The 70,120-nt window shown below is 34.6% G+C and overlaps 7 protein-coding genes, 1 long non-coding RNA gene and 1 pseudogene across 13 annotated transcripts; 2 read left to right on the top strand and 7 right to left on the bottom strand.

Annotated features, from left to right (window-relative positions):
- Positions 1–5,586: 5,586 nt before the first annotated feature.
- Positions 5,587–10,903, top strand: LOC125222709 (protein NLP9-like). Of its 2 annotated transcripts, none has more exons than XM_048125472.1 (7): positions 5,587–5,678; positions 6,368–6,417; positions 6,514–7,663; positions 8,008–8,052; positions 8,153–8,911; positions 9,232–9,331; positions 9,552–10,903. In XM_048125472.1, exons 3-7 carry the CDS (start codon positions 6,728–6,730, stop codon positions 10,634–10,636), a joined length of 2,925 nt encoding a protein of 974 aa, XP_047981429.1. In that variant the 5' UTR covers positions 5,587–5,678; positions 6,368–6,417; positions 6,514–6,727; the 3' UTR covers positions 10,637–10,903. The 2 variants fall into 2 exon arrangements, with proteins under 2 accessions (XP_047981429.1, XP_047981428.1); XM_048125471.1 differs by having other exon boundaries at positions 9,208–9,331.
- A 13,239-nt stretch (positions 10,904–24,142) lies between these two features.
- Positions 24,143–24,489, bottom strand: LOC125219365. Its single transcript, XR_007176120.1, has 2 exons — positions 24,457–24,489; positions 24,143–24,339 (listed from the first exon to the last, which is right to left on the bottom strand). It is a non-coding gene; the product is annotated as an uncharacterized LOC125219365 (long non-coding RNA).
- Positions 24,490–29,498: 5,009 nt separating this feature from the next.
- Positions 29,499–33,460, bottom strand: LOC125223313 (calcium-dependent protein kinase 24-like). The gene is made up of 8 exons (XM_048126396.1): positions 32,657–33,460; positions 31,845–31,968; positions 31,600–31,743; positions 31,141–31,293; positions 30,723–30,838; positions 30,474–30,641; positions 30,128–30,361; positions 29,499–29,868 (listed from the first exon to the last, which is right to left on the bottom strand). Exons 1-8 carry the CDS (start codon positions 33,161–33,163, stop codon positions 29,725–29,727), a joined length of 1,590 nt encoding a protein of 529 aa, XP_047982353.1. The 5' UTR covers positions 33,164–33,460; the 3' UTR covers positions 29,499–29,724.
- A 209-nt stretch (positions 33,461–33,669) lies between these two features.
- On the bottom strand, positions 33,670–40,835 carry LOC125222593 (probable E3 ubiquitin-protein ligase ARI8). Its single transcript, XM_048125297.1, has 15 exons — positions 40,521–40,835; positions 39,833–39,957; positions 39,515–39,620; positions 39,321–39,411; positions 38,711–38,883; positions 38,332–38,436; positions 38,153–38,241; positions 37,475–37,582; positions 37,214–37,304; positions 37,012–37,101; positions 35,905–35,952; positions 35,269–35,340; positions 35,000–35,099; positions 34,766–34,892; positions 33,670–34,204 (listed from the first exon to the last, which is right to left on the bottom strand). Exons 1-15 carry the CDS (start codon positions 40,728–40,730, stop codon positions 33,940–33,942), a joined length of 1,800 nt encoding a protein of 599 aa, XP_047981254.1. The 5' UTR covers positions 40,731–40,835; the 3' UTR covers positions 33,670–33,939.
- Positions 40,836–40,941: 106 nt separating this feature from the next.
- Positions 40,942–45,442, top strand: LOC125223959. Of its 2 annotated transcripts, none has more exons than XM_048127283.1 (8): positions 40,942–41,669; positions 42,535–42,590; positions 43,067–43,176; positions 43,309–43,468; positions 44,154–44,246; positions 44,404–44,535; positions 44,785–44,859; positions 45,224–45,442. In XM_048127283.1, exons 1-7 carry the CDS (start codon positions 40,964–40,966, stop codon positions 44,824–44,826), a joined length of 1,299 nt encoding a protein of 432 aa, XP_047983240.1. In that variant the 5' UTR covers positions 40,942–40,963; the 3' UTR covers positions 44,827–44,859; positions 45,224–45,442. The 2 variants fall into 2 exon arrangements, with proteins under 2 accessions (XP_047983240.1, XP_047983239.1); XM_048127282.1 differs by having other exon boundaries at positions 45,192–45,442.
- Positions 45,443–45,738: 296 nt separating this feature from the next.
- On the bottom strand, positions 45,739–48,040 carry LOC125220671 (annotated as a pseudogene).
- A 2,402-nt stretch (positions 48,041–50,442) lies between these two features.
- Positions 50,443–54,276, bottom strand: LOC125223595 (PTI1-like tyrosine-protein kinase 3). Of its 2 annotated transcripts, none has more exons than XM_048126804.1 (8): positions 54,093–54,276; positions 53,087–53,258; positions 52,219–52,472; positions 51,986–52,112; positions 51,647–51,920; positions 51,156–51,288; positions 50,948–51,031; positions 50,443–50,861 (listed from the first exon to the last, which is right to left on the bottom strand). In XM_048126804.1, exons 2-8 carry the CDS (start codon positions 53,196–53,198, stop codon positions 50,739–50,741), a joined length of 1,107 nt encoding a protein of 368 aa, XP_047982761.1. In that variant the 5' UTR covers positions 53,199–53,258; positions 54,093–54,276; the 3' UTR covers positions 50,443–50,738. The 2 variants fall into 2 exon arrangements, with proteins under 2 accessions (XP_047982761.1, XP_047982760.1); XM_048126803.1 differs by lacking the exon at positions 54,093–54,276 and adding an exon at positions 53,863–53,880.
- A 1,474-nt stretch (positions 54,277–55,750) lies between these two features.
- On the bottom strand, positions 55,751–61,270 carry LOC125223449 (plant UBX domain-containing protein 11). 2 transcript variants are annotated; one of them, XM_048126604.1, is made up of 10 exons: positions 61,137–61,270; positions 60,245–60,344; positions 59,131–59,183; positions 58,939–59,020; positions 58,288–58,353; positions 58,115–58,182; positions 57,189–57,392; positions 56,655–57,099; positions 56,195–56,461; positions 55,751–56,122 (listed from the first exon to the last, which is right to left on the bottom strand). In XM_048126604.1, exons 2-10 carry the CDS (start codon positions 60,342–60,344, stop codon positions 55,887–55,889), a joined length of 1,521 nt encoding a protein of 506 aa, XP_047982561.1. In that variant the 5' UTR covers positions 61,137–61,270; the 3' UTR covers positions 55,751–55,886. The 2 variants fall into 2 exon arrangements, with proteins under 2 accessions (XP_047982561.1, XP_047982562.1); XM_048126605.1 differs by having other exon boundaries at positions 57,189–57,350.
- Positions 61,271–66,947: 5,677 nt separating this feature from the next.
- On the bottom strand, positions 66,948–69,331 carry LOC125223607 (solute carrier family 35 member F1-like). 2 transcript variants are annotated; one of them, XM_048126820.1, is made up of 11 exons: positions 69,157–69,331; positions 68,914–69,008; positions 68,711–68,768; positions 68,137–68,331; positions 67,987–68,063; positions 67,819–67,901; positions 67,679–67,730; positions 67,536–67,604; positions 67,373–67,459; positions 67,243–67,304; positions 66,948–67,128 (listed from the first exon to the last, which is right to left on the bottom strand). In XM_048126820.1, the coding sequence occupies exons 1-11, from the start codon at positions 69,287–69,289 to the stop codon at positions 67,059–67,061; spliced, it is 981 nt and encodes a 326-aa protein (XP_047982777.1). In that variant the 5' UTR covers positions 69,290–69,331; the 3' UTR covers positions 66,948–67,058. The 2 variants fall into 2 exon arrangements, with proteins under 2 accessions (XP_047982777.1, XP_047982778.1); XM_048126821.1 differs by having other exon boundaries at positions 67,410–67,459.
- Positions 69,332–70,120: the final 789 nt, after the last annotated feature.

Here is a 70,120-nt window from a genome sequence, read left to right as displayed (position 1 = left end):
TTTTGTAAAATGAAAATAAATTAATAAAATTTCAAAATTTACTTTAGTGAATACAAAAGTTGATTAATGTTTATTTTGATTTAATCCTAAAGATTTGTTTTTAGATTTAATTTGTAGTAATACTACAAATTGGGTACAGTTATAGACATATTTTGCAAATTAAGGATGCACCTTCAATTTACATAATTTTAAGCCCAGGCCCAGCATATTACCAATTAAAAGAAAAACTCTAGACATATTTATTTTTTCTTTATTTGTTGGACATTATTTTATCATCATATATTCAAGATTACATAATTGAATATAAATAAAGCAAGATCTTCGAACAACATGTATTTCACGTAAACCATAAACATAATAGGATCGAGACATACCTTGACGATCCATAGCGGAAGCGATTGAGGGAGGAGGAGACGAACTTCCTCGGACTTTCTTTGGCGTAGTAGCGCAGCTCCAACTCCAAGGATTTGTTTCTCTCTCTTTCCCTCGTTTATGTGTGTGATTTGATGGGATCACCACACTTGTATTTATAGGCAGAGAGAGGACAAACCCTAATTATCAAACCCTAAAAGCCCTTTCCATCAAAGAGGCCCAAAATAATTAGTAAATATGTTTCTTATTGACCAAGAATATAATCTTCCGTCTATTAATATTACTAATTGATCACAATCAATTCTAATCAAATCTTAACAATATATACACATGTTTCTTTACTTGATGGCCAGGGGAATGAATATTCATTCCATAAAAAGATTATGTAATCAATCTTTTTCAATCATTGGCAATCAATCGTACCATATATATATATGAACATATATTCTCTTCGGAGAAATATAACATGATTATTTAATTAATTGATATGTGACAATAATTAATTGATAGTCAATTAATTAGGGTAAAATGTGTCTTATACCAAATAGTGTATTATACTAAAATCCAATTCTATTTAGGATTCTATCATATGTCACATATGTAAGACACAAAACTTACATTCTTCTTTCCCCTTCCATCTTCCTTCTCTCCATCTGATCTCAATTCAGCATAAAAAAATCAAAAGAAGTGGAAATGGTGCGCCCCTTCCCCGCAACGTAGACACGTTGCTCCGTCCTTCATTGCGAATGACCTAATTGAACTATATATACGAATAAACTGACTTTGTTAAATGTGATGGTTCTTGTACATGAAAATAATTATCTACGTCAGAACTCATGAAAATTCGGCTTATCATCGAGCACATCTCTAATTGTGAAAATATCACATAAATTATCTTCCATATCTCCAAGTACAATGCTTTTTTTAGTTGAAATATCAATTAGCCTTTTGTAATTTTATAAGGGATTTTACATGTTATGAGTCTTTTTGAATATACCCAAATATTCTTATAAAGATACACTAGTATCTAGCAATCTTGTTAGTTGTTACTATCTAAATACACACACATACACCTAAACCATTCAATATATATTGCCAGAGGTTGCAACCTTGACTATGTGCTATTGTACATTAAAAAATTGGACACAACCAAATCATAGAATATTACTATGAAAGATTCACCATGTGATGTGAATCTTTGATTCTTTCTCCTTGTTATTGGAGAAGCACAAAGTGATTAGGTATTTCCAATGATATTTCACACAATTTTAACTTAAATTAGGATTCTTTTTTAGATATTTGCTTTTTTGAAATGGAAGCAGACCTTTGCGGTGAAGTGTTCAAACTTCATATATTCCAAATAAATCGGTTTAATTACAATTGGTATCATTAACTATACAAAAATGACTTATACAACATATGCAAATTATTTTGTATCGAGTCTGAAAGAAAGTTAATCACTTTATGATCAGAAGTCCATATCATCTTTAGACTCATTCCATTTTCCATTGTAAATAGGATTAATGTTCGTTTTTCTATTTATATATCCCCCAATCTAATTGTAAATTATAAGTGAAAATTATATTTATCATTCCCCATACAACCAAAATTAGAATCTGAGTAACCTGTTGTATTAAGAGGTAACAATTGTTAGTTTTTACTTTGAATAGTGCAACTAAGAACAATCAATTTTGATGGGTTGGAAAAATTCTTCAATAAAAAAATTTAACAATAATATACACATAAACGAGAATCGACTATATCAAATAACATAAAATTCAGAGACAACAGTTATAGCCTACGTGTTATGTCACTTTAACTCTTAGAATATTAAAAAATAAATCCCAAGGCGAAAATCATCAATGCCCTAAATTTAGAAAACAATAAAATAAACACTACAACTATTTAAAAAATCATCACTACTAATAAAATTGGTCGCAAATGACAAAGGCGACTAAATTCATCGCTTCCTACGAACGTCCGCAACGCCGGTCTTGGGGTCCGTTGCACGAGATGTGATGGGCGCGGTGATGGAACTAGCAGCGGAAGCGGTGTTGCATGGATTAACATAATATAACAATTATTAATCACACCAATAAATCACATAATAATCAGATATATTTAGCAGATTATTTAGACAAAATCTATTCGCGTAATTCTTACAAAATCTATTCGCGTAATTCTTACATGTATCATGCTCATAACTTGAATTGATCATGCTTTAAGAATATTGAAACCTAAAACATGTTTTTCTACGGAGCAGAAAAATACCTTATTAATTCTCCAAATAATTGAAGATGGCTAGTTGCTTCTCCACTTGACGCTTTGAATACTAGACCAAAAATCTTCTCTCTGGTTCCCGAACTGTACTCCGATATCAGTGTGGGCTGATCTCATCAGAATACTAGGACTTAAATAAAGAAGACAGAAGAAATCCTTTTGGGAATAGGAGTAGAATTCGAAATCCTCTTCAGCTAGGGGAGCTCGAAATTTTCGAAAAATTTAAGTAAAAATTGTGATCTTTCTGTCTCCTTTATTCTCCTATTTATATTAAGTTCCTTTTGGGCCCAGACAGGAGATCTATGGAAGGTTTTGGATATGGGCTCATCCAATTTACTTTTTACTAATTAAATTGAACCCACAATTTAATATAAGTTATAATTGGAATATTACGAGCAGCCACTACAGAAGTAATATTGAACTCTCCCCATCCAAATCCGAAATTATAAGTAATTCGGGTTTCCGTTTAACTTTCATTTCCCGCGCTTAAGATAAAAATGTCCATTAATTAATTAATATCTGCTATGGACTTAATTAATTAACTTCTTATTAATTCCAAGAGTGAACTTAGCATGAAATGCTCATTTATTATTCATAGAGTAATCAAACTCCAACTAGCTAGGTTCCGAATAATAAAACTTTGTTTCGTGCTCCTCTTGAGAACATTATCAAACGAGACTCGGCTCGCGCACGATTCAATATAATAGCAATCCTAGCACCGTTAGATATTGATCACCACTACCCAATATATCAGGATCATTGGGTTACGAAAAACCCGCACCATTTGATAAGTCAAAGTAATGCATAATCAATACCGTATGCTCAATGCTAACCTACATTGATTAAGAAACAAATATTTATCAAGACCTCGCCTTTCAGTAGATAGCCTAAGGGCAAGTCTTGCTGTTAGATCCGTTCAGTGCTATACCACACCAATGTCATCTTATTTCAGTAAGGCGTAGAAATATACGGGCTGACATTGCAACCTTTCTCGATGGATAGTCAAATTCCAACTAAGTTGTGAAATTCATCTTTTTCTTTGTTTAGAACTGATCGTGTTACCTTAAAGTGGACGCCGCCCACAAGCGGTCTACTAAAACAAAGACTTAGACTTTGTTAAGTTAATTTATACATTTAAACATGCATTAACATCCATTAAATGTAAAACATAACAACATTATGACAAAAATAATCTGTTTTATTCATTGGAAAATAAAATAAGAGTTTTACAGTATTCAATCACTCGAAACGTGATTTCTAATATACAAACTCTAACACGCGGAATGCGCCGCGGGATCCGAGCGATACTCCCATGAGGGAAAGTGTACGCACCATCACTCTCTCCATGTGTCTCGTCTTTTCCTCCAATGGCGTGTGTCGGTGATGACATGACTCGCGAGTGACCGAGTATTTGCCTCATTTTATTTTCTAAAAATGTTTTTTAATCATAAAAAATAAATTTTATTAAAAAAAATTTAATAACAAAATTTCATAAAAATCTATTTTTAAATTGATGCTTTTGTTTTTTCAGTTTTGGGACATACCGAATTTAACCCTATTATTATTATTGGATTTTCGGACCAATTAACGACATTGTTTTGACACCACAAAATTTGCCAAATAGGATTAATTATGCCACATAAGATTATGTGGCATGTTGATTTTAAATTTGACATGTTATGTAAATTTGATGACTTTTAAGTCATTTCTAATGTTCTACAGAAAAATACTAAATTTGAGTTTAAATTTATTTCTAACCAATATCCCTCTATATATTTTTCAACTAGCCATTAAACTGGATCAATTCCTTTGGTACGAAGGAGTATACCACAAATATACATGATTTCAGATTTCCTATATATAGTATGTAATTTACCTATAAAAGTATTACATGAATAAATGCATTATTAGATGACGTGATATACGGTGCAAATACACTATAATTATATATCTTCCGTTGCAAAACATGACATCAACCACCAACAACTAGGAAAGGGAATTAATATAAAATAAGGGGAGAAATCTTGTAAATTAAATATTTTATTCCCTATGTTATGTGTAGGTGACAGGTGTGAAGTAGGTTGGCATGTGTAAATTCCAACTTTACAAAAATAGTAAAATACTTCTTATTATACGAAAAATTAAATTGGAATCTAATGCAACACTTGTTCCATTGTTTATGCCACCTGGATTCCAGGTATCAGGTCATATTGAGTTTCATCAAGTTTCAAAATTTTGACTGACAAATAACCAAGCTCTAACATGCCAATTTTGCAATTGCATGTGTTAGATGTCTGAGATCTAATATTTTTAACAACCAACACATTCAAATTGACTTGAAATTCAATTGAAGGTAAAATAGGAGTAGTATCTTACAATTCCATGAAATGTGTTTGTGTCAACACTTATATTTTTAAAGTTAAAACCCTTACATATTTTGAAAATTTAATTTAATGAAGAAAATGATTTTCTTTTAGTCTTTGAGGTTATTCTAATAATAGTCCTATGCAGGGGAGTTTTGTTTAAAGTTTGATTAATGCAATAAGGAAATGAATATTATTAAGAGCAATAAAAATTTAAGTCACCTTGATATAAATTAAACTACTTGGGCTAGTATAGTACTCACAAGTCACAACACACGGAGCGGTATCGAAATTTTACTTACGTTATTTATTTATGAGTTCCATGTTACTTTATAATCAACGCTCATAATTTACGGGAATGATCAAATAATTCACCGAGATCATTCATTATTCATATCTTAAATTTTTAGTTTATTTATATTTATGTTTATATGTATATTTAAATAGAATTAATTTGCGAATTAAATGGAAAATTAGTAATTAAATTGAAATAACGGGTAAAAGTGATGATGATTAAATGAAATGTACGTGGCTGTGGAGGGGGTTGGGGGTGGGAGTGGGGTGCGATTTGTTATAAACAAAAAGATTAGTTGCAAAGTCAAGAATGAGCAAAGCCGCAAGCAGCCGTTGTTCTTCACTTCTCCACCGCAGCTGCCACCGCCGGTAAATTCTTCCTTCTTCCTATTCTTCTTCACCTCCTTACTTTTGCAACCAATATTGAATTCAATCAAATGGAGTTCATGCGTTTATCCGGCGCAGTGTGATGCTAAGCTCACTATACTTTCCTAATCCGGATTTCCCCATTTTTATTGTGTTTAAGTTCTCGACAGAGGTGGAAGTGATTGAATTCGATGTGTGTTACAGTGTTTTAGCTTTATGATTTGAGGAAATTGATCTAATTTTCTTTGATAAGTGGGGGGACGGGGATACTGATTTTACTGAATTATAATGGATTTGAATCTTTGAAGTGAAATTTGGTAAGCTGTAGATTAATTAATGCATGTTTTGCATAGTTATGAATTATGATGTTGCTTCTCTATCTTCAGGAATCAGATTTTCGTTGTTTTTGACTCAAGTATTGTTTGTTACTCTATTTATGTTTTTAACATATTTACTCGTTACTTTTTCCTTGAATGTTTAATTTGAACTGCTTGAAGTTTTAAAGATTTAATTTTGTATTTTCATATCGTATGTGTGTTCCAGACATTAGCCAATGCTCAGAACTCAGTAATAGAAGTATACGTGATATGCATCGTATTGTATAGCCTGTGTACGCATAATCTATAGTTAGATCTCAACTTGTGATTTTATTGACAATCCTATTCACTTTCACTTTTTTGTTGATATTGCAGTATGTTCAACCTCACTGTTTTTTATGCCTCAACATCTCTAAATTTTAAAGGTTTGTCTGGGAGCCTTTCCAATAATATTTTTTCATCTTGTTCGTGGACATACTTAAGAGGGAAGAAAGATGTAAATCCAAATATGTGTACTGCAGGTTTCCAGTCTTTTGGACAACTGCGAAGCTCATTAAGGAGTGTTACAAATTTTTGAGCCAAAAGTGTAACCCGGTTTAATATGATAGCAAGTGGACGCTTTATAATGCGTATGTCACCATTGGGAAACTCTACAGAGCCGTATTTTTCTTCAAGTCCTTCAGAAATTCTCTGACAGTTGCTTTTCTTGTTAAGTTTTTGGCCACTCTAGTTAAAATGGAGTACCCCTTTTCCAGTAACGAAAAGGGTAATGAATTTCCGTATTTACCTAGGAATCGGGTAGTGGATATGGCTGCAAGGTCAACAGACGAGAGTGCACAGAGCTCAAATGTGGAGGACTCGTTTGGTAATGTAGTGGATCTGATGAATTTTGACACGTATGCTGGATGGTGCAACAGCCCCAACAATTTGGTTGACCAGATGTTTCCCTCCTTTGCAAATTTCTCGCCTCTTGACGGATTGAACTTCACGCAGCATAATTCAGGAATGTCACTATTGGATAGTGATGTTAATGGAAGTTCATCTATGAATGAAGACAAGGTGATGCTTCATAATGTCGACTACCAACTTCCTTTCACAACAAGCCCTGTTGATGATGGGTTCAATTTGACTGAGATGAGAGATAGAAGCCCGAAGCATAAGCTAATTGGTGATGCAGGGAACAGTATGATCCCAAGGCCTCCTATCCAATCTCTGTCTGAGAGAATGCTAAGAGCATTGGATCTATTCAAAGAATGGTCTGGAAGGGGTATTTTAGCTCAAGTGTGGGTTCCGATGAAGAATGGGGATCAATACATCTTAAGCACTTCTGAACAACCTTTTTTACTTGACCAAACACTTGTCGGATATCGTGAAGTGTCTAGGTCATTTACATTTGCAGCAGAATCAAAGGCAGGATCTTTCTCAGGGCTTCCTGGTCGTGTATTTGCTTCAAGGATTCCAGAATGGACCTCAAACGTAATGTACTACAGTAAGGGTGAGTACCATCGGGTACAATATGCTATTGATCATGAAGTTCGAGGATCCATTGCTATACCTGTTTTTGATGACGAGTTGCTTGAAAGTCCGTGCTGTGCTGTGCTAGAACTTGTTACCACGATGGAGAAGTCCAATTTTGATTTGGAGATGGAAAATGTTTGTCGCGCACTCCAGGTCAGTTTACCAAATATTCTTTTATAATGTTCATTAAATTTATTTTATTTTCTTTACAAAAACTTGTGCCCTAGCCGTTTTTTGAATAAGTGAATATTGAACTCTAAATCATTATGTTGGGGCAGGTGAATCTGCTTCTGTTTTTTAGGCCTGTATCTGCTTATAATGGGGCATGGCATTTAATTCTTAGTAAATCGGGTTATAAATTGTATGTTTCCTATTACGTTACCATTGTTTTTACATACAAGCTGTGAACCATTATAGTTCATAGTAAATTGGGTTAAAAATTGTATGTTGTGCATTGCTTTATCGTTGTTTTACATACTCTCTTTGACCATTTTCAGGCTGTGAAATTAAGGAGTCCTGCACCTCCGAGATATTTTTCCCAGGTATTCATCAACAGATCTGATCTGATTGTTCATTTTTAGGATTGTCTTCATTACATGGTCTTATAGTCCACCTATTTTAAAACCAATTATTGTTTTGCAGACTCTATCCAATAATCAAAGAGCAGCTTTATCTGAGATTACAGATGTTTTACGTGCAGTATGCTATGCACATCGACTGCCTCTTGCATTAACATGGATACCTTGTAGTTACTCAGCGGGGCAGGGTGAAGGAACTATGCAGATACATGCTAGAGAACACAATAGGAATGTAAATGAGAAAAATGTACTATGCATTGAGGATAGTGCCTGCTACGTGAATGACAAAGATATGAAGGGTTTCGTGCATGCATGCCAGGAACATTATCTTGAGGAAGGACAAGGAATTGCTGGAAAGGCTCTCCAATCAACCCACCCATTCTTTTACCATGATGTCAAGGAATATCATATAAGCGAGTATCCACTTGTTCATCATGCCCGTAAATTTGGCCTAAGTGCTGCAGTTGCAATCAGGCTAAGAAGTACTTATACGGGTGATAGTGACTATATCTTAGAGTTCTTTCTTCCTGTCAATATGAAGGGAAGTACAGAACAACAACTACTGCTTAATAACCTCTCCGGTACCATGCAGAGGATCTGTAAGAGTTTAAGGACTGTATCTGAAACTGAATTACATGGGATGGGCGACTCCGAATTGAAATCACAGGATTTGGAAATGAGAAACATATCATCAACAACAGTATCTGAGAGGAGTTCTGAACAGTCGTTTATTGGTGGAAATTTGAAAAATACGGATGCCATTACTCAGAACGTAGTTGGATCTACAACCACTAGGAAAGAAGCTGATAGTCCTCAAGACCAGGTTACTGTTATTTTGCCATTTACAATTTGGTATTCCCTATCATTGCATGTTATTTTCAGATACATTTTTTGATAATAGTTTTTTATGTGATATGAAATAATGCCTAAACTCAATACTCTCAGCAAGTACATTTATCACTGTTGCATTTACTGATTAATGAAGCTAATATACTCATGGAGGATCAGTCTTTTACTAGTTTTGTTAAATTCGTTTGATCTCAATATCTGTGAGTAATTGTACTCCTTTTTATTAAATAGATTTGCAACTAATGCGCTTAGAATTACTAATGGCTGTAGAATGTGGCTGGCTCGAGGAAACAGGTGGAGAAGAAGCGAAGTACAGCTGAGAAACATGTTAGCTTAAGTGTTCTTCAACAATACTTCTCCGGGAGCCTCAAAGACGCTGCGAAAAGTATTGGTGGTTAGTCTTGCTCACAAATTCCAAAATTTTGGTTGCACGCCACCGATCACTTCACAGTTTCCACACTCAGAGAAAATGTGTTTAATGTGTACATATGTGAAAAAAAAACACTTTTTATGATGCATTTGATAATTTCAAGCATCACATGTTGCAGAAACATCACAACACATACACAAACATTAGAATCTCAACTTCTTATTTTTTTATTTTTTTTTTGTAGTGTGCCCAACTACTCTGAAAAGGATATGCAGACAATATGGCATCTCAAGATGGCCTTCCCGCAAAATCAATAAGGTGAATCGTTCTTTGAGAAAGATACAAAGCGTGCTTGATTCTGTCCAAGGGGTGGAAGGAGGATTGAAGTTTGATCCAGCAACAGGTGGTCTTGTTCCTGCTGGTCCTATCGTTGAAGAATTCGAGACTAGAAAAAGAACTGGCCTGCCCAACAAAGATGGTATGATTGGAGACTTTGATTTAATCCAAAGTATAAAATCTGCACCAGCATCATCTTTCATGGACGTTCAAACCTCCATTGTAAAAATGGAAGAAGAGTGTCTCTTAGATGGAAACCAAGTGGTGGGAAAATGCGAGCCGCGTCCTCCTCATCTGCCGAGTTTAGAGCAGTCTAGGTTAGCTGCACTAGATGTTGGAGTATCCCGACCTATCAGCCTAAACAGTGTGCATTGGACAACTTCTCCAAATGTCTTACCGAGTTCTTTCCTTCCCTCAAAAACTCCCGATAGGTGGGCATTCAAGAATAAATCACATTTCATTCCTCAAAACTCAAGCTCGGTGGCAGTTGGTAATAAGGTGGATACTATATCAAAAGATGAAATTGTCACTTCCCGGGAACACAACCAACCTAGTACCTCGGGCATGACATGCTCATCTGACGGGTCTGGCTCTGGATCACTGATGAACAACAGTTCATCAAGCTCCAGAAGTTCCGGCAAGAGACAGAATCATAAAAGTGAGACCTGTCATGTAGATAGTGGGTCAAAAATAGTAGTGAAGGCCACTTACAAAGACGACACAGTCCGGTTCAAATTCGACACAGCTTCCGGGTGCATTCTATTGTATGAGGAAATAGCAAGGAGATTCAAACTCCAGGTAGGTCAGTTCCAGCTCAAGTATTTGGACGATGAAGAGGAATGGGTGATGTTGGTAAGTGATTCGGATTTGCAAGAATGTCTCGAAATATTGGATTTCATGGGCACTCGCAGTGTGAAGTTTCTCGTTCGTGATGAGGTAAGTGCCATAGGAAGCTCTGGTGGTAGCAACTGCTTCCTGGGAGAAGGCTCTTGATCATCTGTAGCTGGTGCCGGCGTACAACTGATTTCAAACTATTCCAGATGATGATCCATGCTCATGGATCCATCAACGAAAGGTATGAAGCTCATATGAAGGAATAACTCTCAAATTCATACCATTTTGCACTACTGTGAAGATTATAGATAGATAAGTATATGGTAATTAATAGGACAGTGTTAGATTGTGTATATAATCTTTGTTACAATTGACTTTGGTAATTTCTTTACTTTGTCGTGTATAATGCATTTCTTTATAGTCTTCTCTTCGGGTGGCATATTTAAATTGCAATTTTCTTTATCAAATGAGTGCATATTATTTGTATATGATGTGAAATGGCCTTATCATTCTTACATTGAAGGGATCAAAATATCCCTGTCTTAGTTATCAAACAAGAAATGTTTATCTAAGGGTAACATTTGTCTTGGAATCAAGTATGGTTCTGTACGTTGATGTCTGTTCTTGTTGTACAACGTACAGAGCCATACTTGAAAGCGTATTTAAATGTTACATATTTATATCCTTGTCGAATACTCGCATGAATGACGAGTAACAAGATGACTAATGGCTCTCGATGCTCCTTCAAACGACTTCCCACTCTTGACTGAATCTCACCAAAATTTAGAGGAAATATAATACTGTTAAAAAAGTTTTTAAAATATGCAATTAATACCCGAATTATGAATTTATGATTATAATAACAATAATAAACACTTTAGTTATTAAGTATAGTAGTAATCATATTTATTATTACATGATCTATTATTTTTATTATTATGTCATTAATCAATAAATGGTAAGAAAATGTTAACGTAATTAGTAAAATTATGTATCATTATATTTTTAATTAATAACTTATTAAGTCAATCCCAGTGCACTATAACAAATTATTGGTCATATTTTAATAATAATAATCGTTATTATTTTATCAATCAAGAAATCTTACTTCAGTTATCAAAATAAAATCATGACTACTAATAAAGGGATTTTTGGTATAAAAATAGCCTCATTTCAGCTAAAAGTCATTTTTAAATTGCATCCGCAGTTTTACAACTATGCAGCCTATGTTCAATATCTCTCGCAGGCTCGTAGCTTTAGAGTTAGTTCGAAGATTCATAAAATCATTCGATGCAACGCATGTGTTGACAGACATATTATTTTTATTTGATCTCAATAGAATATTATTTTTCAAAGCAAAAGAATGGTTTATAATTATATCATTATATGTTTTTTGGATAATAACAATATGTTCATGGCACCTACTGTCGCACCACTGCGACTCCACGAATTTTGTTTCCTAAATCTGCCGGATATACATATTCCTAATTATGTGGAGTGCACATTGTTTTTTAATCACTTCTTTTTATTTATCTTGTTTTATTTGGTATCAGATTTTCAGGTTTTAGAGCATTGATGCAAATTGTAATTTTTTGGGATAACTGCATATATTAATGAATCAAAATTTATGCTGAAAATTTTAGCGTGGGAAATCCGCTCAATTTAAAAAGTTGATGATTTTTAAGACCATTTTTAAAGGTTGTGGGAAATATCAAATTTTTGTAAAAGTTTACGATTTTTCTGACCAATTTCCCAAAACTAAAATACTATTGTATTATTTTAGGGGTTCGGAGTGAGCCGAAATTTTAATACAGTATATTCTATTTTAATCATAGTTTCTGAATAACTTGTAAATATTTCAGTTACTTTTGTATTGAATTAAAAAAAAATGCAACTACATATAGAAAGCAAATCGGAATTCAAATTGGTAAAATGCGTCTACGATAATGATGTTTCCCATATGAAGACTTAATAATCAATTACTGTGCTATTAGTTGGATATATTCCCTAATGGAAAAAACATAATTGGGTTATTTAATATATGTTTAGCATATGAAGACTTAAAAATCATACACTTTTCAAATTGTGCCGATTTCCCACGCTAAAGTTTTCAGCACAAATTTTGCCTATGTTGAATGCCAAAATAACTACGTATAATAGTCGGAATGCTTTAAAATAGCTACATTCCATCTTGTGGAAAAGATGAAACTGATGATGATATGAATGCTCCATAATTGAGAATCTCCAAAATTAGCCCAAGACTTGTTCTTGTAAAAGCAACACAACTAAAAACTACAAACTAAAAACACTACAACAATAATATAACAACACATTACATTGAAACTTAAATAAACATTACACTAAAAAGGATAGGTGTTCCATCCCACAAAAAGATAGAACAAAATAGAATGGACGAGGGGGATCGAAATGGAAGAAATTGGGGAGTGAGCAAATGGCTACAAAGAACCATTATTATCGACTCCACCGGCTAGCCACACCGCTCACTAGGGTATACTTTCGTTCGAGCTCCGCCACTAGAGGTATACTCTTTCGAGCTCCGCCCCTAGGGTATACTCTCACTCAAGCTCCGCCACTAGATACATGGGACTAGTTGTGAAGATTGCCAAGTGGCTAGTCCCGGACCAACCACAAGGCAAACATACCAAGTAGCTAACCCCGGGCTAACTACCAAGTAACCATAGCCCGGCTATGGATTTGGTTTCCAAACATTCATCTCACCCAACATGGGGAGGGACTCTCACAAAGGAGACACTCTTTTTCTAAACTCAATCTAATCTCTAATCTATTACAAAAGATACAAAAGACCCTATTTATAGATGTGGGAGATTGGGAGATGAAAAGTCACTCAAACTAGGGTTGGAATATGAAAAGACACTCAAAATAATTCAAAATCCCGCCTTTTGAATTCTTCTCGGACACAAATCACCCGGTCGGGTGTTTTCATGCAACAAAACACCCGCCCGCGTGAACTTTCTGGAGCCTCCTTTGCTTGACTGCGCGACTTTCGTAAAATGACCATAACTCCCTCATCCGAGCTCCGATTGAGTCGTTCAAGATACGCACGCGAAGCTCTTTCGACGATGAAGGCAATGGTAGTCTTTGAATAGCATTTTGACATCATATGGATAGGCGAATCGTTGCTCAAATCTGACCCCAGTTGCGGCTTGGCTCATTATCACCCCTTCACCTCACTTTCCTTGGTTTAGCTTTACCCGGATTCGCATCATTCTTGTCTCGTATTCTTCTCCACAGCCCATTTCCTAAATTGCCCAATCAGAATCAGGTTGTATAAGATTTTTGTTGTTTAGATATTTTTATTATTATTTGTTTTAAACTCGATTTGTCTAATATTAATGAGTGATCTCTTTTGGATGCTATATCTGATTTGTTGTATTGGGACCATGTTTTTATTAACTTTTGTTTTAAACTCTACCCAACTTTTTTGCCCTTTAACACAGATGTTCGTCGCTAGCTTTTTTTTGTGATGCTATATATGATTTAGTGCAATCAGACCATGTTTATGGAAGATTAGATTATTGTTTTTTTAGCTTGTACTGAATAGACGTATAACAATTCAGTATTACAATGCAATTGTGTTTGATCATGCATGTCATTGTCTACATATTAGAGAAGTAAATGCAAACTATATTTTTAAATCTTTCAAGCAATTTTTTTTAAAGATATCATTATTTTCTTACTATTATAAATATATAATACCAACATATTAGTAAAATAAATGTAAGGCATATATTATAAGGCTAATAGCCAAAAAAAAAATACTCCACATCAACTATAGTTCAGTTCAGGTTTTTACCATCAAATTTGAATCCGGTGAAAAAATATTAATAGTACAAAATTCTAGTATGTATTCAATTCTCACAAAACCAACTTTCGCTCAAATTAAATCCAAGGTGGTATGCCGAAATCTCTAAAATGATGTTATCAGATAGAGATGAGAAAAATTAAAAGAAAGAGAGAGAAGATGTAGTGGATGAGAAAAATTAAAAGAAAGAGAGAGAAGATGTAGTGGAAGTAGTGTGTGAATTCCACATTATTAGGGTGTAGTACAATTTTACTATTTTATTATTTCGTTAATAAAAGAAAGTTTCAATATACTACTACCACTTAGCTGCATTGAGATGCTTTTTCCAAACGAAGTTTGGAAGGTTTAAACGGTCGAGAGCAAAAGAAGCATCAATTATTCCTCTTTAATAGTTGTAGTATTTTAAAAGTTAATCAAGTTGGTCATCATTTTCTTATTAATTTTTTAATTCAGACTCATTAAGAAAAAACGATTTGCCTACCTATCTCCTTAAGAATTAGGAGTACTTCTAAAGTGATGCAAATCAAACCCAATTATATTACTTTTAAATTGTTACGAATCAAGCCCAAAAAAAGCCCAAAGATTTTAAGTGTAGAAGATTTGGTCGCCTCACAAATGAGGTAAACCCCAAAAACTAAAAAATAGCACACCCTATATAATGTACTTACACACGCGATAAAAAAAAAAAAAAAAAAATCAAAATTCGGGTATTTTATTATTTTATAAATTATTGGTTTGAATTTTTTATTGGCTTGAAGAATTATTGGCTGCAAGTCGGCAAATTTGCGAATAATAAGTCCTTGTTTGATACGAGCGTTGTGAGTGCCATTGAATCCTCCAAATCTGGCACATCTAGATCGGTGGAGGCCATGAACACGATAATGAATGCATCAGATGGTACGTTCTTCAGCCATTGAATCCTCCAAATCTGGCACATCTAGATCGGTGGAGGCCATGAACACGATAATGAATGCATCAGATGGTACGTTCTTCACATATCGTGTCAGGATTGTCAGCGTCGTCAGTATTATTAGTTTGATATTGTCCGCTTTGAGTCAAGCCGTACGAATTTATTTTTGGGTCACTCTCCAAAAGGCATCAAACTAATTTGGGTTGGACATGGATTATATATATCTTCCAACCGATGTGGGATAGGATTGTACTCAACAAACTGTACTCAACATATCAAGAAAAGAGTAACCGATCAATGATTTTTCTAAGGTTTTAAGAGGAAATACTAGGTAGAGTTTTTAGAGGAGTAATAAATAACTAATTTATTGTATTTCTTCTATCTAAAAAGACAAAATCTCTCATATAAATCTAGACTACATGCTCCAAGAATATAAATAAGCTTCGACGTGTGAGTTGGTCAAGCGATATAGAGATTAATGCCATACCTGAGGCGAAAGGTATCGGGTTTAAGTGTGACCTTTAAATTTAAAGTTATTTAACCATCTAAAAAGGGGAAAAAAAATGCTCCAACTCTTTAATTAAAATAAAAAAAACTAGAAGTTATAAATATGCTTGACTCTTTGCATTAATAAAAACAATAATTAAATAAAATAAACTAATATGCATGCTAGACTCTTTACATTAATTAAAAACAATAAGTAAATGAGATAAACCAAAGACTCTCTTTCCTTTCCCTTAGATTCGGGGCGGCAGGAAGGGGTGCGATCTTGGTCGATGTCGTGGTCGGGTTTGCAGAAGTACTTGCCGAAACAGATTAAGAAAAGGGAGATGGAGGAGAGGATTAATGAGATGATGGCGAACAATTCGTGGAGGGTGAGGGCGTTGAGCGGGACGGAGGTGCGGATCTTCTCGCGCCAATGGAAGAGGATGTAGGCGACAGAGCATGAGATGACAATCAAATTGAAATTGAATTGAAAGGAGAGGAGGTCGTCGTCGAAGGGGCGATTTGAGTCCATCGCGAAAAGGGACGAATGAATGAATGGTGGCAGAATCTTGCTTTATAGTGTGAAGTAGGGGTGACAAAATGGGTAGTGGGTAATGGTAATTTCCATTTCGACCCGTCATCCACCGGGTATCGGGTACTTGCTACCCAACGATAATGGAAAACGGGACGAGATCGGATAGTGTGTTTTAATGTTTTGCGGGTAGCGGGTATACCCGCTATCCGCGAGGGTATACCCGTTAATCCCGATAATACCCGTTATTATTAGTATTAGCCATATACCATTTTTAATGCTCCCTCCGTTCCACATTAATTGAGGCGTTTCAAATAGTTAAAGTGGAGAATAAAAGTAAGTAGTTAAATATTAATAGCCATATACACACTCATTTTGAAATATTAAAAATAAATAGTTATAATGGAGAAAATGTAATAGAGATAATAATATAGAGGAGAGTATTTATATTATTATTTTTTAAAAATGAGTGAAGAAAATGAAACACTTCTATTAAGTTGGAATACTGAAACTAATGGCGGACGGAGGGAGTATAATATAAGAGTTCTTTTGAAATATTTTTATATTCTACCGAACATACAATTGAAAACTCAACGGAACTAGCTATAGAGTGTCCCCTCACATTTATTCTAAATCTATTAAAAGCTTACCATCGATAATAATAAAGTAAATTAGGGAACATTGACGGCTATTAGGATTTGAAATTTTTATTAGGATTTCAAATTAGGGAACATCGATATGGTTTTCAAATTTTGTATTAGGATTTCGGGTCGGATACGGGTACCCATAATGTCGGGTACGGGATACCCGACATGGGTATCGGGTAATCCCGGTATGTCGCGGAGCGGTATTGAGATAACAAATTTAGCTAAAATCAGGTACGGGTACCTGCGAATAACCCGTTTCGCCACCCCTAGTGTGAAGGATGGCATTTTTTTAACTCCATATTAATAAAAATATTTTACTAGGTACTACAGCTATTTGGATATCTATGGATTTTTATCAACTCTTGTTCTGATTTTATAATCGATTAATATTTAATACGATCAACACTAATATAGTAGGAGTAATGTTCATCTTTATCGATTGTAAAATTAAATTAGTAATTCTATAATAAAGGTCCAAACAGTGGAGTAGTATTCGAAATTAAAAAGTTTACACACAATGACATTGACCTGGGTTATGATTTTGGGCTGGGATTATTTAGTTGGGCCTTATAAAGTTGTAAGTCCAAGAGCTCAATTTAAATGGCTTGAAATTTTTTTTTATGGTTAAATGAACATAAATTTAAACAGCCGAGACCTTTGACTTTAGTCATTATTATTTATTAACCTCTCTATTACTTGATCAACTCACACACATTATTGGGCCTTCTCTTTTTTATTTTTGTGTTGGAAGTTGGATTTTATTTTTAACTAGTGTCACACTCTCGCGAGGAGGCATGATCGAACTATTTCTTGTTATTTGCACTAAATCGAAATTGTAAATTCACATTTATGAAGTTAGTGCATTCACATCAAAATAAAAATATGAATAATATACAAAAGCATCACTTTCCAATTATCAATATCTCCAATTAATATAGTAATAACCTCCGATTTAGCATAAAAATATGTATCAAATAGTCTCATTTAGGAAATGATTACTCAGTCTCTATTACACACAAAAACAGAGAACTCAAGTAATCAACTAATAACACCAATTGCAGAAAGTAATTCAAAAAATTTGCAGAAAGTAATCAACTAATAACACCAATTGCAGAAAGTAATTCAGATGATCAAATAAGAACCCTATGTAAAGAATTGAACGATGATGAAATACGAAACTATGCTAAGATAGAAATGCTACGGATCCTAACCCAAGTGCTCACGCACACACACTACCCTCAATAGATTTTTATCAAATCTTGTTCTGATTTTATAATCAATTAAGATTTAATACGACCAGTTATATCAACACTAATATGGTAGGAGTAATATTCATCTTCATTGATTGGAAAATTAAATTAATAATTCTATAATAAAGGTCCAAACATTGAAGATGGTATTCGAAATAAAAAAATTAAAAAATTTACACACAAATGACATTGACGTGGCATGTTTTTACTGGGCGGAGAGGTATTGCGGCGGGGGCATGAAGCTAGCTAGTGTTTGTTTAGAAGGACTAATGTGGAAGGATTTGTGTATTTATAACTCGGTCCGGTTCTCCTAAACCGGAGGGGTTCGGTTTCTACGTGCGAGTTACTTTTTGGGCTGGAATTTTATTTAATGGGCCTTATAAAATTCTAAGTCCAAGACCTAATTTTAAATGGCTGGGCCTTTTTTTGATTTTTGGATTGAAAGTTGAATTTTACTTTTAACTAGTATCACGCCCGATGCAAGATCAAACTGATTCTTGTTATTCGCAAATGTGCAAATAATAAGTCCTTGTTTGATAGAGTGAGTGCTTTCCCCAGACTATTAATCGTGGCTATAATCTGCTCGAATTGACTTGATGGAAAATCGCCCGTTAAATCCTCCAAAACTGGCACATCCGATGGAGGCCACGAGCATGATAATGAAAGTACTAGATGATAAGTTCTTTCTACATATCAGGAAAAGAGTAACTAGGACGTGATTTTTCTAAGATTTCAAGAGGAAACCCTAGGTAATAAATAACTAATGTATTGTATTTCTCTCTAAGAAAGACACAAACTCTCATATATATCTAGACTACATGCTCCAAGAATATAAATATGCTCCTGACTCTTTACATTAATCAAATCAAATAAAATAAACTAGAACTTATAAATATGCTCTGACTCTTTACATTAATTTAAAAACAATAATTAAATAAAATAAACTAAACTAGAGCTAAAAACAATAATTAAATAAACTTAACAAACTAGGGCTTATAAATGTACTCTTTACATTAATCAATAAACAATTAATAAGTAAATAGCTAAATAAACTAAACCAATAAAAAAGAAATGGGATAGGAGTGCTTCGGCCTCCATGTCCTTAGAGTCGGGGACGGAGACGACGCGATTGATGACGTCGTCTTCAGGAAGGGGTGAGATGTCGTCTTCAGGAAGGGGATTGAGTAGATGTGAGAGATGGAAGAGGAGGTCGTCGGAGGGGCGATTTGAGGTGGCAGAGTGAGGCTGTCTCCGGCGATTATCCATAGCCAAATGAATGATTGAATGAATGAATGAAATCGTTACTTTATATTGTGAAGGGTGACGTTTTCTTATATTAATTAAAATAGTTACTACTCTATCTGTTTAGATATCTACGGATTTTTATCGAATCATTTTACAATCGATTAAAATTTTAATACGAACGGTCATATCAACACTACTATATATTAATATTCATCTTTATCGATTGGAAAATTAAATTAATAATTCTATAATAAAGGTACAAACATTGAAGAATGAAGATGGTATTCGAAATAAATAAAATTAAAAAATTTACACCAACACTGACATTGACGTGGCATGTTTTTACTGGGCGGAGAGGTATTGCGGCGGGGGTTATGATTTTGGGCGGTTTTTATCTAGTTGGGCCTCATAAAATTCTCAGTCCAAGAGCTAAATTTAAATGGTTGGGCCTTCTTTTTTTTATTTTTGTGTTGGAAGTTGGATTTTATTTTGAACTACTGTCTTCGAACTATTTTTGTTGTTCGTACTAAATCAAAATTTTAAATTCACATTTATGAAGTCCGTGGATTCACATCAAAATAAAAATACAAGTAATATACAAAAACATCACTTTCCAATTATCAATATCTCCAATTAATATAGTGATAATAACCTCTGATTTAGCACCAAATATATGTATCAAATAATCTAATTTAGGACATTACTCACTCTCTATTCATCCCAAAAAAGAGAGAAAAATAAAAATAAAATAGAGATAGAAGAAACGCATCCAACATTAAGTATTGGATTAAACCAACTAACTGGCATATTGGATGCGAAAAAATGGGGAAAGAAAAAAAGAAGAAATTAATTGCAAATAGAGGTTTCCTTGTTAAATAGTTTGATGCTACGGAGGTGTTCGGTTGGCAAGACTAAATCTTATGATTAAATATATATCATGTTTGGTTCATAAGATTGACCCCCTCAACTTAATCCTAGATGAATAGTCTCATAATAATTAGTCATAGCCTCCCCCTCCAACTAAAATAATCTCACAACTTAATACTAGATGGATAGTCTCATGATTATTAGTCATGACAACCGAACGCCACCTAAGAGCATTAAGCATAGCTCGAGAATATTGTCGTGTCCATTTTCCAATCCATTCCGGTCGTCATCATCTCCTTGAACTTCGAGTAGCTAATCAGCCCATCCTGTCGTATTTTATTTCATCAGTACATGTGCAATGAAACATCGTGCTTTGAGCAATACCAAAAGACGCCATTTTGTATAGAAACAAGGAAAATTGAAACTTCATTATTTAATATTATGCTTTCGAACCTTATAAAATGGACCATAATCTACCTAAATTTCATTTTTTAAGTGACTAATACTCATTTGGGTTATTTCTCGTATATGTGAATATGTCTCGTAAATTAGGACCAGAATCATCATACCTGGTAGAGATGTTTCAAAGTACAATCAAGTACCAACACAAGTGAATAACTGGTAGAGATGTTTCAAAGTATTGCAACAAGATCCTCACAAACAATCTTTCAGAGCGAACCACTTCCCTATATTTTGTGTAATCTTGCAGGATGTTGTTTCCCGACCTAGTTTAGTACTATGTTGAGGACGCATGAAGTTGTAAGAAAATATGTATGCCAACCACATTTTTTTATGACTAAACAGATACACTTGATCAATTACCAAACATTATTAACAGATAGAGCGATTCATGAGCAACGGAGGGGTATTTCGGGACCAAAAATCTATAACCAGTCCCATGATATAGAAAATTTCTTCAAGGAACCACCCAATCCCAAGGTTTGGACTATATATATCATATATGGTATGATTAGTAACTTAAACATGGAAGTATGATAGAGCAGTATGACATTCCGTCCAGGATTCCTTTACAATCTATTATTCACTCTATAGAACTGGAAAGAAACAACCACCAATCACTGGCGGAGCCACGCTGGGTCCAGGGGGGTCCTTGGGCCCCTCAGCCATTTGAACTTTATGTATATATAATAGAGTGAATTGCATATTTAGGCTCTATACTTGCAGTGACGAACATTTGCGGTCCCTATACTTGCAAAATATCATATGCGGTCCCCATACTACACCAATTGCTCGTTTCAGGTGCTTTTTCACTTTTTGACCACATCTTCAGACAAAAACGTCCCTAAAAGTCTAAAGGGCATTTTTGTACACTCACTCTTCAAAAGTAGGTACTTATTTTGATATTTATGTTAATTTAGGTGATTTAACTGTGATTTATATTTTATTCGAATAATTTTTGTTTGGATTCGTTATAGTATAAAAATTATGCATTGTTTTAATCTTGGGTTTTAACTTAATAAAAATCAATTTACTAAAATGTACATATTCTATTTCCTGAAACTAAGATGAATCAAATAAAATGGTGATTTATAAAAAAAGGAGGGGTTTTCACATTTTAAAAGTCTTTAAAAATTTTTAAAATGTCGTGGCTTTTAAGCACAATTACTTTAATATTTTAATATTTAAAAAGTATAGTGACAGCGATTAAAAATAATATTATATTGTTATTATTCTATTTTATTGCCAAGTAAGCTGTTTCTTCTTGAAGCTTTCGAAAATTATTTTTAATCTTTGTAAGTTTATACACTCACAGATTCAAACTTTCTTATTCATTCAACTGTAACCATTTACTTTTTTGCAGTAGAATTTTTTGTAAGGGATAAACATAATATGTAAAAGTTAAAGAATAAAAAGTAGAAAAAAAATTGTGTAGGAATTTAAGCCACATCCTTCTTTTTACTAGTTTCCGCCCTGTGCACACTATAACTAATTCAAACAAAAATTATTCGAAGAAAACAAAAATTATAGTTAAAGTACCCAAACTAATATCAAAATACATACCTACTTTTGGAGAGTAAGTGCAAAAATGTCCTTTAGGCTTTTGGGGGCATTTTTATCCGAAAATATGGTCAAAAAGTGAAAAAGCACCTGAAACGAGCAAGTGGTATAGTATAGGGACTGCAAATGATATTTTGCAAGTTTAGGGACCGCAAATGTTCGTCGCGGAAAGTATAGAGCCTAAAAATGTAATTCACTCTAATATATATGTAAACAGTACATTTCAAGTGTATTTCTAACTCAGCTGGTTTCAAGCCCAGCCTACCATCCGAAAGATACTTAGTTCGCACCTCTTAGGGGGGCAGATTTTGTTTCTTTATTTTACATAGCTTCTTTTTATATTCCTATATGTATCATTATTTTCTTTCAATTTGTAATTTTAATCTATGAATAAAAAATATTTTATTATCCCATAAATACATATAATACTTGCATCTTTAATTTTCATTTATAGGTTTGGTTGATTTTCTCAGTACTAGTAATTTTATGTAATGAATTTCACACACTAATATATTCATAATTTAAGAAAATACTTAGTAAATTAAATCACATTAACTTTGTCTTTGAATATGTTTATACTAGTTTTTGTTGTCCATATTTTAATTATTTTCATTATGTATCTGATCCTCTCAATGATCCCCTATTGCTTATGCGGCTATTCTTCATCGGGTCTCGACAATTTTCAATTAGAAATTTGGGCCCCCCATTGGTAAATTTCTGGCTCCGCCACTGCCACCAGTCATCACCATATTCAAATAAAACAAAGTAGAGAGGCCTTTTTGAATTCAAAGTATAGTTTCTTACGGTAATTTGGAGGGCTATGTCTACATCTCCAACAGAAGGTCCCCATACTCGTAGTTTACTTCTCATAATTTTTTCTCAATGGTTACATTCTATTTTTTCATAAACAAAGAACTCGGGTTTGTGTTTAAATTGGCCTGCTACTCAATACTCTATACCCATCTCATATTCACTTAAAATTCATTTCACATGCCTTTACTGAAATCCAAATTGTACAGCACAAAACTATACCACCAACCGATAGAAAATTAAAGCAGGAAAGTTAGGACTGATAGGCATAGAAAAATTCCGAGTTTTCTAAAAGTCAAATTAAATTTTTTTTTTGGAAAACATACATTGTTCTCAAAATTGATTTGTTTAGCACTATCCACATATATATATATAGAAAATGGTGTACATGCACACTCGTACGTCCTATGAACATATCCAGGATTGATTGACATGTGTTCCATCATCATCGATGATTGCTGTTTTGTTCTACTGCTATTTGATTCCCATCGGACACGCAATAAGTTGCAGAACACCGAAGCTTGGGAAATGAAAATTAGCAAGTCGACAACCAACCATATAGAAAACTCATTGTTGACGGCTGTGACAAAGGGATGTGGTCCATAAATAACTCTAATAGGGCATCTCTCATCTTTTAGCAGAAGAGTGTTTCCAAAAATTAACTACTGCAAGCAAAATACATAAAGCTAAACATCTAACAAAGTGATTACAAAAACTAAGACGACAAAAAAGCGAGAAATAAAACTTTTACACAAGATGCACATAATATTTAGTTCTAGACATATTATGCTCATAATTGTGAATAAATAAACCACTAGAGAATATAAAGTGGATGTATGTATTAAGCATGTTCAACTTTTGGCTGCCATATTTCATAGAGAATTTGTTCGAACCTTGAAGACAATTTACTTGCATGGACTAAAGCGAAATTAATACAGGATGTGGGGAAAATTTTCTAATGGCAACAAATCGACTAATTCAGTAATTAAATGAACATGACAATTGCTGATTCAACTTATGCTTTGCAATGGAAGTTGGAACTATTTACTCAAGACTTGAAAAGAAAACACAATGCACCTCAACATTGAAGAAAAGTACATAGAATCATTACTTAATTCAAAAGAGTAAAACAATTTGAGTGCAAGTTAGAGAATTTGGCACAAAGGTGAGAACCAACAGACATGAGTTCCTTGTGTGCCCATGCTTCCCACTCCATTCATCACCAACTTTTTTAGGAACACTAACTGATAGCCTGTTACAAGATCACAGAAAAAGCAAATGAAACCATCATTTCAAAACTTTTGCGTTAAAATTAGAAAAGCTAATTGTTATATTAGTATATGGTTTTTTGTTGTGAAAACAAACCCACACGCAATATCCATTTTGTCATGCCCTGTGCTTATAAGGTTCTCAACCAAGATGACATGATTGAAGTTTATGTCCAAATCAGCCACCAGCTAAATTACAAAAGTGTGACTTCCAAGATTTATTTTTATGCATCAGGGCGGTCTACTAAACATAAATTGATTGACGGAATCATCTCCATTCACATTATCATGGTTTTGACTTTTCCGACTTATCGAGTCTGTCACCTGTTATGTTTTGATAGCTCAAGAGTCAAAATATGTGGCTCTCAATCATGCTATTTTTAGTAGAAAGAGCATCAGATAAGCAAACAGGATCAATTAACCTCATGATCCTCACCTAGCATCAATCACAAATATTACACAGACCTTTGTTTCGAATGACCATTTTACACTTCTAAGTCCACAACTACCTTTTACTCCCAAGAACTCAAAGATATGAGACTCGTAGAAATTAACAATATCAACTAAGTGTTGCATCATCTACCAGACTACTATTATAATCTTCAAAACTCCCAATCTTTCTCTACAAGCACGCATAATCAACAGAAATCCTAAACTGAAACAGCCACACAATAGAATCAACACCACAAGTTTCCATTTTTTTAAAAATTGTAGTAAATGAAAGTGAATGGAAAAAATATTAGTTTGATTTTTATATACTACTAGTTTTATATTAAAATATGGATGAAATGTGACCATGTGTGGTCTATTTAACATTTATAATAAAAAAAATAAAAGTGGGCACTTAGCACGGGATAACCAAAATGGTACTAAAAATGTGTGACAGAGAGAGTATTATTATTGTTTTATCATTTTTTTTAGTTGGGGGAGAGAAACAGTGAAGATTGGACTCGGAACCATTTTCTACGACCATTTTATTTAAATTATGAACAGTGAGAAAGTATTGGTTGTAGCAGGCATACTTTTTTGTCGACGGAGGAACTATCATTTTGTTAATTAAAAATGGGTCATTTTTTAGTCTTGGGGAAGTTTGATTTGTGTTTCACTTGACATGTTACGTCCATATGGAACGATGAGCCAGCTCGTCATATTCTTATGTGGAATATAGTTTAAAGAATGCAGGTTTTCTTAGATTGATCCACCTAAGAATATAGCTAGCTTACTCATCCTTGTAATATAGGTTATATACATAAAACAGGACATAAAACAAAATTTTCATATAATTGAGGACTTTAAAAAAAAACACACAAATTGGGGATATTTTTTGAAAAACACCACAAGGGTGATACACTTATATAAGTTTAACCCATAAAAATGACAACAAAAGCTCTTTTTTTCTTTAATTTTCTAGTGCGCAAATTAACTATTTTCTCATCTCTTAAGAATAAAGAACAATTTTAGGTTGTCTCTTAAACTAAACCAATTCTAAATAAGGATTCTTTTAAAAAATGACAACAAAAGCTCTTTTTTTCTTTAATTTTCTAGTGCGCAAATTAACTATTTTCTCATCTCTTAAGAATAAAGAACAATTTTAGGTTGTCTCTTAAACTAAACTAATTCTAAATAAGGATTCTTTTAAAAAATGACAACAAAAAAGCTCTTTTTTCTCTTTAATTTTCTAGTGCGCAAATTAACTATTTTCTCATCTCTTAAGAATAAAGAACAATTTTAGGTTGTCTCTTAAACTAAACCAATTCTAAATAAGGATTCTTTTAAAAAATGACAACAAAAGCTCTTTTTTTCTTTAATTTTCTAGTGCGCAAATTAACTATTTTCTCATCTCTTAAGAATAAAGAACAATTTTAGGTTGTCTCTTAAACTAAACCAATTCTAAATAAGGATTATTTTCCCTCTAATGAGATGAATTTCATCCTCCATTCAATAATCCAATTACCTTTTTTTCTATCCCTCATACTATTACCAGCTACCTATTTCAATTCATGTCGTTTAAAAATTGGTCTTTTTTAAAGGGACGAAGAAAGTGTTTTATTCCAATTCACCATTATATGATGGGTCTAACATTTTGGTGGGCTTTATTTGCAGGCTCAGACTATAGCTTGGCTTTTCTACTTTCAACTAAATTTCATACACCGCGACCCATTATAATTTATGGAGTAATTTTTTATTTCTCAACTCAGTCATAATCATAAAATTGGGAAGTAATGTAGAAACTCGTTTTTGTTTTTAGTACTACAAGAATATTAAAAATAGTCCACGGTATATATTAAGTTATGCCCAAAAATTAAAAAAGCACAAGTAAAAAGGGAACCCACCCACTCACAATAAAATTCGAATTTGTGTATTTATTAATATTTTGTAAATATTGTTGTTCTTACTTTTTAATTGGTTTAAATTGTTGGACATATTAGTATATCCCATGTTATGATTCCCATTGTTCACAAATTCAGTCTTAAAGATCGAACTAGAGACCAAATTAGGGTCCTTCATTTTCTTAATCACGTGGTTAGGATTAATTTACAATTAATTTAATATTTTATTCAATAAAAACTTTTTTGTAAATATTTTTTTTAATTTTATTTTCAATAAAAACTTGTTGGAATAAATAATGAACTATATTCACTAAATAATGAACTAAATGAACGTATGTTATGAAGTAATTTTTCGCATTCATTACATACCGAATTTACTTCAACTGAAAGATAATTATGTCATAACACATTATGAAGTAATAAACTAATGGAATGAAGAAATAGCATGACTGAATAAAGTAATAAGTTCATTACTAGTGCTTGACGTTTAACACAGTTAACATTGTATTCCAATAAAATGTCATAATTATGTCATAACACATTATGAAGTAATAAACTAATGGAATGAAGTAATAGCATGACTGAATGAAGTAATAAATTCATTACTACCGCTTAACGTTTAACACTAAAACTTATTGTATCATTAATGTATTTCAATAACATGTCAAAATTACTTTATAACATACGTTCATTATATATATATATATATATATGGATGTATTCAGGTCAGAACGCTAAGTATAAGTAAAACTCAAAACACTTGCAGTCCATTGGATCATATGATCTAATGGTTAGATTAATGCCACGTGTCATCTAATAATGTAGAATTTTAGACTAATAATGTAGCTCGGATAATAATGTAATATTTTAGTTTAATAATGTAGCATTTTAGTTTAGAAATGTACAGTTTTAGTCTTACAATGTACATTTCTAGTCTAATAATGTACCTCGCCTAATATTAAAATGAGTGGTTGAGATTAAAGCTCACAAATTTCAATAAATAGTAGACAAAATATCAACAAAAGCGTAATATCGTCATTATGTTCTCATGTTGTAGCCCTTTTGTGAGCAAGGTTGGTTGGAGGCTGGTGAAAAATGGGGAATTGAAGTAGCTTAGTGGTAGGTAAGGTTTTGGAGAAGAATAGAGAAGTCCGGCGCGTGACTGGCTGGAATAGGCTGAGGAGGAGGAGAATGGGCGCAGATTGAAATGCTGGTTGATCTAAAGAGCCGCGGATTATAGCTTATGATTTGCATTGGAAGAGCTCCAGCGGCAGGGTTTATCGCCACTCATAACTCTTCGCGCTCAACGGACTTTTGAATTCCATGGAATCTTTTGAAATCGCGTTTCACTGAATATTTCTTTCTTTCTTTTCATTCAGAAATGGAGCTACATTTCAACCATAAAAGAGCTTCAATAAATCTGTTAATAATGATATCATAAATTCCATTTTGTACAGAAAATTTTACAAGAAATAAGATTAAAACATAAGAACAAACTTCTTAATATAGTCGTATTTTTGTTTAATCATCTAAGCTTTTGTTGTTACTTAAAAATAAGTTATATAAAATAAAATTTTAACAAGTGATTTTCACAAATTTTAAATTAGGCATACTCTTTTGGAATAGGAAATACTACTATTACTTGTTAGTATCTCACAATTTCAGCACTTCGATTCTACATTATCACATAATTGCATTTGACACAAACCATTAAAAAAGCAAAATCTTCAGAACCTAATCATCATCACCACTTCGATTCCGACTTCCGCAGCATCGCACATTGGCATTTGATCAAACCTTTCGTCAAGTAGGTACACACTAAACTAGTAAATCACAATGTAATTTTGCACAAAAATACCCTAATAAGGCAATCAATCAAAAAGCAAATCTTCACTGAGGCATATTATCAAACACCTTATCCTTATCATCACCATCACCATCGTCCTCATCATCCCCATATCCACCTCCCATCCGGCAAACTCTCTACCAAACACCCTTCTCCACCGGCAAAACGGACAGCCTGGGCTGCCTGAACAACGCGAATTCCATCCCTTTCAACTCCTTCTTCATCTCCGCCAGCCCCACCGCCGCCCTCATCTTCCCCACGGCCCTGACGTCCACCGCCTCCGCCTCGTCGACTCCAATCTTGCCCTTTTGCTCGCAAACGAAATACAACATTCCATTTGATTCCTTTCTTGGGTCGACAACGATATTGAGAATCGCTATTTGTCGAGATGTTGTTTCGACTTTTGCGGAAGGAAGGAAGGGGAAGAAGAAAGAAAGATAATGAGAGATTTATTAAATAAGCCTGCACAATCAATTATTGTGATGACATGTGAAAAAGTCAAAATTTTTGAACTGACGAAATTCCCAAACCCCTAAAAGGGTACTTTTGGTACGAAACAGTGAAAAATGACTAATTTTGAGATAAACGCTTAGTCCAGGGTTGTCTGGGGATATTTTTAAAGTCCAGGGTTCATTGGCGAGATAAACGCATAGTCCAGGGACTATTTTTGTAGTTCACTCATAACAATATGACACGAGAATATCAACACAATCACAAGAAAATATTAATACAGTTTTATTGAGATTTTACCTAGTAATTTAAATACCATCATCACACACACATTCTTCGCTATCTTTCTCTCTCCCGGTATCTCCCAGTATCTCCCATTTCTCTCTCTCAATACGAATTAATAGACCACAGAATCTTCTTCTCCTGGGATTTATATTTTATCCGTCCTTGTTTATGAAGTTCGTGGATTCACATCAAAATAAAAATACGAGTAATATATAAAAACATCACTTTCCAATTATCAATATCTCCAATTAATATAGTGATAATAACCTCCGATTTAGCACCAAATATATGTATCAAATAATCTAATTTAGGACATTACTCACTCTCTATTCATCCCAAAAAAGAAAGAAAAATAAAAATAAAATAGAGATTGAAGAAATGCATCCAACATTAAGTTGGATTCAACCAACTAAATGGCATATTGGATGCGAAAAAATGGGGAAAGAAAAAAGAAGAAATTAATTGCAAATAGAGGTTTCCGTGTTAAATAGTCTGACGCTAAGAGCATTAAGCATAGCTCGAGAATATTGTCGTGATTCCATTTTCCAATCCATTCCGGTCGTCATCATCTCCTTGAACTCCGAGTAGCTAATCCGGCCATCCTGTCATATTTTATTTCATCAGTACATGTATTTTATTCCATTCTATACATGTGTAATGAAACATCGTGCACCAAAAGATGCCATTTTATACAAATAAGAAAATCACGGAAAATTGAAACTTCATGATTTAATAAAATGGACTAGAATTTGACTAAATTTCATTTTTTTAAGTGACTATTATCACTATATGAGGTACTCGTTTGGGTTATTTCTCGTATATATAAATATGTCTCGTAAATTACAACCAGAATCCTCGTACCTTGTCGAGATCGGCATCGAATATAATGTCATGAATGACTTGTTCGTTGGCGGGGCCAAAATGATCGTCCAACAAAGATTCTTGCAACTCCTCAAATTCAATGTATCCACTTCTATCTTTGTCGAAATGTAAAAATGCTTCTCTTAGAAGTTCTTCACTGTTTATCCTTTTCAAGTGCACAGCCAACGTCACAAACTCTTCACAACTTAGCATCCCATTTCCATCAAGATCGGCCTATATTTAATTCACAATTAATATTCATTTCAATTTTTTTATCTGAAAAAGAAAGAAAGAAAAAAATAATTTAATCATAAGAAAAATGATGGGTCAATTGACCCATACTTACGGCATCGAGCAGTATTTGCACATCGTGATCGGGCACGGGCTGCCCGATCATGAACAAGCCGTCTTTCAATTCTTGGAAATTTAGGTGCCCATTTTTGTCCGTGTCCATCATGTGGAACATTTCTTTGATTCCATCTACTTGGTCCTCGGGCAAATTATCGGCCACCACCTACAATTTAACATAACACCGAAAATTCGTTTCAAAAGTTCTTATTTTTAGGAAACAGAGAATATGTTTTAATTGACTTACTCTTAGAACTCTCCTCTTGAATTTGTTCATCAAAGAAAACTGCTTTATTCTTGTTCTCACTTGGTCGCCCAGTGGAACGTTTGAAACGTTGTCAGCATTTTGTATCCACGGGTGTTCTATAATCAACAAATTAAATAACAATTAGTTAAACATGAATTCAAGATAATTAATACATGTTTATAATAATTTTGAACTATTAAAGCGATGTTTGGTTTGATTGATAAAATAATACCACCACTCAATCATATGTTATCAATACTACCTCATTACTATCTTATTAGAGATAGAAAATTAACATCAATAGATAAAAATTAATTTTGGCGAACAAACTAAAATGGAAAAAAGAGACTAATTTTTTTTTAAATTGTGAGTATAATATATCTAAATGAATGCACGGAAAGGGTAAAAAGGTACTTACGAAGGACTTGGTCGACGGTGAGACGACTAAATGGGGTGGGATCGAGCATGCCTCTGACAAGTTGTTTAGCTTCCTCACTAACTTTAGGCCATGGATCCCTCTTGAAATCGATTTGTCCATACACAATTGCTTGTGCTATTCCTTCTTCCGTTTCTGCACTTACGGACGCCAACGATTTAAAGTCTCATAAACCTTTACCAAATTTTAGTAAATGAATTTCACTTTCCACTAAATCATTACTTTCATATTTCACTATAAAATCAATCTATAGAACTAAGACCAATTTTTCTTCACATTTTTTTAAAACTCACCCCTAGTCAAAGTAAACTTTAAATTGATGACGAGGGAGTATTGGTGATGTAATAAAATATGAATGAAATGAGTTAGTCGGACACGAGATTCACTTGCCATCTAAAAGTGAAATGAGACACTTATTAACATACAGACCCGAATAATTACCTGCCCAAAAAGGAGGAACTCCGCAAAGAAGAATATAGAGAATAACACCGGTACTCCAAATATCGACTTCGTTTCCGTAATTTCGCCTCAGCACCTCCGGTGCCATGTAATATGGGCTCCCAACTATCTCAGTGAATCTTTGACCTAATTAAGTCATATTGTTAAGTATGAAAAAAACATTATTCAAGAAAATATATTCAAAGAGAAAGCATTTTTTTAAGGCATATACAGAGAAAAAAACTGACCTGGTTCGAAAAAAATGGAAAGGCCAAAATCAATGGCTTTCAATGGAGAATTTTCGCTAGAGTTTGCGTATAAAAAGTTCTCAGGCTTAAGATCTCTATGGATTACTCCATGAGCATGGCATACCTGCAACATATATAATTGAATAATGAATGTAAAGAGATTTAAAAACAAAGTTTGATCAAAGTCTCACCAGTCCCAAGATTTAAAAACAAAATATTAAATCATGAATTTTAGTTTTTGTTTTGTCAATTGTGTTATGTGCGTATGAAATGAAATTATTTTATTAAACTAAAAAAGCAAAAGATACTTATTCTAATGAAACTACGTTGTTTTGAGCATTAGCATTTGCGGAAAAATGAATTTTTCAAAATTTAACTTATCACTTTCAAACAAATCAACCAGAATTTGCATATTTCCATAAAATTTTTAAAATGGTAGTATATCAAATTATCAAATTTTAATACTCCATTTCTCCATTGTATCACCCATATACAAAATGACACTCCCTCCGTCCCACCACAAAGTTTGTCCTAATTGGAATCTTTCTAAAAGTAGACATTAAATACACCGTGGAACCCTTATTCCATTACACACCCCCATTTAATACAAAATCAAACAATTTCTTAAAATCTGCGCCGGGTCAAACTGGGACACACTTTGTCGGACGGAGGGAGTCTCATTTTATCGAAAAAACAAGAAAAGAAAGCAAAATGAAAGATAACGATAACGCAACAAAGTCACAGATGAGACAATTGCGATAAATGTATTAAATTTAAATGAGTGATTTGTGTTGCATATTGTACATACATACCTTGACAACCTCAAGAATGGTCTTGGTGACTTGAGCTGCAGCCCTCTCAGTGTAATGCCCCTTTGCAACAATCCTATCAAAGAGCTCACCACCCCCACACACCTCCATCACCAAATATACAGCCTCCTTATCCTCATAAACCTCCTTGTAGCTCACAATGTTGGGGTGTTTGGGGAGGTGCCTCATGATCTCCACCTCCCTCCTCACATCCTCCACGTCCACGTCCGTCCGCAGCTTGCTCTTCGATATCTTCTTGCACGCGAACCTCTCGCCTGTCGCCTCGTCGAAGCACTCGTACGTCACCCCGAACTCCCCCCTCCCGAGCTCCTTCCCGAGCCCGTACCTCTTGTAGATGTCGCTCCCCGTGGGGTCAGCCAACACGGTCACCGGCCTCGACACGCGGAGGGGGCGGGGCCCGGACGGCTTCGGAGGCCGGGGCTGGCCGGGCCGTTGGTCCCGCCTCTTGAAGAGGACGGTGCGCCTTGGGATGGACATGCATGGCCCCATGGGATTTTTATTATAAATTTGTGTGTGTGTGTATGTGTGTTTTTGTTTGTATTTTTTCCTCTTCTTTTTTGGTGAGAGGAAGTTTTGGTATTGCTTAGAATCCCATGGGAACAAAAATGAGAGGGGGTGTGTGAGAGGGAGATAAAGTTGTTGCTAAATTGGTAGATTGTCTTCTTCTTCCTGCTTTTGCTCCATGCCCTTCCCCTACTTCCATTTATAGGCTCTTTATTTCTTTATTTACATCACAAATTTGGGTATTTTTGCATGCCATAGATATAGTAGTATGTAATTGTAATTGGTTTCTTCATACTTTCACAAATATGTCACAAATGGAGATATCCAAATTAAATTCTGGTTCAATACATATATTCGATTTCCAAATTTTAAACTTAAAATTTGGAATACATAAATACTAGTACTGATCTTTCTCAACAAAATTTCGGTAAACTTAAGTATAATTCAAAATATAGAATAATTGAAAGGGAAAATTAAGTAGCACATGTATCTGTTATAACAAGCACAATATCATGCAGCTTGGAAGTATATTGCTGATACATTTTTTTTTTCTCTTCTTTTATCTAATAATAATGTACTTGTGTGAACAAGTCACAAGGTAACTTCCATTTTACCATAATACAAGGATTATTTACAGAAAATATAGATAATAAAACAACACCCAACACTCAACTGGTGCTACCGTCGTCGTCCAGTGCATCTCACAACAAAACAACATGCTACTTGGGAGGTTTCCGTTTTGTGCCTCCAGAGTATATAGCTCAACGACGGTGGTTACACACATGGCATGCAACTGCGGATCGAGCATTCATATACGTACACTTGTCACATGCCCAACTTCCTAAATCATCTGCGTTTCTGACTGATGTGCCCGTCTTGGAAGATCCTTTCCCTCTTCCGCCTTTGCTCTTGCTAGTCCCTGCTGCGGTTTTTGAGCTCATCTTGTTGCACACTGCCTGTGAATCTACGTCTGAAAGCCCATTCTCCAGTGCTCTAACCAGGTTTTCAAAGTAGTTCCGAGTCACGCTGCAACAAAACAATATAAAAGTCATGCCCCTCCCTTGTTCGAAATATACATGTGCATGTGAAAACTTCTACTGACAAACAATGCATCAGTATCACACAGAATTTCAATAGGATAGATCTATTAAAGAGATAATCGCACTGAGAAAATAGGAGGGTAGATCATCAAAAATCACTCGTATAAGAGTAGTTTGATCTCAACGAGACCACATAAACTTTAATCTAAATTAGTTCAAACCACACCATCTGAAGTCTTAACTTAAAGTAGACAACTCGGTATCTACAAGATCAATGACTGGAGATGAGAATAAACTATTTTTTTTCTAGAAAATGAAAGAAGAATCAAAGTTTGCAACTTGATAAATGTTTACTAAAACTAGCTAATCAGGACAAGAGCAACTATTATAGAGGTGAACTCATGTATCTTCTGCCCAATAAACTAGAAAGATTAAGTAACATAGGTGTCGACTCGGGCAATAAAAATTCAATATCAGACAACGCCACTGCTGTGTTTTAAAACATAAATAATCTCATACATCTTTCTGTATGCAAACCATAAACTACCTTGTCAGGCCAGCAAGTTTGGTGCGGAAGTCATTAAAATCTTTTGATGGCCCCTCAGAATTCAGGTAATTCATTAGCTCTTTCTCTGCACACTGATGAAGCCTCTCCAGACCAGCTTCCGCCTCACCTAGAATTATAAATATTTGAATGGCCACATTAAAAGCACAGAATGACCGAGGATGATAGGATCTCATTCAGAATGCTCGATCAGATTACAAGAGGACGTAGAAATACCTTGCAAATACTCAAAGAACTGTTTTTTTGTATGTTCTGCCTCAGGTAGATAGAATCCATATGCATAAGTCCATTTAAGAACCTTTCTGCATTCAACTATCTGCACAATCGTCCAAAGCTAAAGCTAAGACATATACTTAATAGACAGCAAAAGCAAATATAATGCTTTCATAGAAAGCAGTCAGATCCAATACTTTCCAGGAAATATAGAGCGAAAGTAATGACTATCTGTTCACAAGAAAAGCAAACTATACTTGTACAGAGCCTACCTGTTGCCAAGCTTCAATTATGAACTTCAATTGTGACTCAGGCTGGCATTGAACTTCACTAAGCTTCTCAAGCTGGAGGGGAAAAAGAATGCACATTATAAACACCAAATTGCAGGGGTAACAAATTTTAAATAAAGAATATGAAAAAAAATATATTATAAAGTAATACAGGGGCCAGATAAGAACTCTTAAGATGCAATTTTGGATATTTATAGCAATGGTGATGATCCCCAAAGGTCACAGGGACCACAAAACTACAACACTCCTTGCACTAGTTTAATTCTCTCCACATTCTGAAAATGCACAAACATTTATATTATGATAAAAGGTTTGTTCAATTACTGCCATTTGTAAGTGCCCTTTGATTGGGAAACTAGGTAGAGGGAAATCCCAATTCACTAAACACTCTCAAAACTTCCTATATTGGTCACTGGGGAGATTGAGGAGCTAATCTTATAGATACCTAGCAACATGTATAAACAAATATAATGGAGACAGATATCCGATATCACATTAGTCTAGCAGATCGTGAATGACTTTTCTTTCTAAACAAATATAACAGAGACAGATAAAGAAACACAATATTAATCCATTATCATTCAAAGACATAGCCTAATAGAGGTAAGATATCCTTACATGTACACTTTGCATTTGATGCAGATCCGCCATTGCTTTTTGCCTTGACTGCATTGAATTTGCTTAAAGTTGTGTTATGAAGAAAAAGGGAAAAATTGAACTCAAGAATCAAAAACATGTAAGCTTATTGTGATGATGATGAATGACAAAATATAGAACAGCCTTTTCTGATGATGATGGAATGGCAGGCAAAATAGATTCAAGAACTTATGACAATCTTAAGGTTAAGTACAATGAAAAAATTAGAAACTGTCTACTAGTTAAAAAAAATACCCTCTGTCCCACCCCAAGTGATTCGTATTTTTTTTTGGGACGTCCCAACTAAAATGACACATTTCCTTTTCTGGCCAAAACCAACACTTGTTTATCTCTCTTACTTTTTTCTCTCTACCGCTTTATTCTCTCTTTATTTAACCATTAAACCACACTTCCTAAATTCCCTTGCCGAAAAGGAGCTCACTTGAGGTGGGTCAGAGGGAGTACTGAACTTCCATCACCATTCATATTGAGTCCATTGCAGAAATACGAGTCGGGGAGATACTCCAAGAAAAATCACAAAGAAGATTTCATAGTAGGGGTATGTTACTCAAAGGAGGCTGTATTTCTTTACACAAACTTGACCACATATGGAATTGAACCACTACAATGCTTAACGCCCCACAGTTACAATGGCTCTCTCATATGATCACAATAACCATTTCTGCCAATTTTCTTCATGGTGATAGGATGAATAGCTTTTCTAGAAAATCATAATTTAAGACTAAGTCACTAAGCTAAGTAGTGATTAGATGTTGAATTTCTGAGCACTTTCATTATTTCATAACAGAAAATAATTAGTGATTAGATTCAAATAGGTTCTCAGCATTTCTGGCCACAATTTCCAATTCTTCCTATATAGCCTCTTATCCACAATTTTAGGGTAGGTTAGCTCAAATAATTTTTTTCAAGTGCTTGATCTATTGAAAAGCTTTTTATCAGCTGGAATCTTCATGCTAACCAAAAAACATACACAGACTAACCATCAAAAGGAGGCTAATGACTAAATGTCAACAATTACATTATAGAAAAACGTCCTTAACGAGATAACTAGGAGTCGAGTAAGCATACCGATTGGTTGGATGCCCATCGCTCATAATAATGAGTGTATCTTTCCAAGGAGTTCTTGGCCATCTCCCTCCTCCTTTCCGATTCATCATACTGAACCAATTCACATTTCAATTACAAGAAAGCAATCAGATTTAATGCAGAAGAACATAACAAATGCTCATGTAAAGAAGATGCTAGCAACATAAATCCATGTATTACATACCACTCCCTCTTGTTTTGCTGCTTCATAACGGTTGCATGCATAGAAACCTCCAGTTCTCTCACCATGGTCCGACCATTGACCAAGACACAACCTGAAAAAGTATAAACGTCGGTGTTTGGTACAATTCTTGGCAATAGCTGTAATTACATTAAGGGATTTAAATGGAACAGATAATAAATTCAGCCATAGCACAGGCACAAAAAGGGAAATATGTGTTTCATGAACAATTTGGTATAGATGCAGAACAGTATAAAAGCATACCAGCAAAACTCAAACTTGCATGGTGGAGTGCAAGTCATGTGCATGCAGCCTTGGTTCTTTTCAATCGGCCGCTTGCACTTGGGACAGGGCTTGGAGTTGGCCAAAATCCTAAAAATTACAAAATCAGCATCAGAAATGCCATGCACTCAACACACTACAAGAACAAGAACAGTACCAAGAAGTATATGCTATCTTGCAAGCAAAAATTAATGAGTAAGCAAATTCATACGCCATATAAATTGTAAAAATTACCACATAGCAACACCAGGCAGAAGACATAACAAATTGTACTATCTAGTATGTAAGGAAGATATAATCTGATTTTTTAACTGATAGAGATATGTACAATCCCTCAGTATCATAATCTGACTTGACTTTATATCAATTATCATCTAAAATTATTATGTTACTTAGATGGCTAAGAAGACACAATTCGCAAAACTTTATTTGAAATGGCTCAAGAGAACCGATACTGCAAATAGAGGATATTTTGGAATAAAAGTACTAGAGATAAACAGCATATGATGATGCGAAGTACCACTTGTTTACTTTTTCATTTCAAACATACAGCATTTGTGAAATAAACACTCTATAAGTACACTCATAGTGAGAAAATATATATATATGAATAGACACATATGATGTAAATTTTTCCTAATCATTCCAGAAGTAGTATACCAGTTCATGTTCTCGGATTCTGCACTGTTTTTCAAAACCCACTTAGCCACGGTTTCACAGTCTACTGGCCGATGAGCTTCTTCTGCACACTGATCATAGCACCAGTGCATAATACTTAACTTGAGTAATCCCCATGAGGAAAATTAAGATGGTAAAATACAAAGCAAACCCCAACTCACATTCCAACAGAAGCTATATGAACAACTGCAAGTGACATCATAGTTTCCACTACCAACAACATATTCCACGGCTGAATCGCAACCAGGAGCAGGGCACCACTTAATCTGTAAGGGAGGATAAGAGAAAAATTACCTTCAAAATAGAGTTCTCACTGAATGATGAGCACTGGGCCAGGCGTAATAAGCATGTGGTCAAGATGAAGCAGTACTGATTCTGTGATTTATACAGTTTGCAAAATGATGCCTTATATGGATGTTAATTCTCAATTAGCCACACATTCTTTTTGTACTTAGTATCTAAAAGTATAAACCTAGTAACTAAATATTCATACATAATTCAGTCAAGGAATATGAAAAGATCAGGAGGTGATTTGTCTACCTTACGGCTGTCCTCAACATAAGATCTAAGAAGATAGCGGCGGTACTTCTCTTTATCCTCATGGGAACCTAACTTATCAATCATATCTTGGCCAACAGCAGCACCACAGGATGGATCAGGACACCTCAGCACCAAGCATCCAGGACCATCATTGATGGAAGTGCTTATGTAAGCTAAAAGTACAGGCAGGTAATAGATAAGTTATGACATTTTAGCACTTACGAATGCATATCTCAAAGTGAGACATTGCAGAGATAAACTTTTCAAAAAAAATAACAGAGATTGCATCCTTCCCATTTGAGACGATAGATCAAATATGCCCGTTTCAGAGGTCAATGTCAAAATTGGCCATAACATGTTAAACCCTATCATAAGGTTGACAAACTCCAAGAATAAACAGATGACAGTATGACACCAAAGTAAATGTATTTAGATCTACAAAGAAAGTGTCATGGAAAATGCTTTTTTATGAAATGTTTGTTTCAGCTTTAGGAAAATTCTGTAGAACTACTCCAATAAAGGGCATACATGGAAGCAGCGGATATGGATAAAGCTTTCGTTTTTTCAATGTATCAACAAGAATAAGTCAGTTAAAGACTGATAGACAAACCTTTCCAGCACGTGTCACAAAAAAGGTGAGAGCATGCAAGAGTTTGTAGTTTTCCAATAGAGTAGCTCTCGAAACAGATCCCGCAAGACACCTACTAGGATACAAACTTACAGTAAGATAAGCACATGAAGATGATGGAAACAAAATTCTGAAAGGAAAATAAATAGTTAGGAGTCATCTTAAATTGAACTTACTTCTTTGTAACTTGGAGACTTCACGACTGGTTTCTCCAATATGCCAACAGCTCTGCGAACATTTTCTTCATCAGCAAACCATTCTTCATGCACGTTATTCACACTCCTGGAAACAATCATGTTAAAAAGTTTGTAGATGGAAAAACTGAAATTATACAATCAGATCATATATTACTGACCAAAAAAAAAACCCATTCTCCAATGTAAAAGGATTTTTAAGCAATTCAAACAATTACTCCATACCAGATACCTCGATTTTCTTGAAGAACAGGAATGAGTAATTACTTGGTTTTAAAAAGCAAAAGTACAACGAGTTACCAGTTATAGCGCCTCAATAGTATGCATGCTGCTTCCCGTGGAATAGAAAGAACAGTTGATATTTTGGTAATATCTTCGAATTGGCGTCGTTGTATATCTTCTTCTTTTAAGATAGTATAGTTCTTCTGTAACACATACAATAGTGAGTTTCTCAGAATGGAGGCAGGAGCAACATTAATATAAAGCTAGTTTCAAACAAATACTAACTCAATAAGCGCATAACTTCCATTCAAAATTCTTAGTTACAGAATCAGAAAATTCTCTAACCATCACCTTTTGAAATACCCTAATTCAAATAAAGCTGAGTTTTTTTTATAACAAAATCTTAACACTTAGTTGGAGTTGGACCTCATTAAATATCAATTCACTCAAAGTTTGGTCTTAACTTATTATTTCTAAACTGTTAAATCTAATTTCTAGAACACAACAGCTAAAAATCAGCATCTGATCTGATCAAAGGAAGCAGTAAACCCCAGTCCTACACTCTGCAGGAAAACAATGATTACTTTACACTTAAAAGTTCCACCTTGCACATCTGTAATGTACATGCACACAATCGCCCCCAGCTTAAATCACACTAAATCAAGCAATTGAGTCAAATTAGCTCCCCGGCAATAAATTGCAGCAGCTGAGTAAACCAATCAGACAACAACGAGGTAAAAAGCGCCGCTTCACGAGCATTAAGTACCTGCGACCGACTGACGAGTGCGTCATCGCCGTCATCCGAGTTGGCGATGAAGTCGTAATCAGCAGCATCGTCGTCGTCCTCTTCATCGGCGTAGTCGTAGCCGTAGTCCTCGTCCATGTCGTGGTCCTCCTCCCCGCCGCTGTAGTAGTTGTCGTCCTCCTCCACCGACGCCACTTCATTGGCATCGTGCATATCGTCCTCGGACTCCATGCGAAAACCCTAGAGAGAGAGGATTTAGGAGCGGTGGGAATTGGAGAAATTGAAATGGAATCAGTGAGCTCCCCACCGAGAAATTAGGGCTAAAGTAATGATGCGATCATCTTTTCCAATTTGGAGATGGATTGGACACGGACACCTAAAATTATTAATTCCCTTAATTTTAAATTAAATAAATAAAACTAAATAGGCGTAGGGCCGCTGAGTTTCTCTCTCTATGAAACGTAATGAGCTGCTTTCACTCTCTCTCTCTTCAGCCACTGATGCACCTCAGTTTCTCCGACTGCCGCCGTTTCCGCCGCGCTGCAGTCACATCCGCCGCGCGGCGCCACCACCGCCGCCGTCTGCTCAAGTATTCGCCCAATTATCTGTCGGCGACGCCTGAGCATCATCAGCCGGCCGTATTCAAGCTCTCCGACGACACGCTCCAGATAAACCTAAAATCCCCTTCCACCGCGCTCCAAAAGCTCGATACGAAGCTCCGCGAGGCTCTGGATGACCTCAGGACTACCGTCGCCGTCGACGCCAGCACCGGTGCGGTCGTGATTTCGTGCAGGAGGTCGACCGTTGAGTTTTTCTCGGCGCTGTTTGTTTCCGGTTTGGTGCTTGTGGTTGTTTTTAGGAGTCTGTTCAGAATGCGGGAGAGTGGCGGCGAAGTGCTGATTTACAAGAGGGATAGGAGTCTGGGCGGGAAGGAAGTGGTGGTTGGGAAGAGGGAGGATAGTTGGCCCACGAGGCGGCCATCTGCGACGCCGTTGAGCTCGGAAAATGGGGATTATTATGACCGGGGTAAAAGAAATGGAAGGAATAATGCGTTGAGGAGGAGGAGGAAGGAGGAATTGCCTCAGTGGTGGCCCAAGGTTGTGAGTCAAGGTCCCGTTGATGTCGAAAATAAAGATGAATACCAGAGATTAGCTAACCAATTGATTCAAGGTTGGTTCTTGTATGGTTGGCTTATCTTTGTATGTTTATTGTTAATCTTTAATGTTTAGACTCAGGCCTTTGGTGTCAAAACTAATAGTGTATATATTGAATTAGTAAAGAAGGCACTTTTATATGTTGGGATTGAGACAGTGCTGAAGTGGAAATTCGGTTTGTGTTTGTGAAGACATTAAAGTAGCCTTTTGGAATTGAGAATTCTGAGATTGAGAGTTAATTTTAACAGAAATTAGAAATGTGATGCGCCAACCAAAAGGAAAATGTGCTGTGTTGCAAGAGCACTTCAAGTGCACATGTGAGAGAGAGTCATGCATGAACTTAACTCAATATTTGAACGCTCTTGTACTGACTGCTAGTTGCTATGATAAGTTAGGTAGTTTCATGTGAAAGAGCTGTGTAATTATAAAAATGTCGTCTCGTCACAAGCAAATTATTATATGGGGTGGGATAGGCCTCCCTACATACTCATTACTTAACCGGTTGCATCATTGTATGTTTTTACCACTAAAAAACGTGTCGTTGGGCTTTTCCTTTAGTTGGGACTTTGGAGTAAGTAGGTGCTTGCTCGATGTCTAGTTGTCTACTAAATGAGCCTTTGCAAATCTTTCTCCTTTGAACCCTTGCTAAGACGTAGAGTAAAAGATGCTGTTTTGGGAATTAAAATGCAGAGTAGGCTTTACTCTTTTTAACTCATTTGTTTCATGCTTTAGCTTCATGAACAATGTATTATGCAAACTAAATAGATTATTTAAGTTAGGCTCTCTACTTATGTTGGAGAGGTTAATTAGAACTTTTTCATATAGTTGCACTTATTTCCTATGTAAAATCTTCTCATTTATTTTCTTCATTCTATATCAAGTAATCATGGATCGAAAAATGAATGGGGAGGACATTTCAACAAATGAGATAGTACAGGTCAGTAATTTCCTACCAATGAGTCTAAATATAGTATTTTATTGTGTTTTACGCTTCTATCCATAAATACTTGGAAGCTTATTTATGTAAGAACAATAGATCTTTTATTTATAGTTTTGCTTAGATTTGCTAGATTTTTCCATTTGTGGCACTACTTGATTGCGGATATTTTTAGGTATATAGTGGCATTAAGAGCAAATTTACTTTATTATGCCTCAAAAAGTTAAAGATAACTGAAACTATGAGTGTGTTCATCTGTTGAACCTGGCCTTTACTCACTTGGAGAGTAAAAACTGCACACGACTACTTGGAGAGTAGAATAATAGTCTTGGCTTTATACTTAGATCAGTATCTAGAGCTTTCAAAATTAACAAAATAAGAAAAGTACCAGAATTGTGTGAAATATAATATGCAGCAACTGTAGTGCATGTATACTGAAGTGGTTTATTTCACTTTTCACTTGTCATCTGCAACAGCTACGTCACTTATGCAAGACATATGGAGTCAGGGCCTTCATTAGCACTGAAAATGCACGCAATTCACTTTACCGTGTGTCAGTTAATTTTGTTTTGGACTACTGTGCAAGGTACATGAGACACAACTTTCACCACCATCTCATTATAGTTGTTTTTGTGCTTTTATTCCTTCCAAATCAAGATTATCCATCTGAAAAGTTCATTTTATTTCACATTTTAGTAACTTGATTTAATTTATGTAGCATACCGGATTTATCCTCCTCAATTGAGATTAACGGTGAGGGTGTGCGCGAGTTCATAGCTGGATTTTCTGATAACCTTGGGCTTGATAGTTATCATGCTGCAAGAATGGTATCTGCAGCTGTTGCTGCACGCACACGGTCAAAAATCCTACAGGCTTGGGTTTGTTAACTTGTTTTGTTTGTTTGTAGATTCACTAATCTTTTTATCTATAGTTCGCTATAACAAAGACTCATACTTTCAGAAAAATCGAAACAGTACTTTCTAATATAATTAATTCCAATTTTTACATAATCCATCCGCTAGTTGTTAAAGAGAACTATAATATGGAGTAATATATTAATGGTTTGTCACTGTGGCATCTGAAATGATTTCAAGTTAATAGTTAGTTCTTCATTGAGAGTATTCATGCTTCTAGGTATCTAAGAAATTTCATCAAGACCTAACACCAGTCCAATAAATTACTTTCAAATCATCTCACTTCAAAATCATGTTCAACCTTTGATAAGAAATCTTTAAAAGCTGTTGTATACAAGCGACATTTTCTCATGTCATTTTCTTGGTATAGTCGATTCTATCTTACTGTATACACATTTGTACACTTATGATGTGTTGGAGTGTACACTTGTGTTGACAGTGCCTGGATGTATTATAATTTATACGATAAGAATTTTGAATAGATTGAGTCAACTATGCACATAGGAAATTATATTGGAAGTTATGAATAGATTGAAAACTGCCTTTGTTTTTCTCCAGCTACACTTGTGTTGGAAACTAGAATCGGCTTTAGTATATTTTTTGTCCAACTATTGAGAGGTTCGATTATGAATTTTGTACTCTATTTCAGGCGCTAGAAGTCCAAAATAAACATTCTGAAGCACTAGTCGAGCTATTCAAAGTATGTCTAATTCACCGGATCTTCCCTCCTGAGGAGAACTCGGTACGTATATCTGTCGCTTGTTTTAACCCTAAGTCGGTGAAGATATATCAAACAAGTAAAACACTCTTCCCGATAAGATGTCATAAAAACTTCAATTTTGTTGGTTGAGAATCCAAAGAGCTGATAGGTATGATATTCATTCTTTTTGTTGTGACAGCCTGAGATGGAAATGGTAGCTCGAAGCCTTGACAAGTCCTTAAACATAGATCAAAGAGAACATTTGTTGAACTCCTTTATTTCTGTTTGTGGTGACAATATTGATCAAGGTGTCGTGGAAGCACTGGGTCTGGTATGTCATTCTCGAATTTAATTTTCACAACCTTGACTTGTTGCATGATATTAGAACTCTTCAGCTGAAGTGAAGCTTATTGACTATCATGGGGAACTTCTTAACTGCATACAAATTCACTTATATATCTTACTTTCATCGTGGATTTTGTCACCATTCTTACTATTTGACATGTATGAATCTTGAATTTTCATTCTGCGGTAAAAGTTTGTCAAATCTGAGCCCATACTTATTGGTATTCTCGCGCAGGTTAGTGCCAAAGATGAGCAGGGAACCCAGCATGTTTTATAATGCACACACATTTCGGAACAGGACTACCACAATGTAAGATAATTCTCTCTCTCTCAAAGATACTCCACAAATCTTTTGATGAACTCTTTTACTCTTTATTTATTCTCTTTGCTTTTAAATTGATTTCTCCTAGTACGCATCACCTTCACGGCTTCACCTTTTTATTTATATACCGCACTTCCTATTCTCCGTGAAAAGCACACTGCACATGGGCTTGGTTTTCACTCGATTGGTTAGGGAAGGGACGTATTCCATCAATGTTGCAAGGCTATGACATGATAATGATTCCAAATATAGAACTTTTTTTGTGCACTATTAGATATAATTGTGCGAGACTATGTAAATCTGATTAACACCATTCTCAGGTACGATATTCGAATCACATAGGTTTTTTTAGGTCTGCAGCAACTGCTGGAGCCTGGGAATTTTTGCCTTGATAAAGCTCCTTCAAGCAGATTAACTCATTTCGCTTTAGTCTCGAGCAATTTGGAGATTGAATTCGTCGATACTTTTGCTTTTTCAGATAAGAAATGTATGTTAGTAGGCTGATGTAGTGACCATAATCAACATCTGGCGAATATGCTAGCTTCTTCTAATACATGTTCATGGTTATGTATGTGGCTGCCGTTTACTATGTGAATAAAAATGATAATAAATCCTAAAAGCATTTTTACAAGTGAAAAACATGTTCTGTGATTGTTTCATTCCCTTTGTGACTTATTTTACTTGTGTCCTGTATATACAAAAGTTGTTTTCATAAGTTTGATATTTGGAAATTTATAAAATTAAGGATGTTCCATGTTTAGCAGCAAAGTAGTCAATTTTCCCATATCACTACCATTAAACGTAAACGAATCACGACGGGAACCCAAATACGTCTCGTGTTCCATGACTGATCCAAACATCACAATTTCAGCTCTTCCTCATAATACGCTCCAGAGCCTTGACAACATCTCTCATCTTCGGGTGGGATGGTGCTTCGTCCAATACACACATTACTGCAACACTAGCCAACTGGATGACAAACAATATTTCAACATATTCAGCTTGTTCTGTTTTCACTTTGCCCACAAACACACACACACACACACACACACACAGAGGGACCTTGGCTACCCCTTTAGGAGGATAGTACTTGAGATTTGGATCGATAAATTGTCTTACTTCGTCGTTGTCCCTTTCTTTGGCCTAAAAGACCAAATATGGACACTTAACAATTCATCCGAAAAAGCAGACAACAAGAGATCCCCAAAAACAAAAACAGAAAACAGAATTAGCATGAAAAAAGCTTTACCAAATTAAGAAGATTATGCTTGTCAAAAATGAAAAGGCTTCCTTCCGGTCAGAAGTTCAATCAGAACAGTCCCGAAGCCATAAACATCGCTCTTCTCGGTCAATTGCCCCATAAGCCAATAGCATCACAAATATAAACAACCGCAACCAATCTCAGTAACTCTTGATTGTCTATCATGAGCGAAGGGGGAGCGTTTATTAGAGAGATACGATCATTACTCTGGAGGATCAAAGTATTTCGTAAATTGAGCATGAGATGTGTTAGGAGCTTCATATAAAAGGTTAGAGTCATCGATCTTGGCCTTGCAGTCTTCCAAAAGAAGTACATTGTTGGAACTGATAGCTTTATGAATTATCGATGGCTCAACGTTGTCATGCAAATACTCCAAACCCCTGGCAGCATCAACAGCAATTCTAAGCCATTGCATCCAGTCAAGCGTGGGACCAGGTCGTGCCCCTTCCTTTCCTGCGTTAAAGATGATTTTTGTAAAAAAAAGTTTAATCAAAACTCAAGAGTAAGCTACACTACATACCATACAGAACGTCGTGGAGAGATCCCATGGTGGCAAACTCATAAGCCAAGACGCAAAGACCACCATCAACACAGTAGCCGATCAATTCAACAACATTATCATGCTTCAATCTTGACACCATCGAGGCCTAAGCAGAAATCAGCCATGTCAATACCCATAGAATTGCACATTTTGGATCATTAACACATATATACCTTAGTCAAGAACTGATCAACATTTAAATCAGATGCATGAAGCTTCTTGACGGCAACCTCTTTCCCATCGTCCAATTTTGCCAAGTAAACACCCCCGAATGATCCTTCGCCAATCAGTGTCTTTGATCCAAATTTTGCTGTTTTCTATTTCAATTTCTTTAGGGAGAGTGAGGGCACCTCTATATTGGTAGAAGGTGAGCCTCTTTGATGCCCTAGTTGTGCACACAAATACAAAAAAAGAGAAAATGTGACACTATGTTATTAATCTCAATGAACTGATACATTCATAGCACAACTTTAGCACTAAGTGAAACTAATATGCAAGTAATCATAAATTCTGAAATAAAATACTTACCATCACCATTATAGGACTCCTCTCCTTGACTAGAGGTGAAGCACAGCCACCAATGCATCCTTGTTCTCTTTCTCATATAATTAAAGATGATCTACAAGCATACCAAGGTGTCTGGGCATATAACATACTGATAACCAAGAATATTGATTATTACTATTAATGTAATTGGATTTTATTGATCTTTTTAATTATATTTTCAGCTAATTTTAGGTAATTATATTTTAGGAATTTTAATCGTGATTAATATTGTTGTAATTGATCATAATTTGTATTGTTGTTATGGAATTATATGATATTTTTAATTATATTTAAGTAATATTTTTATACTCCATTTGATACTTTTCATGCTTCAATCTTGACACCAGTGCTTGACAGTAAAATACTCAGAGAAGGGCGTGTGGATGAGCATGTGGGTTCAAGAAAATATTCGAAATGCAAAAGCAGACAAGATTGTAGCTTTGGATTTGAAGGGAGAAGACTGCTTGAAGACATTTGTTGGGGTTGTTGAAGGATGTTTGCATGATGATCCAAAGAAACAACTCACAATGAGTGAAGTTGTGGAACAACTGGAGGTATCTTGTGGAGGTGATAATTTAGCGATCCATTAGACATGTAGTCGTAAACAAGAATCGTATCTCCCTGTTCATCACAGGTACCGATTAGAGAGACTAGATTATCATGTCGGCACTTATGGCCACAGCCCTTGACTCATTATCAATGAAGCCTTTGTAGACTTCACCGAAACTACCTTCTCCCTTCACACGCTCGTCACTGAAATCTCGGGTGGCTAACTTGAGTTCAGCAAATGAAAATCGACGACAGAGATGATCAAATGCCATTTTTTGGTTGATTTTCAAGAAACTAGAAGAAGGACAATGACATTAATAATAGAGATGAGAGGCTTGCAACTCATTATCATCTGAATTTGTGGCATCTTACTAAAACTAGTTGTTGCCGTGATTCATTAAATATTTACCAATAGCAATTCAGCTATGGAAACAAATCTTTATGTATAGTTAGCTGTTCACTCATGAAAATGATGTTCACTGTTATATCATCGCACTTTTACCAACTCATTTACAAGCCATGAACTTTCATAGATGTGCTGATTTCCCATAAAATGAATTTTCCGGCAACCAAATGTCCTAGGCATAACCTCTGAAAATAGGACAAAATGCAGCGTTTTAAAAATAGCAAAACATTATCGTTTGAATCCTAACTACAGTTATAATCATATCACCCAAAATCAATGAACTTGGATAGAAAATTCATTTCACTGGAAATCCACACATCTATCAAAGTTAATGGTATTTCCCAACACTTTAAAACTTCGGGGAGAATAGCCTTAAAAATCATGAACTTTCCCAAAAATTTGGTATTTTTCACGAATTTTTAAAGTGGTGGAAAATACCATGAACTTTAATAGATGTGCAGATTTCCCATAAGATGATTTTTCCGGCCAATTTAACTAAAGTTCACTAGAAATCGGCACATCTATCAAAGTTTATGGTATTTCCCAACACTTTAAAACTTCGAGGAGAATAGCCTTAAAAATAATGAACTTTCCCAAAAATTTGGTATTTTCCACAAATTTTTAAAGTGGTTGGAAATACCATGAACGTTCATAGATGTGCGAATTTCTCATAAAATGAATTTTTCGGCCAATTTAATTAAAGTTCACTGGAAATCCGCACATCTATCAAAGTTCATGGTATCCTTTCTCTCTCTTTTTTCGTTATCTTCTCTTTCTTATTATTTAATTAATTTCCTATTCACATCCCCCATTTCTCCATTTATTTTCAGTTTACATTTTTTTTAACAATAAATATTCAATGTACATCAAGTCAAATTTAATTTTAATTTGTCTATGACACATCTTAAGAATAATGTTCGTATTTACACTTGCTATTAAAAGTAATGAAAATATATTTCTATGTGCATAATACTAAATCTTGTCAAAACGTTCATTTACAAAAACATTTGTACTTTTTATTTTAGTTTATTTTTAATGTATATAGATAATTGAAGCTCTTATTATCTTTTGTTTGGTGTGGGTATTAAATACTACTAATTGTTAAATTAAATAAAATTGGGAATGAGATAGATGAATAAGAAATTAAATAAATAATAAAAAAAATAAATGTGAAAAAAGTGAGAATGGATGAGAGAAAAATATAACATAAAGACTAAAAAATTCATTAAAACTAACAAAATAAAAAGGGTAAAAATGTCTAAAAATAGTGCAAAAATGCCTCTATTGAAATTAAGTGTTTGTCCAGATACCTAGTGATATATTTTTTTTATTAAGTACCAGAAATATGCAAATAACATTGTCTAGAGACTTATTTTTGTAGTTCACCCTAATAATACTAATGTAATTCAATTTTATAATTTTTTAATCATTTCCATGATAAATGTCTCATATTTAATATATGCAGATTTTAAAAAATTGTTTAATTTTGTGAGAAAAAATGTCTAAAGAAATTGTTTGATCACGTAAAAAAAAGTGTGGAAAAAATTCTTAGTGGTGTACATTTTGAATGCATTATATTAGGAAAATGATCAATACAAAAATTGATAACAACACAAAATTTAGACCAATTCCTAACCATGATGAGATTTGGCAATCTGATGGTCAATAATTAAACAAAAACATGAAAAGTCACTGTAAAGCAGTTTTAGGTCATATTATAAAATTCGGGTTTAAGGTCATGTTAAGATCATTTTAGGTCATCCTTTCTATAATGACCTAAAAATAAGCTAACAATGACCTAAAAATAACCTTTGTATGCTTGATTTTGCGTTTTGCATTAACAATGAATTTTGCATAGATCAAAACCTCATTATACTATATACATTGTACATGTATTTTATATTTATGTCTTGTGATAAAATAATACTTGTAAAATCCAGTTTCCGGTAATACCTCTGTGTTGATATTATTTTCGCTCTATGTTGACATTGGTGTATTTAAATAGTAAGAATTTATAAAATAAAAAGAATAAAATTGTACTGCAAGAAATCAATGAGACAAAAATCAAAGTATATGAACTGTTTTGCCAGTTTTAAAAGTAATTACAGTGATTTGTCATTCATGCATTGTATGCATTTTTCCTCTATAATTTAGAGCCTGAAATGCTTCTCTTTAAAAGGATGATCAAAATTCAAACAGTGCAACCAAAATCAAACCCCCCCTTAAAATGAAGAATTTAGTTCAAAAATGTCAAGAATACTCACAAAATACTAAAAAAAATAGAAGCTTCTGCATTTCCAACCACTGTCACATTCACAATCAATCCAAACAAATTGAAAAGATTTAAAAAATAAGGGTATTCCATGTTTATGGCGTAAATCTTTTTGCCTAAGCAGCAAAGTAGTCAATCGCATACATCCTCAGTCATGACATACAATACATCACTACCAACAAAAGAAAACGAATCGCGACAGAAACCCAAGTACATGTCAAACCCAGGGAAGCAAAGGCTGAAGAAATAGGCGGCACCTCATGCATGTCATAATTGATCCAAACATCGCAATTCAACTTGTCTCAGGAGCAGGGACAGTCGACCTCAGAAGGGGCTGCAGAGCCTTCACAACAATGCTCATATTCGGCCGGAACTCTGCTTCGTACTGCACACACAATGCTGCAACAGCTGCCAACTGGATGAAAAACAATATCTCAGCATATTCAGATTGCTTCACGTTTTCAGTTTACACAAACAAACACGAGAGGGAGAGAGAGAGACCTTGGCTACCCCTTTAGGCGGATAGTCCTTGAGTTTTGGGTCAACACATTGTTTCACTTTGTCCTCACTCAATCTTGGTGTGGCCTGAAAGACAAATATGGATATTTCATGATTGAACCGCAAGTGCAGACTACAAGGGGATTCCCGAAAACAAAAACAAAAAAACAAAAATCAGAATTTATGAGAATACGCATAGTGAAAGCCTCACCCAAGTAACAAGACTCTGCTGTCCACGAGGCATGGTATGATCAACAGGCTTCCTTCCAGTCAAAAGCTCAAGCAGAACAACCCCAAAGCTATAAACATCGCTCTTCTGTGTCAATTGTCCTGTCATTGCGTACCTGCAGTCACAAATATAAACAAAACTAAGCTAATATCATCAGAGTTTTTCAAAATTACTACTACAATACACTACCAAAGAAAACAAAGAAAATAGGAAGAGTTCACCAAACCAATTTTTAGAAGTTTTGCAGAGTCAACTACAAGGATCTACGTTAAAAACCAACATACACTCCAAACAGTCCCATGACCTCTCAGTAACTCTTAATTGTCTCAGCCCCCAGGTCGCATTAAATTATTCACCAAAGTCAGTAACATTGGCAAACACATATGCAAACTTAATCTTAGAAGATAGTTGCATGACCAAAGGTTCAAATTCATGTTTCAGTAATTTGCTTAGAGCCATGATATGATCATTACTCTGGAGCATGATAACCAAAGGTTCCCAGAACTCGAGTAGAATGAAGTCGGGCAGCCATGTCAGGAGCTTGGTTTGAGAGATTAAAGTCGGCAATCTTGGCCTTGTAGTCTTCAAAAAGAAGCACATTGCTGGATCTGATATCTCTATGAATTATTGATGGCTGAAGCTTCTCATGCAAATGCTCCAAACCCCTGGCAGCATCAACAGCAATTCTAACCCGGTGTATCCAGTCGAGTGTTGGACCAGGTTGTGCCCCTTGCACCCCTTTCCTTCCTGTATTAAAGAGGATTTTAGTTCCCAGAGCAAGTAAAAAGATTAATCAAGAGCAAGCTACATACCATGTAGAATGTCGTGAAGAGATCCCATGGTGGCAAATTCATAAGCTAAGACGCGAAGATTTCCATCAACACAGTAGCCGAGCAATTCAACAATATTATCATGCTTCAATCTTGACACCATCGAAACCTATGCAGAAATCAGTCATGTCCTGACTGGTCAATACACATAATGGAAAAATAAAGTTGCATATTTTGGGTAACCACAAAGCTTGCAATCAACCCGTGAAGTATACCTGAGTCAAGAACTCAACATTTGAATCAGGCTCAGAAGATACATCAAGCTTCTTGACAGCAACCTCTTTCCCATCACTCAATTGTGCGAAGTAAACTCTCCCATATGATCCTTCGCCAATTAGTGACTTTGATCCAAAATTGTCGGTTTTCTCTTTTAGTTCCTCAAGGGAGAGTGAAGGTACCTCGATAGAAGGTACTTCCTTCTGAACTTCAGGTTTCACGGGAGCAGATACCTTTGAACCTCTTTGATGCCCTAGTTGTGCACAAAAATACAGAATAGAGACAGAAATGTCACCAAACTATGATATGAATCTCAATGGAGCCACAGACAATTCTGATAAATACATAGATTTTATAGCATAGCAAAGAATGAATATTACATCAGGAGGAAAAAAAAACACAGATGTATCAATCTGAATGTTTCCAACTTAAATTGTTGCATTATTTCAAATATGGAATCGTGACAACTAAAAATCAACAACATGGCTAACATCATAGTAAAAGATTATGATCAACATACTAAACAGGTAAAAATGAATTTTAGAAAAGGATGAGAGATCAACAAAAAAAATTACGACCAGAGTTACAAACTAGAGAGAAGACTCTTAAAACTAGTTATTAGGTCTTCAATATTATATAGCAGAACTTTAACAAAAGGTGCTCGGCTTGTTTGCATGTACTCTGATCTATTCTCCACAGTAGGAAAAATCAACTGCTGGGAGAATTAATAGTTTTTTAAGGAAATGAGTAAAGCAAAGCACGTGGAGAGAAGTAAAACCACAACTAGTTCTCCCTCCACTAATTCAAGCAAAGCACAAAAGTCAAATTAACATGCAGGTAAACGTAATCCTGATACAAAACACTTACCATCAGCATTATCTCTTGGGCTCTTGAGGTGTTCGTTTTCATTGGGATGATAGGACTCCTCTACTTGACAAGTGCAGCACAGCCACCTACGCATCCTTGTTCTCTTTCTCATATAAAGATTATTTTTAGCCCTCTTGTTCTCCAACCGTACAAAGTGACTAGGAGGAGGTGCCTGAGAAAAACTTCGTCAGTCAAATTCTAGTATATTACATGACGATTAAGTCGCTCATCGCCAGATACATAATGCACACGTTCAAATAGACAGACAATCACAACTACACTATGTACACCATATTATCACACAACACAACTTCATCCATAGTGCTTCAATTGGAAATAAAGACGATCACGAACTTATGAAAACTATGTCATGCAGGACAAAGACTTCGCAAACAACAATCGGATAGAGTTTATAAACTTATAGCCGACATACCTAACCAACCATCAGATCTTCCTATAATTCATATTGATAACTATGTATTGTACAAGCATACTATCCCATGGTGCAGTAAAGTTTCATTACGTAACATGGAAATGCTTCCTTGTATCCAAACACAATCCACAATCACAAGCCACAGACCCCCACGATAAACGATTCTCCCCAATTCCATGCATTGATACATAAACCAAATCTTTTGTCATGCTAAACACAACATCTAACCGGAAACCAAAATCAAGCTATTTAAGAATCAAAAGTTCCGAAAATCAATCCAAAAATTTATTCAATCAACAAATCACCGAACCACAAATCACCGACATCAATCACGCGGCCATACCAAAGCACGCCAATGATCCATCAACCACAATCGACAAGCGATGAACAGCGAGGAATAAAAAAAAAAAAAAAAGGATAATCCGAGAAAGAGAACAAGGCGGCGAAAATGAGACCCCCGAAAAAGGATAAGTGCGATTCAAAACGGAATTACAAGATAATGGAAGGCATTAAAGCGAATGAGAGATAAACCAAACCAACCGAAATTCATGGAGCGCTTTTGAATTGTATTACCTTTGTGTCCTTCAATTCTCTGCGACTCCGTCTACACAGAATAAACTAATCCCCAATTTTTATGGTGGTTTATATACACGAAGAGGGATGAATTAGGTTAAAATTACGCGGATCGGAAGAGAAAAAGAGTGAAGCAAAGCAAAGGAATCAACGAATGAAATGTGTTTGTTCACTTCACTGTCTGTGTGTGAGATAGAGAAAGAGGCTATATTGGGCAAAATAACTGAAAATTAAATTGAAATTATAAAATTTTAACTCATATTTGATAAGTTGACTGATATTTTGAATTTCTAAAAATTGCACTAATTGTTTGAATTGGTTCGTCGATTAATACTTTTGAAATTAAATATTGTTTTGCAATTATTCATGACCTTTTATTTGAGTTAAATTAAATATTTTACTATTATTCATGGACTTTTAAAGTTAAATTATTTATAATGTGACCATCGAAATTTAGGTTTATATCTCCATCTTTATAAGATTGACAAAAACAAAATAATAATAAAAACAAAAGTGCTATAAAATTACATGTGATGAGAGTCAAATACTTACAAACAATATCTATCTTATCTTATTATTTGTGTTTATTATCTGTAAAACGGAAATCCATTTTCTTATTGTAGGTAATGTTGAAAGTTAATGATTTGTTTTCTCTAGAATAGTAATTATGTTAATTCATACCTCATACAACCAATTAGTAACCAAATCGAGCAAATGTGAAAAATTATCTTCATGATTTAATAACATTACTTATTAACTCTATTCATCCCTGCGTTTAATGTGTTTGTTTTGAACATGATATTTACTAAATGAATATTTATTGCGTTGAATAAAAAAAATAAAATTGGAAAAGAAATAGAGTAAATATGAGTACTCGGTGATTATATTTTAGGTGCTGATTTTAATAATTTGGGAATGATAATCAGGATTATTGACTATTGTAAATGCATTTTATGATTTTTTTTAATTATATTTTAGAAATTATAGTTCACTTAATTTTGGATGACTATATTCTAGGAATTACTACTATAATCTAATTGAATTACAGTACTTTTTTAGCTAATAGTAATATTTTAGGAATAATATTTTTGGAGTATAATTTATATTATTGGAATTTAATTTTATGATCTTGTTAGGGGTGATATCTCCAGCTATTAAAACCATATTTTAGGAGTGATGATAAAAACAACTCAATATAAATACAGCTCAATTAACGCAAGACAAAATGTATACTTATATTTAGAGTTTTGTAAAGGTTGAAAGTTGGCACTTTTGGTGTAATTGTGGGGTGAAAATATAACAACCATAACTGAATATCATTAATCAAGGAGTACCAATTATCTTCACCATTAAAAAATCAAAAAAATATATCGACCAAATATTCGATTGATATGAAATTCTTTTTATTCTCTAGGTTTCATGTTTACAATTAATTACTAAGTAGTAGTATTAAACTTTCTAACAAAAAATAGCAATTTATATGGACAAAGAACATAATTATTTATCATTTTGCCTATTTATTTCTCATCTCCTATTCTACTATTAGTATGAGTTTCAATTGTATATACTATTAATTTTATGAAAACAAATTAAAATAGAAAAACGAGATTCATTGCCTGAGGTAGCATGTGTTAAACGAACACACAAGTACAAGGAAGTAGGAACCAACAAGGTCTTCTATAACTGATTATAGAAAATAAATTATCTTTATATCATCCCATGTAACAAAATCACTATTACCCACATATAAATATGCGTATACATTTCATCCATTGTACGTACCAGTTCCAAAACTTATTTCCGATCATCATTGCCGCCAAATTGTGTCGAATTCCCGTTCCAAAACGCGTTCTTGTCGTTGAACCTATCATCATCTTCGTCATGTTTTAAGGTGTGGATATTCCCCCCGTAGTTAGAAGTCAAGGGGCGCCTCCTGCTGTTGCTGCCACTAGTGGCTGAAGGCGCACTCTGCTCAGATGACTGCATCCCAGAAACCCTACCCCCGTCCCTCGGGGGATTCTGAAGCGGACCTGCAAAACAGAGACCAGTTCATGATATACGCGAATAATACTACTAACAACCCGGAGAGTTAGTATACTTACTATATTGCCACATGCCACTTTGGGATTCCCGAGCCACACTCGTTGAATCGCTTCTGCCAAGGTAAGAGAAGACGTTTGCGTAAGATAAGATTCTTTTCACAGAACCCCAATATCCTTCACTTGCACTCGAAGAGCCAGCTTCGTTTGAGGAATGATTTTGGTTCTGTGACGATCCTCCCCTATATTGAGAATTGTTCTGTTTCTGTGGAACCACTACCAATGCCTGCCTGTTGGAAAGGCCCAACTCGGATAATGTACTGTCCATTTCTGAGCATGTGATAAAAGCCAGACGGGAAACATATAAGAAGATGGATATATTAGAGAGTTGCGGCGATATAAAAGTAAATCAACGACATTTCATGCAGTAAACATAACATTATATGACGTGACAAAGCTATACCGAGTTCAAAATAAAACGAGCAAATGCTTCAAATGTTTAAGATAAGCAATCACAGCGCACCTTGGTCGTTGAACACCTTGCGAGGGTAAGGAATAGCTATGCTAAAGGAGCCCAAGCTGCTCGTTTGATTTTCATTTATATAATCTCTGACCATTCTCAAGGTATCGGTCATGAGAAGCTTAACTTGCAAGCTTGAACCATCAGGCAATCTGATATTTAAAGAAACATCATTTGATTTAGTGGTAGAGGTTGAAGCTTCAGTTTTCTCAACTGCTATATCCTCGGTATTAGCACGTGCCACTTGACTGGCTTCTTTGATAATCTCTCCACGACAGCTCAAATGACGATCATCAACATCTGAATTCTTTTCTGCGACAGGTAGTGCATCTTTATGTTTTTTTTGGGCTATCTCAACAGGGTTCCCTGATGTACTTCCTGAATTTGTTTCAGTTCCGGAAATAGCCGGTTTGGGTAAAGCTATATCATCTCCTTTTGAATATGTGCCCTGTCCATTGAAAGAGATCTATCTTATTTAATTTATATCGGCAGAATACAGTTAACATTATAAGTCAACCGAAGCCAATATAGGCTGACCTCGGAAGCATCTTTATTTGAATTCACAATTTCTTTCGTCTCCGAATGCAAGAGTTGTGCAGCACCCACAGATGGGGTAGCATCATATGTCGTTGACGTTGATACGTGTGTCCCTGCTCTCACTTGTTCAGGAGAAGCCACTTCAGAAGATCCAGATGCAGTCTGTTTAGCAAGTGCAGCAGTCAAGAAAGCAGCAGTTGTTTCCTGAACCACAAGTTTCAGAGCATAATATGCTTAAGTACTAAAATACCTTAGGTAATGCAACTACGAAAAAAACCCACAAGTACAATGGCAAATCAGCAATCAGTTTAACAAAATGATTTACTTTTAAACAACAATCAGTTAACCTTCTTGAAGGTATAGAATTAAAACAAACTGAACCAATTTTTACTAAAGTTTTACAACAGACCTAACATAATACACAAATCCACTAGTTGAAATCCTTTACAACAGATAACAAAATGTACCAACTCATAATGGTAATCCTACTATTAATTATACAGCTATTAATACATAGAAAGTTGGGAACAGGTACAAATTGCCTGCCTAAACTATCATGAAATTCAGACTAACACACAATTTTATTTCCTCCTCTTTTTTAAGTCACAGATCACCAATATGCATGTCACCCCCAAGATGAACTTTTCTACCAAGATTTATTCACTCAGATTATTCCACTGGAATATTCAACTAAGTTGCAATTTCTGATTAGTTAAGTCACTGATTTGAGTGGTCCATATATCCTATATTCTAGAGGGGAACTTGCAAATTTCAATTACTCCAAAGACATATAAAAATTGAAAAGACTACATTAGTGGGTAACAATAGTTGAAAGGGCAATTAAGATATTGAAACTGGCAGGAAGGAAAACAGTGGAGTTTAGCAACTAAGGCTTGCATATTGTAGCAAATACCAGTATGACCCACCTGAACATGAAGACTTAACCAAGCCTTCTCAAGACTGGAAGCAAGCAAGTCAGCAGGGACATAACCCTCTGCAAATTTCCCAGTCAGAAAGCAGAACAAAATGCCAAAAACATTAAAAATATACAAGCATAAAGTGCTTCATGAAACGGGTCGCTATACTATTAAGAAAATACCTTTCTGCCAAAGTAGTACACCATTGTATCCAACAGCAGTTATACAAGGGCAAGATTGCTGTGGGTCTGCAGAGCTTGATGCAAGGACAAACTCTATCTATTATTACAAGTGTTTCAAAGCCTACTTAGTTCAATACAACCCCACCAATTGATAGGCAAGGGAAGACAAAGGCAGAGGGATATGGAAGAAATGCGGACACCCATGCTTCATTACTCCATTAACAAAGAAATATAGGAGCATACTTTAAAAAGATTAGTTTAAAGTATCACTGCTGCCATCTAGTAATATAACATAATCTTTTTTTATCTTTCATGCCACACAGGGGCGGACACATGTATAATAAGGGTGGGGCTAAAGCCCTTAATAAATTTATTTTCTAACCTTTTTTCTTCTGTAAATTTTTTAAATTTATCCAAGTTTAACACAAATTATTATGTAAAAGCCCCGATAAATATTCTAAAATATCCAAATATATACTTTAAAACAAAATTTAGAAATTTCAGCCCTTATCGTTATTTATTTCTGTGTCCGCCCCTGATGCCACATATCATTTGGCAGCCATATCATATTAAGAGGACTTTTGGAACTTGTCTCATTTAGCCTAGTCAGCTAAGAAAAGGAATTTACATGTTAAGTAATGTAAAGGATACATATTGCCGAAAAATTCAATGCTTCAGAGCTTCCTTCCGAGATGTGCAACAAAATGCAGTACTTTGACACTGTCTCAGAAACCTGGATGCATTGAGTTCATAAGATCAATAAAAGAGTTGCACAATTATTCATTCCACAACTTAATAGTGCATAAAATAGTTTGTCTGTGCATGAAGGGTTACCAAACCTACTTTTGGATCAATCCATGTGGATGTTTCTAAGAGTTTCGAGTCTGGATTGTCACCTAGAACCAAAAAAATTATTATTCCATAAGTATGAAATCTTTTTACCGAAGACTAAACATTATGACAAAATAATAGATACCATCTTGAAGACTATGGCAACGAAGAGTAGATCCTAAACCATCTAAGGAAGGCCTACAAGCTAGCAAGAAATAGTATATACAGACATGAAAAGGCTTCTCTATGAAACAAGAAGGCTTCTCTATATTTGAAACAAACTAAATATATTGAGTAACATGATGAATTTCAGATTTCCAATTATAAAGGCTTGTAAAAAAAGCATCACCATAAGAATTCTAGAAGTATGATCTATGATGGAGAAATCACATTTGAGTGAATTATGACCTGGCATTAAAATCTTATATGTAAATGATATGTTCCTTCCCCACATTTTACCCCAGATTGCAGCATAACTTTCAATCCATAATCCATATAAGTTTTTTGGTGATATATCTAGATTTGCACAAATCTAGAGGCATTTTCATATCTCAAACTATAACTGATAGTCCTCTGTCTTTACAAAATTCAAAAGCAAGTAAGAAGGAATCAGAAGTTTTATAAAAAGCTAGAGGTTGAATTTCATAACAGGCACTTTTACTTGCCCAAACCATAACTGATAGCCCTCTCTTTACAAAACTAAAAGAAAGTAACATGGCATCAGTAATTTTATGAAAAGCTAGAGTCTGAACACTCAACTTGTTGCAATTCACTGCCTTTGTCTCCAAGTACTACTACATTTACTAATAGGTGTTCTCTGGTCATCCTTCAGTCAATAGTAAATAAATTTCTTAATGATGCCCCCTCAGTATTATTCAAACTCCTATGAGTTCTATATAGATACGGACAAAATTTTCCAAATAAAACAGGAGTGTGTGTGTGTGCATGCATATATACTTAAGCAACCTATGTTTATGTTCTACCATCTTGATCTTGCTATAATTCAAGTCAAGGCTACTAAGTGCAAGCATAAATCACCTAGTCTCCTTGATCATGAAAATTTGGAAGTTCTTTCTTTCCCATGCTCCAATGTATATAATCTAATAGTGGATTGTAAAATGATTACCTGATATATAGACAACAAAAAGTTTCTTCTGTTGTTTTGATTCAACGACTGCCTCTGTTATAGAACCTCTAAAAGCAAGAGAGGTGAGGGAGAACTCCATCTACATACAAAAATAAAAAAATCTTTATTCCCTACACAAACAAATGAAATAACCTACACTTTCAACTTTTTTCAGTTAAGAGGGGAACAATAAAGAATCATTAAAATGTACAGGCACTAAGACATAAATGAGAACAAAAAATTGAGTTATCTTAACATAATTGGACAAAAAAATTATTCAAAGACACATAAAGAACCATACTTAAGCACGTATGGAAAATGTATACATCATGTTATCACACATATACAACAGCATGTTCTTGACAGCATCTAATGCTCTCGCACACTGCAAAGAAGTAGAAGAACTTGCTAAGGCATCAAACGAGATTCTAATTTCAAATCTCCTTGAAACAATCGGTTGGTAGTTGGACTTATCTAGTTACCATATCATCCAAAACTTGTACCTGATCTTATTTACTTCATAAATCACAAAACGATTTATCATCTGCATATCCTCCATAAACCAGGACATGATTTCAATCTCCCATCACTCTCCATTCTTCCCCTAAACTTACCTTCTTTATAATTGCTTTCATCTTTTTTTATTATTATATTTCCAATTCATATGATTCCATCCATCGTAATTCACAAAAAAAAAAAACTAATCGAAAATTGCGTACAATTGAAATCCAATCACACCCGAAACACAGATTCACAGCAAAATTTGAGCAATTATGTAAAAAACAAACTAAAATTCATCCTTAGCTAGAAAGGTCTGAATTATACTGGTCCAGTACTCGTAAAACATATACATCAATCAGCTACGCAAAAAATTCGACCGCGCTAATCGTACCTTGTCGAAAAACGAGAGATTCAGAAGCGCAATCGGAGTTCGATTAGTGTGATTTCCCGATTTCTTTCCTTTGGATATACCCTGAAACAAATTGCATTTAGACTCCTTATTTCCTAACAATTTTTAGTTTTACCCCTAATCTTGCCCAAATTACTAACTCATCGTATGACTAAAGTTGAGCCATTTATTTTGAAAGAGTGACTACATCTTTCACTTTACATCTTTCACTTTCGCATATAAATGATATTCGATCTATATTTAATATCATTTTTGGTACCTATAAATCACATTTTTGGTACCTGATGCAATTTTCACCCAAAAATATCCTTTAAACAAATTTATTTTTCCATTTATATTCTAAAGGATATTTTATACGTTGACAAAACTAATACCAAAAGTGATATTGTAATATTTCTCTTATTCTCCTCACTCTTAATACTATTATTATTAATCATTATTAATATTATTATTTTAATATTATAAAATAATAATTAATTTATTTTTTATTATCATTTAAATATATTTAATCATAATTATAATTGTAATTATATTTAATTACTATAATAATATTATTTTTAAAAAATAAAAACTAATAGTAATTAATAAATAATAATTATTATTTTATATTAAATTAATAACTAATCAATATAGCCTTAATCAAAATTTAAAATTGTGAATTGTATTCATAATGATAAAGAGTTAAAATATTTTTAGTTAGGCGATTCTACCCTATAAATAATTTAATTAAAAAATATTCAATTAATTTAATTACTTTATATAATTAACTTAATTAGATTTTTGTTATTGATTTATTTATGGATGCAATTAGATGTATGTATAAAACGCTAAAAAGAAAGAAGAAAAAGAAGAGAAAAAAAAAAAGAGGAAACATAAACTATGAAGAAAAAAGAAAGAAGAAAGGAAGATAAAATACTAAAAAGAAAGAAGAAAATGAAGAAAAAATAATCACATATTTGGTTTTATTTAATTGAAATTTCCAAAAATATCATCCATAACAAAAAAATCACATGTTTGGTATCTAGTGTTATTTTTGTCATAGGGTACTAAAAACGATATAAAATAAAGATCAGGTACCATTTATGTACCATTTATGTGCGAAAGTGAAAGATCAGGTAACATTTACGTAGTTCACTCATTTTGAAAAAGAAGAAATTACATTATTACAGTTAGAATTATATTATTGCATAAAATATTTATTTACTTTTGACACCAAATATTTTTTTTCAGACAAATCCAAATGAACACTTGCTATTAACCAAAGCAAGCATGTGAGTTAGCTGATTATTGATGGCCTTACAAACTTGATAGAGGATTGAAAGACCTCTTTAAAAAGTTGATGATAATTTCCCACCATTGCTTCAAAGATAGATTATGAGTCACCCTAATTTATATAGAACTAAACCTCGCCATCAATTAGTGGGCCAAACAAATTAAGTGACCGAACCCATTCCAACTTTTAGGCTCTACCCATTTACCCCACGGATTCAACCAAACCGATATGAAGGCGGCCCACTGGTAGGGAAGTCGCTATTGGAAACATGGGTGAGATGGAGACGTGACTTGAGGAAGATTTAAATTAAAATGACGTTATTTAAATTAAACTCTAACGTGTATACGTACACATTACGTTGGAAAATATACACTGACTTGTAAAATTGATGATCAAGTTTAAAATTAACGGAAACTTCAAAATTTTGAGATACTATGACAATATTCTCCTTTATGTTTACTGAGACATAGCAATATCTTGTTTTAAGATAGCAAAAGAAGGAAAAAGTTGAGATATATAAGATATAATAAGAGATTTGGATTTAAACGTACCAGACAATATTGAACTAATATAAAGAAGGTTTATTGTATAAATAAAATTAAAAAAATAAAAAGCCCAAAAACATGAAACAATCTTTACTTTGTAATTGTCATTTAATGTGTATCGTGTTATCTTTTCCCAAATAGGATTAATACTTATTTATAGCCCTTAGTTGTTCATAACGAGACAAGTCGATGACTGACGAGGATCGGTATGATAGGTCTATGGCTGATGAGGGTCGTTGTGACAAGTCGATGGCTGATGAGAATCGACATCGATGTCGATGCTGTGCTTTTATATTTTCTTTTATAATTGCTTGTGCAATCACAGGTGGAGTAATTGCGTTCTACTTATTTTTAATGGCCCGGCCGACACATATCGACATACAACAACTCTACATTCAAGAACATTCCAGTAACTCCTCCAATCCTAATAATACCTCATTCGTGATCGACCTCAAATTCAAGAATCCTCAATATACCGACGATGTCAACGTTACTTTGTATTGTTCCTCCTGCCAAACCTTCTCCGCCATGGGCTCTCACATCGTCGCAGGATTCAACTATTTCTTGGGGACGGCGCATCGGGAGGCGGTGCTGGTGCCTAGTGGGCCGTCGTGGGACGACACACACCAGAAGCTTGCTCAAGGGTCAACGGTGGAGTTGAGGGTTGAGATAACCACCAACTTTATAAGCAGTGTAAATTGCCGTGATTGTAGCAGCGTTGAGGAGAGAGGAAAGTGCTATTGCAGTGGTTGTGGGGAGGCCACGCCGGTGAAGGTGGTGGCTGGTTTTCTTCTCGAAGACTCCGGCCAGGTTTCGAGGATTAGTTAAATTTTGATATTTTTTAAAAAATTTCTTCCGTTTAATTTAATTCTGCTCTTAGTTTTCAGATGATATTTGCTGTTTTAGTTCGATTCATGTTATTAATTACGTTTTTTGGAGTCATATTTAAATAAGTTATTTTACTAATTATTGTAGTATTATCTTTTTAGTAAGTATATAACGGTGAGTTTTTAATAACAAACCGATTAGACTCCAATGGAATTTTATTGGAGTCTTAAGTTTCTAACTAAATGATGCTTTTTCCAATAATATATACATTTTTTTAATTTTATGTGACTAATCATACTTTAAATGGTGACTTGTTCGAAAAAAGATGTTGACGGGGCAAAAAAAATTTCAAATTTTATTATATAAAACGAGGTTGATAGAGCCGAATCGGGTAGGAATTCATATAACTTGTAAATTGATGATTTTAAGGACCAAGTTTAAATTTTACAAGAAATACCAAATAATGTCCAAAATTTGTGATATATCTGACCAAAACCCCTTCTTCAATTCAGTGCGCGCCATTGTACCATGCGTGCATGACACAAACATCGACTTTGCCGCCAGCCAAGGGCCCGAACCCATCATCACAACAAGCCCAGGACGCAAGCTGGGTCATCAAGCCAAGCTTAAAGATTGCATATCAAGATCGAGATATGATCATACTATTCTTCGAGTCTCGTGATATGATGTATATGAGGCAATATCATTCTAGTATATAAAAATAGGAGTAATGTATCGAACTGATAGAGCTTTCTTTGTCGATTCTTTCGCGAGCCGAATTACGAGAGTCATAAGGTTTAGTTCCTTCTTCTACTTAAAAAGGACATTTGTTGAGTCATTAATATCATTGAAAAATAACAACGCTACCTTTTCCCTTTTTAATGGTACTACATGTTTTATTCTTTTGTAGAACATATTTTTATTCCATAAAAGTAGGTAATTTTATAAGTCATATTCCGATCTACTATATTCAAGCCAAAAACTAACAATTGGTTTTAGATAAATCAAATATAGTTAAAATATATACCCAATATATGAAAAGCCTTAATACACCAAAAATTATCTCTAAACATGAAAACAATTTAAGTCCATTTTCACAAAATTGTTGATCTTATATTGAAGGTCCAGAAAATGAAACTACTACCATATAAGAACTACAGTTTATTTGCACCAATACGCAGTGAGCCCATGATTAATAATTTAATATAACCATATAAATTTTCTTATTATACCAATTGACTTATAATATTACATCATGCCAGACAATACTTAACTAATAAAAGTAAAGTATATCGTATATATAAGATTAGCAAGCCCCAACACGTAAAACAATCTTTAATTTGTTTGTTATTAGTTAATAATCCAAGTATATCTCGATTTCCTTGGATATTTTCCAATTTGGTTTAAGACTTATTTTGCCTATAAATATATCCCCTTAGTTTTTCATAACTTGGTGCCGAATTTGTCCTCGTTTGTTTTTTGTGGAATAGTGCTATAGTTCTTGTTTAGAGTATATTTTTTGAGATCCCCACAATGACTGACAAGGATAGTTGTGACAAGACAATGATTGACTTGGAACGTTGTGACAAGTCAATAGCCCACGAGGACAGCGACAAGTTGATGACTAACAACAAGAATCGTTATGCCAAGCCATTAACTAGAGAGGAACATCTACAAGGCTGCCTTGCCCTGTTGTTTTTTGTTGCCATAATTGGATATTCTATGTACATCGTGGGCAAGGCCATGACGCCGCATCTCTCCATACAACAACTGCACGTTCGCGGAGATTTCAGCAACTCCTCAAACCCTAATACCTCCATCGTCACAGACATCAAATTCAAAAGTCCTCAGTTGTCCGACCAACTCAACATTACTTTGTACTATGCCTCCTCCAACCAGAGCTACTCCCCCATCGGGTACAGCATCGTCCCAGGATTCAGCGACGGCATGAGCACAAAACATCGGGAGGCGGTGGTGGTGCCTAGTGGGCCGTCGTGGGACGAGGCGCAACAGAAGCTTGGTCAAGGATCAACGGTAGAGTTGAGGGTTGAGATGACCACCGCCTATATATACAGAGAGAAATGCCGTCATTGTATCGACGTTGTGGAGCGTGAAAAGTGTCATTGCAATGATTGCGGGGATGTGAAGCCGGTGAAGGTCGTGGGGGGCTTTCTTGTTGGTGGCTCCGTCGAGGTTGAGAGGATTACTTGAATTTTTATTTTTTTTGTTATTTTTTCTCCCTTTAGTTTCATTCAAATTGCTTTAATTTTAATTTCTATTCATATTTATTAGTACGTTTTGGTTATGTTCGGGTAATAGTATAAAATTTATTTTTGTTATTTTAACTCATTGCTGTATTATGTTTTTTTACTTACGGTGGTTTTGCCGTAACTATTGTTGATTCACATGTTTTGGTGTTAAAAACAGCATGGTTTTTTGGTAATAATTATTTTAATTTTTAAGGTGTTTTGATGATTGAATTTGGAGTATGTTAGAATAATAAAGAAAAATAATTAACCTACTTTTATAAAATAAAAGATGTTCTATAAAAGAATTAATATATTAAAAACGGAAAAGTAGGCGTTGTTATTTAACAATAATCTATATTTTAGATTTTAATTTTTTATAAGTATCTATCTTTTACTCATACTATAAATTTTTTAATTCAATCATCATAATACCTTAAAATTAAAATAATTACCAAAAAGTTACTTTAAAAATAATGCACATTACTGAAACTCAATTATGATAAAATCAACCTACAAAAATAAGTAAGAATTAGTATGAACATAAACAAAAATATAGATGAATTTTAGATGAATAGCCATTGTCCACATCCAACTTTTTGCATGGGTTAGGTGAAATTTTTTTTATGTTTATTAACTATGAATGTCATTAACTATGGAATAAGTATTAAACATATGGATAACGAGATCAAGCACTAATTATAAGCTTAATTTTGTGTTGCACGCATTAAGAAAAGAAAGAAAAACTTATTTGATTAATCAACGATTTTTCGAGCATCACCAAAAAATTCATCTTGTATACTAATTGAACAATTGAAAAGATTTGAAATTCGTGGTTTAGTTCCATTTTCAAATTTCATTAAACCTACCTATAGAATTTGATTTAATTGATTATCATATCTTTAATTTGCAACTTTCTTGGATATAAAAGACAAATGAGCATAAATGTGGAACAAAAACATTAACTAATAGTAACAATAATCTTCCTAAAATTCTACAAAAATGTGGTTGCTCAAACTTGAATCTGGGGAGCCTCTTCCTCAACGTTTTTCTTGTCATCATCATCCTCATTTTCATCACCTCTAAAAGTTTTCATAAAAAAAGGACTAGTTTTAGTGGACGGGCCAAAATGAAAAAAGTGACTGTTTTTTGGGACGGGGGAGTAAAAAAGAGAGACGAAATGAATTTATCTTTACACTGAATAAACGATGAGTCCGAGCGTGACAGCAGCAAAGGCGACGAAGTACATCCAATCAACCTGCATAAACAAAATTCATATAGAATCAGACACCACAACAATAGTAGTGATTTCACAATTTGGTCTACCTTTTCATGGTATACGAAGATGCGGATTAAAACAGACCACATATCCGAAGTCAGCAACGACAGATTTAGCATCGTTGATCCGCTCATCTGCATCCAGATTCGTATCCAAGCATAAATAAATCCACAAATAGACGAGCAAATTATATTTTGGACGAAGACTTACCTTGAGCAAAACAGGAACCCCCGAGTAAAACACAAACATGGCTAAGGAAAATCCAACGAACGGGAGTGTCTGCAACGAGCATATATTTTATTTAGTGATACATGAGAGAGAGAAGTGAGACAGAGAGCGAACGAGAGAGATACCGCCCCAGATGACCAGTGAATGGATTTGAGTTCATGGCGCTCGAGTAAGCTTCTGCATATAGAGTTAAAACAAGTGAAAAATATTGACGAGTTGATATGAATTTAATGGCAAGGGAAAAGTGAGAGAAAGAAAAGAATACATTTGGATAGCACTGATAATTGCACCAAAGATGCCCAAGAAGGCCATAAGCTCCACCCTATCTGCACTTTTAACAAAAAACTCCTGCATTATACCAACCACGACGAGCATTAACTTCTATGCTAATGCTAATCTGCATCTCCAAGTGTAAAATTGAGCATGCACTTGCCTCGCTGACGTTGCTAACACCGTAAAGGGTTGCCCCAGCGATAACGAGAAGGTCACCTTTAAGAGGTCTGCTACCACCTAAAACAGAACCACAGATTCTCAAAATGATAAATGAAATGCAAGTAGAATGATAAGTAGGAGTAGTACTTACTCGATCTATCTGCTGCATGTACATCAGAGAAAATAACTGTTACAAGACCGGCAATGCAGATAGATACGCCTATAAACTTTCGGAACCTATATTTCGTCTTCAAAAAGAACCGCGTGAGAAACAGGACACATGGTATTGTCCAACAATCCAGCAGCATCACGCTCGTGATGGAGGTGTACTGGTATGCCTTAACCACTGCAACATCCAAAACGAATCGTGTTATTCTACCAAAAACACTCACAGCACAGACTCATCGATTTCTTCATGTCTCAATATGCAAAGAAAACCAGTTAAGTAGACCATAAGTGGTGAGCCTGCCTAATTGTAAAGGAAGCCCTAACATAAGTATGATGAAAAATTAAATTGCAATGCTATCTTTTATTCGGGAATTACTATGCTACGTGCTCAACGGTAGAGTAAGCAAACGGTAATTGCCAGCAAAAACTAATTCCAAGTTAATCGAATTATGTAGTTATTCAACGAGATATAGGATGCAGAAAGCATTCATATGGATTGTGTATTTCAAGCAGTTTAAACTCATCAATTTTAGAAAATGGAGTAAGCAGTAACTCACCAAGAAAATTGGCTTCAACATCAACCAATCCTAGCAAGATGTAGTAATACCATTTGGCCTGCTTAAAGGAACATTCAATCAGATTAAGCAACACATTCAATCAAGGATTTCTTCAAAACTACAAAAACATACTCCAAAAAAAACCCCAAAAAAGGTTAAAAAAAAAAAAGTGATGAGAAAGAGAGAGAAGCGAATGAGCAGACCTTGAGAGGTTTTCTTCTGTAGAGTAGAAGGCTTCCATAGACAATCACCAACAATACATAATTGAAAAACGACTGCGAAGTTGGTGCATTAATTCCTACAGTTTACAACAATTCATCATAGTTATAGGAGCAAAACAGCATCAATTTTGCTGCATTGAAATAAAAAAACAACAACATCGAGATTAACATCACAATTGAAATTGATAGTTGAGTAAAATCAAAATTGTTGAAGGAAAAAGGGACCTCTGTTGGCGAGCTCAGAGGATGAAAATCCGGTGGAGGTGATGAGAAGCGAGAGAAACTGGCCTAGAGCAAGCCCTAACAATGTAGGTTTTGTGAAGAATTTTTTGCAATTCAGCGTCTTCATCATTCGCATTTGTTTCGGCAGAGAGAGAAGAGCACTCGTATATCAGCTCTCTCTCTCCTCTCTCACTCTCTCTCTCTCTAAATATATATGAGACACGTTGCGGAAAATAAATAATTTGACAAATTCCCACGTGGCTTTTGACTCACACTATTACTTTTTACTTTAAATATTTGCTGCAGTCAACTCGTGTTGTTATAGAGTACTCCCCCATTAGAGGCATTTCTTTTACGTGAGTTAAGTAAGAGAGAGTAAAGTGGAAATGAAAAAGGTAGAAAGAATAAAGTAAGAAAGAGTATAATAAATGTGGAAAATATATTGACTTTTACTAAAAAGAGAAATGACTCTATTGCTATGTAACGTACCAAAATGAAAAAATGACTCTATTACTGTGGAACGGAAAGAGTATAATCTTTTACTAATTAATTGTGCGGTTTTAAATGTCTTATTTTTTTTTGTTTTAGTACTATGTCACTAAATATGAGTGAAATTAAATTTATAATCTAGAACTATAGTACTTCCTCTGTCTCACTAGAAATAAAACGTTTTTCTTTTTGGGTTGTCCCATTAAAAATGAAACGTTTCTTAAATAGAAATAATTTTATCTCTACTTTTCCCTGTCTCTTACAGTACTCTCTCTTCTTTAACTCACAAAATAACACTACATAAAATCTTGTGTCGAAAAGCAAACGTTTCATATTTATTAGCACGGAGTACTTAATTTTCTTGAGATGGAATTAATAATAGCATTAGATACGTTTACAGTTGACACATTGGGATTCTTCACACTAAATATTAGGATTTGGTATTTATTAATGAATGGGCATTTTTTTGACGATATAC

The sequence above is a fragment of the Salvia hispanica genome, chromosome 4 (assembly GCF_023119035.1).
Source record: "Salvia hispanica cultivar TCC Black 2014 chromosome 4, UniMelb_Shisp_WGS_1.0, whole genome shotgun sequence".
NCBI lineage: Eukaryota > Viridiplantae > Streptophyta > Magnoliopsida > Lamiales > Lamiaceae > Salvia > Salvia hispanica.
Note: the sequence above shows the minus strand (reverse complement) of the source record. Positions and strands in the feature narration are given on the sequence as shown.

What these genes read in the sequence shown, in the direction of transcription:
- LOC125222709 (XM_048125471.1), top strand. Translation starts at nt 6,728, where the DNA reads ATGGAGTACCCCTTTTCCAGTAACGAAAAGGGTAATGAATTTCCGTAT. An exon ending in ATGTTTGTCGCGCACTCCAG is followed by an intron (nt 7,664 to 8,007) that starts GTCAGTTTACCA and finishes GACCATTTTCAG; the next exon opens with GCTGTGAAATTAAGGAGTCC. An exon ending in CTCCGAGATATTTTTCCCAG is followed by an intron (nt 8,053 to 8,152) that starts GTATTCATCAAC and finishes ATTGTTTTGCAG; the next exon opens with ACTCTATCCAATAATCAAAG.
- LOC125223313 (XM_048126396.1), bottom strand. Translation starts at nt 33,163, where the DNA reads ATGGGGCCATGCATGTCCATCCCAAGGCGCACCGTCCTCTTCAAGAGG. An exon ending in CCATTCTTGAGGTTGTCAAG is followed by an intron (nt 31,969 to 32,656) that starts GTATGTATGTAC and finishes TATATGTTGCAG; the next exon opens with GTATGCCATGCTCATGGAGT. An exon ending in CACCGTCGACCAAGTCCTTC is followed by an intron (nt 30,839 to 31,140) that starts GTAAGTACCTTT and finishes TGTTGATTATAG; the next exon opens with AACACCCGTGGATACAAAAT.
- LOC125222593 (XM_048125297.1), bottom strand. Translation starts at nt 40,730, where the DNA reads ATGGAGTCCGAGGACGATATGCACGATGCCAATGAAGTGGCGTCGGTG. An exon ending in CACTCGTCAGTCGGTCGCAG is followed by an intron (nt 39,958 to 40,520) that starts GTACTTAATGCT and finishes TATGTGTTACAG; the next exon opens with AAGAACTATACTATCTTAAA. An exon ending in ATGTTGAGGACAGCCGTAAG is followed by an intron (nt 38,437 to 38,710) that starts GTAGACAAATCA and finishes CCTCCCTTACAG; the next exon opens with ATTAAGTGGTGCCCTGCTCC.
- LOC125223959 (XM_048127283.1), top strand. Translation starts at nt 40,964, where the DNA reads ATGAGCTGCTTTCACTCTCTCTCTCTTCAGCCACTGATGCACCTCAGT. An exon ending in CAACAAATGAGATAGTACAG is followed by an intron (nt 42,591 to 43,066) that starts GTCAGTAATTTC and finishes CATCTGCAACAG; the next exon opens with CTACGTCACTTATGCAAGAC. An exon ending in GTTTTGGACTACTGTGCAAG is followed by an intron (nt 43,177 to 43,308) that starts GTACATGAGACA and finishes TAATTTATGTAG; the next exon opens with CATACCGGATTTATCCTCCT.
- LOC125223595 (XM_048126804.1), bottom strand. Translation starts at nt 53,198, where the DNA reads ATGAGAAAGAGAACAAGGATGCGTAGGTGGCTGTGCTGCACTTGTCAA. An exon ending in CCCAAGAGATAATGCTGATG is followed by an intron (nt 52,473 to 53,086) that starts GTAAGTGTTTTG and finishes GTGCACAACTAG; the next exon opens with GGCATCAAAGAGGTTCAAAG. An exon ending in ATGTTGAGTTCTTGACTCAG is followed by an intron (nt 52,113 to 52,218) that starts GTATACTTCACG and finishes ATTTCTGCATAG; the next exon opens with GTTTCGATGGTGTCAAGATT.
- LOC125223449 (XM_048126604.1), bottom strand. Translation starts at nt 60,344, where the DNA reads ATGGAGTTCTCCCTCACCTCTCTTGCTTTTAGAGGTTCTATAACAGAG. An exon ending in ATTGAATTTTTCGGCAATAT is followed by an intron (nt 58,354 to 58,938) that starts GTATCCTTTACA and finishes CAAGCTCTGCAG; the next exon opens with ACCCACAGCAATCTTGCCCT. An exon ending in AAGTGGCATGTGGCAATATA is followed by an intron (nt 56,123 to 56,194) that starts GTAAGTATACTA and finishes TCTGTTTTGCAG; the next exon opens with GTCCGCTTCAGAATCCCCCG.
- LOC125223607 (XM_048126820.1), bottom strand. Translation starts at nt 69,289, where the DNA reads ATGCGAATGATGAAGACGCTGAATTGCAAAAAATTCTTCACAAAACCT. An exon ending in GTGTTAGCAACGTCAGCGAG is followed by an intron (nt 67,902 to 67,986) that starts GCAAGTGCATGC and finishes GGTATAATGCAG; the next exon opens with GAGTTTTTTGTTAAAAGTGC. An exon ending in ATTATCAGTGCTATCCAAAT is followed by an intron (nt 67,731 to 67,818) that starts GTATTCTTTTCT and finishes CTCTATATGCAG; the next exon opens with AAGCTTACTCGAGCGCCATG.